At 53.1% G+C, this 69,946-nt stretch overlaps 2 protein-coding genes and 1 pseudogene across 3 annotated transcripts in view; 2 read left to right on the forward strand and 1 right to left on the reverse strand.

The window, feature by feature from the left end:
• Window positions 1-10,522: 10,522 nt before the first annotated feature.
• On the forward strand, window positions 10,523-28,501 carry NUAK2 (NUAK family kinase 2). Its single transcript, XM_060010263.1, has 7 exons — window positions 10,523-10,864; window positions 19,634-19,754; window positions 22,348-22,499; window positions 22,854-22,919; window positions 24,860-24,979; window positions 25,526-25,658; window positions 26,342-28,501. The coding sequence occupies exons 1-7, from the start codon at window positions 10,619-10,621 to the stop codon at window positions 27,403-27,405; spliced, it is 1,902 nt and encodes a 633-aa protein (XP_059866246.1). The 5' UTR covers window positions 10,523-10,618; the 3' UTR covers window positions 27,406-28,501.
• A 1,718-nt stretch (window positions 28,502-30,219) lies between these two features.
• LOC132429847 (large ribosomal subunit protein bL32m pseudogene) lies at window positions 30,220-32,161 on the forward strand (annotated as a pseudogene).
• Window positions 32,162-50,030: 17,869 nt separating this feature from the next.
• The window catches only part of TMCC2 (transmembrane and coiled-coil domain family 2), a 35,937-nt gene continuing 16,021 nt past the window's right edge, over window positions 50,031-69,946 (reverse strand). The window contains exons 1-4 of one of the 2 annotated variants that reach the window (XM_059996060.2): window positions 61,129-61,300; window positions 52,084-53,024; window positions 50,737-50,872; window positions 50,031-50,475 (exon numbers count right to left, since the gene is read on the reverse strand). In XM_059996060.2, the coding sequence (XP_059852043.1) occupies window positions 50,164-50,475; window positions 50,737-50,872; window positions 52,084-53,024; window positions 61,129-61,155 (1,416 nt within the window). In that variant the 5' untranslated portion in view covers window positions 61,156-61,300 and the 3' untranslated portion in view covers window positions 50,031-50,163. Of the gene's footprint in view, window positions 50,476-50,736; window positions 50,873-52,083; window positions 53,025-61,128; window positions 61,301-69,946 lie in introns of those variants that run through there. The other variant, XM_059996051.2, reaches the window with a different exon arrangement.

The raw sequence follows: 69,946 nt of genomic DNA on the forward strand, positions 1-69,946 counted from the left end.
GAAGTCTGAAATCAAGAGGGAGGGGGAACCTTCCTTGCCTCTTCCTGGGTCTGAGGACTGAGCTGATCTGGGAAGGCTTCCTGGAGGAGACTGCTGTTATAACTGGGCCTCAAGGGAAGGGAGATTTGGGTGCCAAAATGCACACAGGAGTGGGGAGTGATGTGAAAAATGATTAGAAGGCAAGTTGGAGCCTGTGCCGACCCTGAATAGTGGGTCGATGCCTCGAGAAGAAGGGTTTGAGGAAGGTCAGCATCAGTGTGATATGATGGTTGTGGCCGCCTCTCCAAGCACACCCCTCTCCATTGGCGGTGCCAGGAGTGATGGGGGAGGGGGTGGAGAGTAGGGGGGAGGAGCCCATCTCTGGGAAAGGGTGGTGAGCCAGCTGGCTGCAAGTGCAATGTCTCTAGAGTACCCTGTGTTACGTTCTTGTAGAGTCTGCATTCTCCCTCAGGATGTGACCCTTTAATAATTTAAACTTTGGGGTGTTTTCCCAAATATCCAGTTCATTTGAGCTCCCCAGGCAGGTGTGTGCCTGGTTCAAAGAACCCCCAGAGCCCACGTGTTCCTGACGGTGTGAAGCAGAGCACCAAGAAACCACCGTCCGCAGCCCAGAGGCCAAAGTGTCCTTCTTTCCAAGAGTGATGGACCCCTTTACAGGTTATGTGCAGTTGGTATTTCATAGCAGACAAACTTCCTGCGACTCCACCCAGCATGCTCTGGGCCAGCCTGACCCCTGCACATGAGCACACTCACAAACATACACACGCTCACACACACACACTCACCTCTCTCCCTTTCCCCTCTCCTCTCTCTTTCATGCTCACACACACACCTCACCTCACGCACCCACATACCCCTCACTCTTACACAGACCTTACATGTACACGCGCAGATTTACACTCACATAATCACTCATGTTCACATACACAACTCACACACCTCACTCTTATGCTTCACACTTGCCTCACACCCTTACAATATAGCTCACACTCACACGTGCCTTAAACTCTTATACCCACACACTTCAAATACACCCCACACTTTTACACATTGGCACGCACTTCACACGCATGTGCACACCCGTTCACGCACATGTTTACACTCTTGCGCACGCCTCGCACTCACACATATACCCCTCACACTTACACTCTGGTACACACACTGGGAGCAGGTGCCCGGGCTCAGAACCCCTTCAGTGTGGACGGTGAGTTGCCAGCTCAGGAGCCTCCACTGCTTTGACACCCACACTGCCGGCCCCTCCAGAACCTCGTGCACAGTTTGCTGTAACAGCCAGGGGGACCTTTGCACCCTCACTTCCCTAGGACCCTAGGAAAGACTGGGATCCATCTATTTTACAGGGGAGGACACTGAGACCCAAAGGAGTCCTGTGGCTTCCCCAAGCTGTCACGAGTTCCGTAAACGGGGCGGGGCGGGCAGGGGGAACCGTTTGCGGCTTCCCTGCTTACCTTCACGCGCTCAGCACCTGGTCCATGCCCTGCCCGCAGCCAGCACTTGGTAAACCTGGACTGAGACAGTGAATGGGTGAAGGGAAAGGACAGGGGAAAAGATCCTGGTGCCCCAGTCCCATTCCTAATTTAGCCAGACTGAATTCTCCTGGCTCTTGAGACTTTTCTTTTCTTTTTTTCATGCAAAACCTCCCAGCCGCCTGCCTCCTCTGAAGAGGAAATATCTGGCAGATGACTCAGAAGGTCAATGGGGGGAGGGGCTGGAGGCCCGGAAGTGTCTGAAGACTTGATGCCTGAGGTGACACTTTAGAAGTGGTGGCTTTTGTAGGTGGTTCAGGGAGAACTCTGTCTCCCCCAGGCTCGTGGGGTCCGCCTCCCCCTCCCCGCACCCTCCACGTTGCTGCAGTGTGGAGACCGGGCGGGCGAGGAACTCCGGGCTTGCGGTTGGTGGCCTTCTGACCCTCTTGGGCACTAACCGGGCTGTCCAGGCTCCAGCCTCGGTCAGCCTCGGAAGGGGGGGTGTGGATGTGCCAGGAGGTGAGGGACCCCTGAGGCCCCATTCACTGTCTCTAGAAGGTGGCCCACCTTGCCTGCCTTATCTGGAGGACCAGAAGGAGGACTTTGGGGCGACTGGCCTCCCATTCAACAGACAATGGGCCTTGGTCCTAATCTCAGTTTAGCAATTCACATTCTTAAAAACAAACATTTATAAGGCAATAATAATTTACAAATCCCTTTCCCAGGCTCCCCACTCCAGATACAGCAACCCCATCTGTAGGAGAAGGGACTGGATTGGAGCTGCCCTTCCAAACTGGTCTTACTCTGCCTCAGACTCAAGTCCCAGCACCTCGGGGAAGGCAGCTCAACCGTGGGTGGAAAACGACCGCCTCGTCCCACACCTCCGGCCCCCTCCACATGGCGGCTGGATTCCTCTGCCCTTTCAGAAACCGTTCTCATCTGCAAACCTGCCTACACCCTCACAGAGCTGAAACACCCTCCCTCAGCTCCCCCGTTCCTCCAGGTGATTCCCAGCCTCCGTCTTGACTTCTAAGACCCTTCACGAAAGTCCTGCCCTTCCAGCCTCCCCTCCTTACCTCTGCCAAGTGTGGCTTGTGGGAGACCACTGGAGCAGGCAGTTCCCTAACCTGTCCCTGCTGCTCCCCCCCCCACGCCCCAGCCCATCCCTCCTTGCAGAACTCAGAATACCCCCTCCTTGTGTACCCCCACCTCACCCCCCTACACACAGGGCTCCTCAGGACACGGTGAGATCGTCAACCTTCATGCCCAGAGCATCACTGCGCTGGGCACCAGAGCCTAAATGTGGAATAAGTGGCTGAATGGAACAAATACGTAGCCAACAACCAAACGGAAGGAAAGTCAGGCAACCAAGGGCCCAGAGGGCACCAGCTTCGAGAGGAACCTTTACAAAGCCCCCCTTCCTCTGAGCGCATCTGGCTGGTATGAGGAACCAGAGCCAGGAAATCGGCAGTATTTCAAATCCCCCTGCTTATGGGGTGGGTTCTCTCTCCCCTTCTCCCCGGGCTCTGACAGGAGTGATATAAGGTCAGAATTGGGCTTTTCATAAACTTTGGGTGACAGCCAGCCTATTAATCCAGGCTGGTGGTAGCAGCCCCAGCACAAGACTGCGCTAGCATCATTCAGGGTCAAGAGAAATGCTGGCTTCCCTTCCCAAAGGCCAGGAGCTGGTGACCTGGCTAAAGAATGTGCTTGGCTAGGGGTTTACATTCCAGGATCAGTTTGGGAGGCAAAGGGCTTAGGTTGCCAGTGGGAGCCAAGCATGGGCAGGGAGGCGGCACTGGGCAGACCTTCCTCCCTCGTCCCTCCTGGGCATACCTCCCATGCCCTGCCCTTTCTGGTCCTGCCTGGACCTCTTTGGACCTCCCTGAGTGCAGGGTGGCGGCTGTGGACCAGGAGGAGGGAGACCTCAGCCCCCTCAAGGGAGCAGCATTTAAATGGAGTATAAAGTACTGAGTTCTAAGCCACAGTACCCACAGCCATAAGTCCCCAGCTGCTGGAGAGCCTTTTCCAGTTTACAAAGAGGCTCCACATTCAGGATCTCCTTTGGCCAATAGGAACTGAGGCCTGAAGGGACTGAGTCACCCACCCCAGGTCATGTGGCCAGCAAGGGGCAGAGCTCGGTATGGAAACCCATTATCTGACTGCCATTCTGAGGTTCATGTACCCCCTTCTTCATCTATAGCAACAGCCTTTGTACCCCAGAATCTAACCCAAGGCCCTGACCTCACAGGGTCAGTGAAGGATCAGTGGGTATGAAGGTATTGACCACTGTAATGATAGGGGTTTATTTTTATTTACGTCTTCTGCATCTCAGTCCATCAAGGATCTCAGATGACCAATGGCAACAACACACCAGGGTTAGCTGGTGGACAGTACTCGGTGACTGGGTACCCAGTGGAGGAATCCCATGAAAGCTTTTGTCCCAGTCATAAGCATAGGGGCCCCCCCTCTACATCCCCACCCCACAGCAATGGGAGTTACACAACCTCAGAGATTGAGAATGAACATACAAGTGAGGGGCAGAAAGGAGCTCTTTTTGTTTTGCCGTTAACGGTGGGGTAAGGAGACCCCTTTCCAAAGTACTGACTAGAAGCCCTAGACTTTAAAGCTACACAAATATCCACCCACCCCACCTCCCAACTCTCAGCAAGAACCCTCGTCTGGCATTAAAAAACAAGCAGTGAGAGTAATTCAAAGGCCCTTCCTTTTCTCCCCCAAGTGAGGCTGCTCCCTCCCTCCCCCAGCACAGAGCTCCAGCCTTGGGCGGTTTCAATGACCACTTCCTAGCACTGAACTTATCTTAACAGTCCTTTGTCCCAGATCAGATCAGCTGTAGCTCAGGGGGACAGCCCCTTGCTGTCATAGCTCCCATCCACACAAACACACACTTCAGTCTCAGCCAGAATGGGGGTTGGGGGGAGCAGGCTTGGGAGGACCAGAGCCCAGCAAAACCCCAAGCAGACTGAGAAGAAACCATCAGTCTGACAGCTTCACATCTTGTTTCGTCCCACAGCAAGCCCAGGAGGGGTCCTGAGGCACGCTTCAGGTTGAGTGAACTATGACTTAGAGAGCTTATTCTACTTGAGACTTGGGTAAATCAAGGATCGTCTCCAAGCCACAGTATGATGGTTGAGAATGCTATTTCTGGAGCCAGATTGCCTAGGCTCCAATCTGGCTCCACCACTTGCCAGCTCTGTAACCCCACATGGGCAGGTATTTAATTTCTCTGTGTCCCAGTTTCCTCATCTGTGTAATGGGGATAATCATATGTTAGAACCTATTTCATAGAATTGTGGTGAGGACTGAATTCATTCATACAGTGACTAGCACACAGTGTGTTAGCTGTGCAAAAGAGAATAATTCTTATCCAGAGAGTTGCCGAGAGATCAGGGATAGTCATAGTCAGTTAGTGGCAGAGCAGAGCCTGGAGCCCAGGGTGTCAAACTCCTGAGCCAAAACATCATGCCAGGGGTGGGAGCAGGAATGGGGCTCCTGAGTGTCCTGTAGTGAGGGAATCGGTTGTCAGGTGGGCAAAAGAACAGGCATGACTGAGATTTCTAATTTGTCCCTACTTAAACATTGCAGAGAAGTCACAGCAGAGTTGAAATGCAACTCAGAGTTGATTTATCCAAATCCCTTTCTATAGACGAGGAAACTGCACCCCAAAGAGAAAGTCCTTGGCCATGACCAACAATGTGGGTAGTGGTGAAAGAGGAGGTGGAACCCAGGACTCCTTTTTTTTTTTTGGCTGTACCATACAACTTGCGGGGTTCCCCGACCAGGGACCGAACCCGGGCCCTCGGCAGTGAAAGCAAGGACTCTTAACCATTGGACCACCAGGGAATTCCCTGGAACCCAGGACTCGTGACTCCTGTCCGTCTGTGTGTAATTTCCCTGCTGCTCCAGGTGGGAGACAGTGCAAACTCTCTGGCTTGGGGAGAAGAGCTAGCTTCTCCTTGGTCACATCCCTCTCAGGCCTGGCCTGTGAATAACATTCAATTTCCCATTGTAACTGAGAGCTTGGGGACTGTTTTCAGCGTCTGCAGCACAAAATTCCCCAAACTCCTGGTAAGGCTTACTAAATTTATATTGTAAGCGGCTCACCAGTTCCATCTTGTGTTTCCGAAGCCCATGTGGGCACCACAAGACAATGTGATTCTTAAGGACTTGAGTTGTGATGTAAGACTGACAGGGTTTGCCTCCCAGCTGTGTTACTTGTAGCTAGGACTGAGTGGTCTTGGACATGACACTATATCTAAGATGCTTAGAACCAGGACTGGCTCAATAAATGTCGGATAACATTATACCCATTATTGTAGTTTCTCAGCATATATTTGTTGAATGAATGAATTAATGAATGAATGAAATGAACAAATTGCTCATTAAATGAACAAATTGCCTAAGCAGACCTCCACTTGTGGTCACAGCATCGGGCATCCCATAAAACTTGCTAGGCTTAGTTCGGTCAGCAGAGGGCAGCATTGAGTCGAGCATTTCAATTTGCCAGAGACTTGCAGAATTCACAATCCTGTTTTCGGATGCCCAGCTCCCAACCTTGGAGGGCCACTTCTAACGTGTAGGTTCCTAACCAAGCAGTTCCACCAGCCCCTGAGAAAGAAAGGTCAGCACCTTCAAGGCCATATTGTCCACCACCCGAGAGTGTCAGTTACTGAGGGCTGTAGCTCAGAGCTCTGAGAAAGGGAAATATAATGGTTGAGGTCTCAGGCAAAGAGGTGGTAAGCTGAGCCCTTTAGCCTGCAGCAGCCCTTTTTCCAGAGAAAAGGAAAGAGGGGCCCAGGCATCTATACTGAGATAAATCCCAAGGCAGGAGATGCTCTAGGGCCTGGGAGCTCCCCTGCAGATCATCAGATCCAGAAAGTGCTTAGCTGGCCCTCTACTTTCCTGCCCCCACTACTCTTTCAGCATCTCCCCTCACTCCTACCCCACCCCCACCCCATCCCAGAAGGTCTTTCGTCACAGTTTACCCTCCCTTCAAGGTCCAACTGGCCTCCTGTGAGGCCCTCCCTCAAACCCCTGAGCCAGAATAAGACCCATCCTTTCAGCCCCACGTGGCATTTTGTACCTGTCTTTTTTTTTTTTAATACATACATAGTTTAAATTTATTATAGTTTGTTTTCACCTCTCCAAGGGAATGACTGGATTAACAGTGTAGATATGGGGATGTGAAATTTATGGTATGAGACCAGACATAGGGTAGTTGCAAGAAGCTGCTTATTTTTTGGTTAACACTCATAAAATTTTTTCCTTCATATTTTCTTCAAGCATTTTAAAAAATAAATTTATTTATTTATTTAATTTTGGCTGTATTGGGTCTTCGTTGCTGTGCACAGACTTTCTCTAGTTGGGGCGAGCTGGGGGTTGGGGGGAGCTACTCTTCGTTGCGGTGTGCGGGCTTCTCATTGTGCGGGATTCAGTAGTTGTGGCTCACGGGCTCTAGAGTGCAGGCTCAGTAGTTGTGGCTCACGGGCTTAGTTGCTCCGCGGCATGTGGGATCTTCCCGGACCAGGGCTCAAACCTGTGTCCTTTACACTGGCAGGAGGATTCTTAACCACTGCGCCACCAGGGAAGTTCCTTCAAGAATTTAAGTGCGTCTCTTGTGCCCTAAATTTGTGCTACTGACCAAACCACCTATGTAACCTTCTTCTTAGCTTTTATTTTACTTTTTTAAAATTTTTATTGGAGTATAGTTGACTTACAGTGTTGTGTACGCGGGCCTCTCCCCGTCGCGGCCTCCCCCGTTGCGGAGCACAGGCTCCAGACGCGCAGGCCCAGCGGCCATGGCTCACGGGCCCAGCCGCTCCGCGGCACGTGGGATTCCCCCAGACCGGGGTACGAACCCGTGTCCCCTGCGTCGGCAGGCGGACCCCCAACCACTGAGCCACCAGGGAAGCCCCAGCCTTCCCACTTCCTGCTTTGGATTACATGGTACTTTATTTATCTTATTTCCCTTACTAAACTGTAAACTTCCTGAGAGCAGGGAGCTAATTCTTAGTTGCCCCTCAAGAGTCATCTTAGATGTATTTCTTTTTCAGTAGAAATACCCCAAAGCGTGGCCTTGGTATCCCTCACCTGCCCTCCCACGAGCACCCTGCACTTCACACATCACAGCAGTCCTTACTCTGAGCCACATTAACATCCTCTTCTGCTGGTCTGGACACACACAGACACACACAGATTGTGAAGTGTGCAAGGACTGGCACAGATATTTGTTCCTAACTGTCTCCCCAGCGAGGCACCTAGTAGGCTCAATAAATGGTTAATCCCAGAGCCCCTCACACAGTGATCACCAACAGTAGGCTTCCCCCCAACACCCCGCAACTGGCTGGTGGGGCAGGCAGGATTGAGATGGCTCAGCTCAGCCCAGATTCCTGGGCACATCCGAGCACATGACCCAGGAATTCCCCAATACCTGCCGGCAGCCAAGTCCCCTGACGTAATCAGATTCCCTGTCAGGCATTCTCACTCTGAGACAGACCAGGTCTCCCTTGAAGGAATCTGAGCATTGAGTTTTAGCAGTTAAGATCATTTCCGAGTTGTATGCTGTTCCGGCTCTGTGTCTGTTTGTCTGCCTCCCTGGCCTGTCTGCTGTAGGCAGACAGCGGCCAGGTCCATTCATCACTAAAGCCCTCTCTTGTAGTTCCTTAGAGGCCAGCAGGCTGCGTCTTGACTGGAACCGAGATCTCTTTTCTCTGCAGACTTTGGCTATCATGACTTGCCCCCTAAATGGGGATTCACATTCTGATCAAAGGAATCTGAAGTGAGGGCGGGGAAGGTCCAAGAGGTACGGGAGATCTACCCCAACTCCCCACCCCCCCACCCCTGCAATAGTCAGTTTAGCTGGGAACAGAGGGAAATCACTTTAGCCTTTGAATTCCACTGCACACGCATTCCTTTAGTTCATAAGCATCTATTGAGTGCCTTTTTTGTGCCTAGCAGTGGGCTAAGTGTTAGGGATACCTGGAATCCAGATTAGGTCTAGACTAATCTAGATTTCATAGAAGTCTTGATTAAGCTTGAAAGGGAATTTTAGGCTCATCTGTATGATTCTTTCATCTTACTTATGATAAAATATTGATTCATCTGGCTAACTGTCTCAGATCCTTCAGGTCTCAGCTTAAAAGGCTCTGTCTTTAGGAAACTGCCCCAGACCAACCTCCTCCTCTCTGCGCTAGGGGCTCCCTCCTGTTATATACCCCAAGGGCATTCTGTTCTTCCCCCATTGTGTACACATCTTCCTCTGTCTAGGATTTGCTTATTTCTCACTAGACTGAGAACTCTCAGAGACCATGTCCACCCTGGCACCATCATATCCATAGGCCAGCACCTAGTGGGCACCAGTATTTGTAGAATGACTAAGTGATGGGGTAAAAGGCCACAGACATGGTTGGTGTCAGTCAGAACTAGAACTCAGGGCTCCTAACACTCAGCCCTGTGCTTGATCTTATATTACCCATGCTTCCTCTTGAGAGCCCTAATCTATCTAGATGGCCCCAGCTACCTGGCCCCAGGAATGGATGCAGATCTCATTGGGGAAAGGAAGTGGGGGGGGGGACTTTCACCTGGGCCTCATTCTATTTTCACAGATAACCCAGGGGAGGCCGGCAGAGAGAAGAATGCCAAACTGGCTACCACCTCCTGTGATCCTCCAGATTTGGGGAAGCAGTGTTGGTTTCCTGCATAAGTGGATCCTCTCCAGCTACAAAGGAAGCCAGCGGCCCCATTCTCCACCCCTAACTCACAATAGAAAGGATCAGTGGAAGTGGGAAAGTGGGCAGACACTAAATATAAATTTCAGTCACTGGGGATCACGTCCTTCTTGATCTTCAGCATGTCCTGAATACACAGCTGGCGGCACCATCCTCCTGAGGCCTCTGAATCCCAGCTCTGCCAGTTTCTCACCAGTTGTGTGGCCTTGGGCACAGGATTGAGCTACCATGAAGACTCAAGGGGAAATGTTCCTTTCTCCCCATTACACTCCACATCTAGATGAAGCAGGAGAGCCTGTGGATATTCTCATTTCACTCTAAATGACACTCAGTATGGGGATTCTGGACCTGGGGATTCTGCTCCAGGCCTTAAAAGTGAAGCCATATGTCATGACCTACCTGGCTCCAAAATCACAGAAAGGAAAACTTGAGTGGGCAGCTATTTACAGGTTTAGGGACACAAGTTATATAGCAGGAGTGTAATACATTTTTTAATGAATGAATGTTTCCCTTTGTTTCTCTCCACCTCCTCCCAATGCTTTGTAAATTCCACCACATCTTGAGGGACCCACTCAAATTTAGAAGCCTTATTTGCTGAAGAAGTAAGAACTTTCCAGAACTGCATTTCTGGGATACAATTAAGGTTGATCCAACTGAAGACAGTTGAATTCAGAACCCTGAAACAGCTCTCCCCTAGCCCTCCAACTTGAGAGTCTGCCTCCATCCCATTCCATCCCTCCTTCCTCCTTACGGTCTTAAAGAAGTGGTCAAGTGCCTTTACAGATTTTGATTTGAGAGAAGCAAATTACTCAGGATGGGGAAATACTTTGGGGACCTCTAGTACTGTCAGGTTGCCCCTTGCTAAATGAGAACAGCACAATGGAAAGACAACAGGTGCCTCTAACCAGGACCAAGAGCCTCTCAGGGGTAAGCGCTGTTCCAGAGCCCCTGAAAATTTCTGGACCCCAGTGGTATCAACCCCCGCCGCCACTCACCCAACACCCCTCAACACCCCCACAACATCTCCGCCCCGCCCCGCGTAGCCGACCCCGGCGTAAGGTATTCCCCTTGCCTGACCCTCGGGGGCCCAGGTGGGCGGGGCTCCATTGACACCTTTCCCAGCCTCTCTGGGAGGAGGCGGAGCCAGGGACCCGGCAAGCCAATGCTGGCGGTCCTGGTCACGCGCAGCCGGCGATCAGGCCAATGGGTGCCGGGGGGTGTGGCCAGAGCCTCTAGTTCAGGGCGTTTATAACAACTTGGAATTCGGCGCCTGGTCGCGCGCCTTGGTACGGCTGTGGATTCTCGCGCCGCGAGTGGGCAGGCGACCTGGGCTCTAGGTCTCTCTGCCCAGCCGATTCCTCCTCTGCCCTCGCTCACCTGCTCGCCATGGAGTCCTTGGCTTTCCCCCGGCGCCTCGGCCCGGCTCCCTCGGCCACCGCTGCCCTGGCCGCGGAGCTCGTTCGGCCTTTGGCCGACGGGCTCCTCAAGTCGCCCAAGCCCCTAATGAAGAAGCAGGCAGTGAAGCGGCACCACCACAAGCACAACCTGCGACACCGCTACGAGTTCCTGGAGACCCTGGGCAAGGGGACCTACGGGAAGGTGAAGAAGGCGCGGGAGAGCTCTGGGCGCCTGGTGAGTGCGGCTCCCTCTCGCGGCGCCAGCCGGCCAGGCTCGGGAGTTAGCCGCAGGCGGCGGGTGATGGAGGGTGGGCCGGGAGCTAGTGCCTTGCTTGGTGGACTTGCCCGCATTCAGTCTTTACCGCGCTGAGGTTGCGTATGTGTATTGGGTGCTGGTAGTGTTCACTGTAGAAATTGGCCATGGCTGTAGGGACAATGGTAGTGGACCTGAGAACCCCACCAACTCCGGTCAGCAAGTGATGATTGCCAAATAAGTGAGGCGGGGTGCATAGAGGACGAAAGGTGTCCAGAGATGAGAAGGCTTCCTAAAGACGATGAGACTTAAGTGGAATTTTGCTTGTAACAGACTATCCAATAGAGTGGGATGGGGAGAGGAAGTAGAAGGCACCTGATCTTAGCAAGGGGTTAGTAAATGTGTGTAGTTGAATGAAAAAGTGAATGAAGTGTCCAGTTCCTCAATTCAGTTCTAATAGTCTGGCAGCCCAGCATACTGTGGAGATATCACCCCCTCCCGGGGGGCGCGGGTGGGTTTGACATTTAGGTCCTTTCCAGGTCTAAGATTGAGTCAGAGTTTCATTGTGATGGGTTTTTAATTCTGGTAAATGTGAAACTAGGCTCTCGTGAAAGATCCACTGTGCCCCAAGATACCTTTGGGTTTGGGGCCTTTTCAGGTATGTGTCCTGTTAATTTGGGATGTGTGTGTGTGTATAGTAGTAGTAATCTGTGGGACCTTGTGTAATTTACTTTATCTCTGTACTCTGTTTCCCCTTCTGCAAAAATGAAGAAAACAGAGCCTCCCTCACAGCTGCTATGAGGATTGAATGAGATACAAATATGAATTTAAATTGTTACTGACAATAGAACCCGCCATGAGAACTGGTATTTATATTTGAAAAGGCTGGCCCCGAAGGGATAGCAGTTTTGCCAAAAGTTAACAATGGTCCCCAAACTTGAGTTTAATGTGCATAGGAATCACCTGGGTGCTTGTTTAAAATACTTCTTCATTCCTTCTCTAGTTCATCACCCAGAGGATTTTATTCTGAAGGTGTAGGATGGGGCCAAATAACCTGTATTTGGGGGGACGGCTGCGCCCTGCAGGCTTGGCATGTGGGATCAGGACGCAGATCAAACCTGTGCCCCCTGCAGTGGAATCGCAGAACCTTAATCACTGGACCGCCAGGGAAGGCCCTAAGTACTCTGTATTTTGACAGGCCTTTTAGGGCAGGTGGTTTAGGGATTGTTTTGCCAAATCCAGTTGGGTGCTGGTTATGAGATGTGCATGTATGTGTGTGTGCCTGCATGGGTGGCCATGGTCTGCCCTATCAGCTGTGGCAGGAGTTACCTCCCCAGACTGTTTGCTTTTGCAGCCAGTAGATGGTTTCAAATTCAAGAAGTCATTTCATTGGTGAAGGAGAATGGATGCTGGGGAAAGGGAATGGATTATGGCCTCATCAATAGGACCGAGTATGTTTTTCCTGCTAACACCTGGCACAGTCCCCAGTTGCCTGCTGCCAGGTTACAGCTATTGGGCAATCATGTACTTCCTGGCTTTCCTTTTCTTTCTCTTTCTATAAAGTGTGAGGGCCGGGTGAGGCTCCAGGCTGGAGACAGCTGGGCCCAGGCTTTGTCAGGGGCTCAGCTGGAAAATAGCTGCTTGTGGCTCGTGCCTCTTTTGGGGGGCAGACTGGATTGGGGGCACTGGGGTGGCCTGGAAACTGAGATTGAAGTTCAGAAATCCCATTAAGCTCTTGACCTGGGTCACCGCATGTGTGTCTCTGTGTGTGTGTGAAAGAGAGAAAAGGAGAGATCATTGATTCTGGAATGAGATAAACCAACTTTCAGTTTTCAAACCTCAGTGGCTGTAGGCAGGGATTCCAGCTCTTATTACATCAGAACAGAGAGAATTCAGAAGGTGCTCCCTGGCTTCATGTCTCTTGTATACAGGGAGCCCACATCAGGAGGAGTGGGACCTGCCCTAAAGCTCCCTGATCCATAGACCACCCTGTACTTCTTGCTCAGGGTCTCCCTCCTCCTTGGAGAGCAGCTCTACGCGCTGCTAATTGTTTCTCAAAATTCTGGAGAGGAATCCTCCCCCCACCGCACCCCCATTCCTGTCTCTTCACTCTTCTCCCTGAAGAGAGACCAACCTGGTGCCTCAGGATCTTCAGTGGGGGAGAGGGGTGTGGGAGCAGCCCACAACCTCCCCTCAAAGTGAACTGAGGGTTCAGAGGAAAGCCCGCTGGGTGACTTCCATCTCAATTTCTCTCCACATTTCGCATTCCCACCCTGCCTGGATAGGATTCTCAGGGGCCAGATGGGATTGTCCAGAGGGAGGGGCAGGTGAGCAGGACTAATGGCTCCTCCAGGAGGGCATTAAAGGAAAAACCAATATTTGCTCTGGATCTCCTAGCTCTGACTACACTCCTGGTAGCCACTTGGCATTTCCTCCTTTGACTCTCACAGCTCTCCTGACCACCCCTCCCCTAAAAACAAAAACACCTGCTAGGGTCCCTGGAACGGTGGCGTCCCCCAAAGCCTTTAGGTTGATCTGCATGGAATTTTTACTCCATGAGGAGCACAGGGGAGTCCAAGGGGACAGTGATCTGGGGCAGGGGTGCTTCTGTCTCATATATTGGATTGTTGCATGGGATTTCAAAATGTTTGAAAATGACTGAGATGGTCTGATTCCTTCACTGACAGATGGGGACACTGAGGCCCAGAGAGGGAAGGGGACATGTCCTGTGGCTGGTTAGTGGCATGCCTGCAACATAGGCTCCTGACTTGACCACCCCAGGTGCTAGATGACCAATACTGAGTCTTGCACTGGGAGTTGGCTTTGGGCTGAGCCCAGGCTTGCCTCAGTGTGCTTTGTCATTCCAACAGCTAGCTCCGACTGCCTTTCCCAGAGCTCCAGGCGCGCTGAGGGTGGGAGGAGTCACTGGGAACAACCCCCACCCCCATACATACTGACAGTGTCGAGAGATCCCGAGTAGGTGAGCTCCACTACATTTTACTTTGTCAGGAAGACTGCTCAGCTCAGCATCAGAGTGCAAGCATTCAGAATCCTGGCTCTACTGCTTACCGGCTGTGTGACCTCTGTGTATCTCAGTTTCCTCATCTGTAAAGTGGGGATTATAATAATTCCTACCTCGTGGGGTCCTCATAGGATTAAATAAGATAATATATGTGAAGTGCTCAGCACAGTAGCTGACACACACAGTGTTACTATCCCAGCAAGGCTGGCTTTGTTGAGGTCCTACCCTCCCTCTCTTGGGGGAGGGAGAGTCCACCCCACCCTGGGTCTGTCCTGCCCTGAGCAAGAGAATGGCTCGTGCTCAGCTTCCCTAAGCCCTTTGGTCTCTACGTCGTTCAAAGTCCCAGTCTCTCCTTTAGCCCCTGATCCAGAGAAGGGCTCCCGCCTGGCCAGCTGCCAGAGGCCTCTTCTGTGCGGTGCTGCCCTCCCAGCTCCTCCTGCATCTGCCTGCTCAGCAGCAGGGAGGGAGACTCCAGCTGCAGGTGACTCTTGTCCTTGGACTCTGGCCAAACCACACAAGAGGGCTGGGCAGGGAAGCACCTTGCCTGGCAGCCTGGCAGAGTGGGCAAAGAAAGGGTGGGCACAGCATGGGGTTTAGGGGAAGCAGCTCAGCCTCCCCTCAGAGCCCATGCCTGCTCCCAGCCTGGTTCTCTGGCAGGCTGGGTGGGATGGTGAGCCATCCCCACTCTGCCAGCCCTGGCCAGCCCAGCCCAACCTCTCCTGCATTATCTAAATGGGTCATCCTCCAGCTCCTTGCCCCACCTCCCAGAGGCAGCTGCTCCGTGAAAGGCCAAAAAGGAGTCAAGGATCTTGGCTCCAACTCTGGGTGATAGCTATGACCAGAGATGCCCAGCTTGTACCCTCTCTCCCGGCACCTGAAACCAGCACCTCTAGATCTTCTTTTTCTAAGACCTTTCTGCCATCCTCTCCTGAATCCAGATTCTTCTTTTTTTTTTTTTTTTTGCCGTATGCGGGCCTCTCACTGTTGTGGCCTCTCCCGTTGCGGAGCACAGGCTCTGGATGCGCAGGCTCAGTGGCCATGGCTCACGGGCCCAGCCGCTCCGCGGCATGTGGGATCTTCCTGGACCGGGGCACGAACCCGTGTCCCCTGCATTGGCAGGTGGACTCTCAACCACTGCACCACCAGGGAAGCTCCAGATTATTCTTGATCTGAGTTCCTGTGGGGACAGGGAGGAGAGAAGGCAGTGTTTAACCAATTGAGCCCCAGCGCCCATCTCTCCAACGTCTTTGTATATCTGTAAGTGGGATGAGGGTGGCTGGTGGTACTGCACAGCCTGGCCCATGGTAGGGTGTGGGGCATTCCCTTCTACAGGGGTAGGAGGCAGGGAGCTGGAGGCAGGGCAGAGCATCTGCAAGGAACTTTTGTCTTCTGAAGTGGTGGTTTCTCCAGGCAACACCCCTCCATCTTGGGTCCTGACAGCCTTGATATGTTGAGGAACCTCGGAAGAGTCACCTTTCTGGACTTTTGTGTTTGCCATTTACAAAATGGGATAAGGAGTTAGCTCTGCTGCCTTTCCAGGATGCAGGGCCACAGCGGCAAGAAAATCACTGGGCTGGTATCGGTAGGAATTTTGCTCAGGCAGGTAAACATAGATATAGCGTGGGGCCTCTGAATAAACCTATTATAACAATCCTTGGTTAGCACCTTCCTGGCGTAGTAGCACGTGACCCATTTTTGAAGAAGCTCAGCGGAGAATGCTAGAGTTTGGAAGGGAGCTTAGAGATCCTAATGTGCAAATTCGTGTATAGTTCCTTTCCTTTCTTTCTGGCCTGTGCTCAAACCTTTCTCTCTGCCTGGAATACCCTTGTTGCACTGCCCCCCTCAAAGGCCTGCCCACCTCGGCTTGGCAAACCCCACTCTTCCTTCAAGATCTAAAACAGAGTTTTCCCCCAGGGGTGATTTGCCCTGCTCCTCCAGGCGAAGGAAGCTCTCCAGTGCTCCTGGAGCCCCTGGGCAGCCAGGGATCTCAACTGTCATGTTCATCACACTAGACTGGACCAAGGGCCTTGGCGCAGGGGCTATCCAATTTTTGTCTGAATCTCCAACACCTACCATAGCTCCAGGCACCTACCATAGCGCCAGGCACGTAGTAGGCATTCAGCAAATGTTTGGAGGATAAATGTCCTTTTATTTTTCAGATGAGGACATTAAAACTAGCCAGGCCAGTTAACAGGATCATTTAAGTGACTTCTCTCTAGTTATGTAGCTCCAAAGGGGCAAATAAAGACTAGATACCTGGGCTCTTGACACCCCTCCACCGATCTGGTGTTCACATTTATATTGTCATTGTTGTGCCTCTGTTTCCTGCCCCCTCTGAGTAGGGTGGCCGTATAATATAACATCTCAACCCGAATACTTTGCGGAGTAAAAGGGGCACTGTTAATAATTATACGGGATGACCCAGGATTGTCCCCAGGGAGGTGGCCTTCCTACCTCTGGGTGATCCATTCAGCGACTGTTTTTCTCTTCCTTTCCTCTAGTCACTATATTTGAATGGTTGCTCAACTATATTGCAGATGAGAACAAAGGTCCCTCAAAATGAGTTCTCACAAACATGGCTGACTCTCCACCCATGCCTTGGAAAAAGGGCAGAAAGTCTTATCTGGGCACTGGTGCCATCAGTCAGGGATCAGCCCAATGACTTAACCAATAAATATTTATTTGTGATTTGTGTTCACCAGGAAACAGTTGAGGTCTGTCCAGTGGGACTAGGATAGATGGGGGAACAGTGGCCCAGCCCCACCAGGGCAGTGATACATGGCTCTTCTTGTCTGTCACCTGCTTGGGGACTGGTGGAGGCATGAGGACCTAAGTTGTTTCTTTCCTGGGAAGTACCAGCCAAGCTGTGGTCTCCTAAGACCTAACATAGACAATGCGGGGGCGGGGGGGGGGGGTGTCTTGACCTCACCCCCCGAGGCCAGAGCATGAGCTTGCAGGAGGACGGAACTGTCCACTAAGGATCAACAATTCTGATTTTAAACAGTAGACTTCCAGATTTGAAAGAAATAGATCTCAGGATTCAACTTGTACACCCTCTACCCACGCAGGGACTCCTTCTAGCACCCCTCAGAGCCCTTTATTTTTTTGAAACCTCATTTCTTTTAGGCCTTGTCTTCTTTAGAGCTCTGCCTCCTAGCCCACGATGATTCATCTCATTGTACATGTTTGTGTGTGTACAATTGTACATCCAAGATATGCCTAGTTTTTGCATATGTGTGTACCTTAAGCTCTCAGATATTTGTTTCATTATCTAGGTATGTGATTTATATGTGATTTTTTTTTTTTTGCTCTCTATTAATTCAGTTTTATGGGCCTTTATCTGAAGAGCTCATGGCATTTTATCTATTGTCTGATTTTTTTCTTTTTAACAGGAGAAAAACAAATTTAATTTCACATGTACAGGAACCCCCCCAATTATGTGGCTCCCCAACAGTCAGGCAATTGAGGCTTACCTGCCATCCCGAGCTAAGGAGAAGGGGGCAGGGGTCTGCCATTGGAAAGGGGAGGAAGGCAATTCACAGAAAGATGGGAAGAGCGAATGCTTGGTAGATAAATGTTTGCTGGGCCATGCAGATAAGTCTTCCTGATGAAAAAAGTTATCTCTGCTAATAGCGCTCTCTCTGGTACAAACCTCCTGTCTAAATTCTTTAATGCAGTTAAGGGAGGGATAGAAAGCTCTTCTTGAGTCAGCTGAGCCTTCATTGTCTTCAGCTCAAAATCATCCACATGCCAAAGTGACAGTCTGGGGTAGCCTGCCCTGAGCCCCACCACCAAGTAATGCAATTACGTTTCAGTGCAGGCATTTGTGTTCATATTTATAATCACCATAACCTTTAAAGTCTCGGCAAACATGTTTAGTTGCCACTGGATTGGTGTGTCCTCATGTACAAGTGACAACTCTTTCATTTGTACCTAGAGTTCATTTTTTGCAGTTATAAGACCATAATTCTTTTCTGCAGTGATAATTCATAACTGAAAAATTATTAGAACATTATCTGATATATCAAGACGGTTGCAGCTCTGGAGTTTCTATGTAGGAGAGACTTTAATGGCTCTAGTGGGTTGGAATTAGGAGCAACAAGAGTTGTCTTGAAGCTTCACTGTATTGTCTGATTTTTAAAACAAAGAATTCAGAGAGAAAAGAACTAGTCCATAAAATCTCCCCTTCAGGGAGAGAAAAAGGGTCTGGAGAGGTGTTCAGGAACCAAGCTCCAGGCCGGTTGGAGGAGGATTTAAGCCCCTTCCCCCCATCCCCACCCCCTGGGCAATTCTAAGCCGGGGATTTTTCTGCTTAGCTCATTGGGGTGGTTTGGAGCAGAAGGGGTGGGGGGCGTGAAGAGAACGCCTGAGGTGCAGCCGGGCCCCTGCAGCTGCAGCCTGGGCCCCTCCAGGGGCTTGGGCAGGAGACTCCATGGTGACCGTCCCTCCTGCTGCCATTGTCCTCCCTGCCCTGCTCTGGGAGGGCGAGAGAGCCGGGCCTCCCCTCTTTCATGGATGCAGCTCCAGGGGAGGAGCGGGGCGGAGGGCACGCCATCCCTGGCCTGTTGCCGGGGTGACCAGGCCCAGGGCATTGTGAGCTGCTCCTCTTACAGGATTACGGCTGTTCCGCATTCTTGTCTGAGGGGGACATAGGCCCGAGCCCGCGGTCCGCAGCGGAGCCGGAAGCCTTTGTCTGCCTCCAGAGCCCTGTGAAAGGGGGATTAGAGGCCCCGCCCCTTGGGCTCTGGGTTCCCTTTTTTCCAACTCCTTTTGAACCTTGAGGGGAGGCGAACCCTCCTGGGAAATGAACGAGGAGCTGTTTTCCTCAGCCTGTGCCTCGGGATTTCTCATAACTTGCCCCGCTCCTGTGAAGGGGAAGTCTTATATTTACCATTTGTGTCCTTGGACAGGACTTGTCAGGAACTGACCAGCCCTGTGACACCCCACCCCATACCCGCCCAGCGCCTGATGCCAGAGTTGTAGCCTCCGAGGGCCCCGGGGCATTTATATGGTCACTTCACAGAGTCAAAGCAGGAAAGCACCCCAGACATCTTAGTCCAGCCTGTTTATTTCACAGAAAACGAGGCTGGGAGAGGGCATGGGCCTTGCCCATGAGCACAGCAACAGAGCCTGGAGGGCCCAGGTCCCCTGACTCACCACGCGGTGTCTTCCCCACACACTGCATGCGCTGTTGGTACTCTGTCACCATCGCTGCTCAGTGCGGTGGAACAGAGAAGGGGGCGAGATGCCTCAGTCTCTAAGAGCTTTGCTTAAGCTGCTTCTTGGCGGTTCATTCTCCACTTCCTCTTGCCTCCTTCCACCCTTCCTGAACCCACCACATGTACCAGCCAGAGAGTTTAATCCTTAAATGGCATTTTCACCTTTACGGACAAGATAGCAAAGCCCAGAGGACTCTGTTTAACTGTCTAGTTGTTTGTTTGTTGCTGGGGGAGAGACATTACTTACCTAGACCGAAGAGACTAGCATTTTTTTCATAACTTTTTTGGGTGATTTTTGTGTGTGTGGTAAAGCATACGTAACATAAAAGGTTCCCTCCAGCCTCTCTGCCGCCCGCCCCAGTGAAGGGTGGAGAGGCTTCTCTGGGTGCACGCTGTGGCCTTTGCAGCGGCTGTAGGCAGATCACCAGGGTCAGGGCTCCCAGAGTGTCCTCAGGGATGCCTTTACCTGCCAGACCTTTCTCCTCACTCTCCTGCATTCTCTGCTCCCAGGTGGCCATCAAGTTGATCCAGAAAGACAAAATCAAAGACGAGCAAGATCTGATGCACATTCGGCGAGAGATTGAGATCATGTCATCACTCAACCACCCCCACGTCATTGCCATCCACGAAGGTACAGAGGTGGAGCATTTGAAGCTGTGTGTGTGTGTGTGTGTGTGTGTGTGTACGTGTGTGTGTGTGTCCAGTTGGAACAGATGACACAGAGGTAAAAAAGACACAGGCTGGATTTGAAACCCAGCTATATGACTTTGGGCAACTAATTTAATTTTGTCTCTGGGCCTCAGTTCCTCATTTGTAAAATGGGATAATCCCACCTACATCACAGGGTTGTTGCAAAGGTCAAATTAAATGTCACCAGGGAATTCCCTGGTGGTCCAGTGGTTAGGACTCTGTGCTTCCATCTCAGAGGGCACGGGTTTGATCCCTGGTCAGGGAACTAAGATCCCGCATGCCCTGTGGCACTGCCGAAAAAAAAAATTCAAATTAAATGTCACCAAGTGCTCCTCTCATGGGAGGAACTCCACAGATTGTAGGCATTTTTGTTCTTAGGTTTTCCGTACTGGAACACTGTCTCCCCAGACCAATGAGATCCTTAGCAATCTGGGGGAGGCTGAAACATACGGGGACCTGCACGCGTCTCAGGTGTGTGGGTGCTGTTTTTCTTCATATACAGGAGCCAGACCTCCTGTCCTCTGAATCATTCCTGCCATGGGGCTGGCTTCTACTTCTCCTCGTCTCTTGAAGCCTCCTCTTGCTCTGACATCGGTGCTGGCTTTCCACTCCAGCTGCCCTGTTCCCTGTGACCCAGACAACAAAGTGAGCAAGAGAGGGTGATGAGGGAAAGAGGGGGAGCAGCATCCCACACACACCTGTCTGCTTCCAGCCTTTACCTAATATCAGTTAGACAGGAAGCGAGGAATGGCAGGAACAGCAGGAAGGAGGAAAGGGAGCCTGTGGCTTTGCCCTCAGTCTGAATATTCCTGATAGGAAGAAAGAGAGGTCTCCTCTCTTAAGTTCTGTTTAGAGGAAGACTTAGGGCAGAGCCACTGACATGGCCCTGTGGCCTGAGCCTTTCCCATGAGCCCTAGCAGGTGGCTGGAAGGCTAATTGTTTCTCTGTTTATTTCCCCCAGGGAGGAGTGGGTTAAGCCAGGCTAAGCTTGGTGATTGGGCTGTGTGTGTGTGTGTGTGAGAATTCTTCCCCACACCCATTATCTATAGCTAGGTCTGGGAACTGATCTCTGAAGCTTAGGATGTAGCTGCTACATACTGCACCTTCAGATTCAGCAAATGTTGGGGTGTCATAGTTACTGTGTATCTGGTAGACCTCCCCCAGATCCATCCCCATCCACAGACTTCAAGAGATATGGACTGGGGGGAAGGCTGCAGTCCTGGGAACTGACTTCTAACATAGCTGCTCTCCAGAATGTGCCCTGGCTGGCTCCTGACCCCCAATTTTACGGCACAAAGTTTGCACACATCCTGCAGAGATGTGGAGAACCACAGGGGTGGAGCCTCAGCTAGGCACCCCCCAGCATTCTGGACCACTGTGCTCCCCTAGGAAAAAGCACAGTCCTCCTGACCATATATCCAACTGCCTGGGAGCTGGGACTCTTCTTGGGAGAAGCCTCCTCTCTTAGCTCCTTCTCACAGGCTAGACAGTAATCTCTCTGGGGCTGGCTGAGCAAGCCAAACTCATAGGACTCGTTTGACACAAAGATGCAATATCACAGACACATGTTTTGACACACACCCTGCTGAAGGGCCAGTTTGGTGAACCAGCCATTCCCTACTTTTCCAGGAGGCAAGACAAGGCCTGAGGTGGCAATAGGGCCCCTTCCTCACATGGAGATGAGCCAGCTGGAGTAGGCTGGCTGCCAGGAGCCCAGCCAGTCAATTAATTACCAAATATTTATTGATCATTTCTATGTACAAAGCCCCAGCCTGGATATTCTGGACGGGAAGTCAAAGATGTTAAGGGTGATCAATATCTCAGCTCTCCATGGTACTTTACAGTCTACAAAGCACTTTCATACTTTATTCCTCTTCTGATCCTCAAGTCAGGCATTATTATGGGCATTATTTTTCAAGTTTATGCGTGAGGATGCTGATAATAAATATAACAGTAGGTACAGTCTGTTGAGTGCTTGCTTGTATGTCAGAGCCCACACCAGCTTGCTCCGCCAGCCTGAGAGCTGTGACTAACTTTTATCTATTCCTCGCCCCAGCTCTGTGACGTTGCTATCATTATCCCTCTTCAAATGAGGAAACTGAGGCACACTGATTGAATAACTTGCCGTGGTCACCCAGCTAGTAAATGATGGGGGCAGGATTCAAATCCCAAACCTACATTCTTACTGATGTATCTAGAAGAGATTTGCCCAGGGTCACGAGGCAAAAAAGTACTGAACCAGAGAGCCTGGTTTTTCATTCTCATCCAGTGATGTCTCAGAATTTGCAGGGTAGTGTTAAGAATCCTCCGAAGCCTGAACTTCCAAGGAAAGGGAGGGTGAGCCAGTTCCCTTGGCCTTAATTCGTTGCTACTGGAAGGTGTTGGGAGCATCAAAGGGCACTGTCCTGCCTCATTAGCAGATGTCTCTGGTGGGAGGTCCTGTCTGGTTTGGGGGCCTGGGAGTGATCCGTGTTCCCTAGTGGGGAGCAGTGCACTCTGGAGGGGCCTGACATTCCTGCCTTGCTCTGCCCCAGTGTTTGAGAACAGCAGCAAGATCGTGATCGTCATGGAGTACGCCAGCCGGGGCGACCTATATGACTACGTCAGTGAACGGCAGCGGCTCAGCGAGCGCGAAGCCCGGCATTTCTTCCGGCAGATTGTCTCCGCCGTGCACTACTGCCACCAGGTGAGCGGCACCTGCCTCAGCCCTGTGCTGAGGGGGTGGTCCCTGGTGCTCGGGGGCTGGTTTCACCAGAGAGATTCCATGACTGGTCCAGGATCACACAGGGAGATCGAAAGAGGCAAGACTCAATTCTGGACTCAGCCTGGGGAATGTTGGTGTCTCTGGCTTCAAGTCTCTTGGCTGGGGTTGGAAGGACCATGATTTGTTGTAGTACGTACCAGTAAAGATGGGCCTCCCAGCCTACCTGTGCTCACCCCCACGCGGCCCCCTTTGTGTTTCCCTCACTGTCCAGACCAGGTCCTCATGTCCTTCCCTCCCTGGTGGCCTTCCCCTGACCCTCCTCCCTCCCTCTTTCAGAACAGGGTTGTCCACCGGGATCTCAAGCTGGAGAACATCCTCTTAGATGCCAATGAAAATATCAAGGTGAGCCTCACTTCTTGTCTAAAGCTGCTTCCCTACCCCTCCCCAGCCTGTCTGCACTGTCCCTTGCCAAGCACCTCTAAGCCCTTAGGGGGTTCCAGAAGGAGCTGAGCAAAGCTCAGACTCTTATGTGGGTGCTGATAAGGACCTTAGCCATCATCCGTTTCAGTACCTCATTCTATGGATTGAAAGCTGAGGCCTTATGATAAGCAGTGATTTGCATGAGGTCCCATGGCTAGCAAGTGGCTGAGCCTCAGCTAGAACCAGAGTCTTCTGACTCCCTGACCAGTGCTCTTGACGTCACAAGGCTGAAGGAGTCTAGATCTAAGGTTGGCTTCTGCTCACAGCCTTGGAACTGGCACGGAGAGGCCATGGCCTGAGTTCTCCCCACCTGCACGCATGCACATGCACGCACGCATGCGCACTTTAATCTGCCGCAATTAGGTAGCCCTTTAGCACCTTTCACCACAGCAAGCACTCCAGAGCCAGCTTCCTGCTTTCTGCAGCTGCTGAATTCCCGTGTCTAAGTAGTTAAATTTAGGCCTGAGAAGTTCAGGTCGATGTGATAAACTCGGGTCTTGGGGCTGGAAGGGGAGACGGCAAGGGCTGGCCCCTGCAGATACCTGGAAGGGCTCTGACTCTGCAGTCGGACCCTCCTCAGAATCTTCCCGAACCCAGATCATAGTCCTTTCCCCAGTGGCCCCTGACCTGTGCCCTGAGGCGCCCTGGTACTGAGTTCATTTTCCTTACCAGTTGCACTGAGTTCATTTTCCTTACCAGTTCCCGGAGTAGGTGGGGCTCTCTTTGATGCTGACCAGGAAGGGGGAAGCCAGAGCCAATAAATCCACACAACCCAGGCAGGCACGAACTTTCCCATCTGCACCAATCATCTGCCTCATTATAGGCTTCAACTGGTAACTGCCTGATAGGAGGTCGATAAAACCCATAAATGAAGGAGCCGGAGTTCATAAACAACTTCTCCCCACCCTGGGCACACGTGACCATCTGCTGGGGATGAAGAGGTTGGGAGCAAAATGGCATTGGCCTCAGCCTTTGTCTGAGGATAGCTGGCGGAAGGGTCTTTCTGAGGAATGAGAAGATGGGCTTGGGGCCCCTCAAACCCTCAATATCAGAGGGCTCAGGAAGTCCTGTAAGAAGATCCCTTCTACTGGGCTATAGCCATGACCGTAATCATTGTTCTTCCTTCAGTACTGATTCTCAGCTATACTGGGCTGACCCCAGTCCCGCCACCACGTTCCTGCCCGGGTGTGGGCAGAGAGATGCATTCTTTGCTGGGAAGGGCAGCCCAAGCCCAGGTCATGGGGTAGCTTGCTTCTGAGGTTCATGGCATTGGCATAAGACATTGTCTGTCCCCCTCCAACTGGTAGACCCTTCCTTTAGTCAGTAAGTGGCCATTAGTCCCACCCATGGGTCACAGCTGTGCTAGGAGTTGCAGGAGGGGTGGGGGCAGGAGGTCAGCATGGGAAGCATATTGATGTGGCAGTATGAGGAGACGGAACTGACAAGCAGGGGCTACCGTGAGCCACTGCAAATTGTAGGGCTTCATGGGAGGAGGAGATCTCAGGGCAATGGAAGGCTTCCAGGAGGAGGTGTGCTTGCTGGGTCAGGAGGATGTGTGTAGGCAGAGAGAGCATCCCTGGAGTAGAGTACAGCGTGAGCAAAGGGGCCTGGGGAACAGTGAGGACCCTGGAGCTCCCCGACACCTCTGCCTACGCTTTCCTCATTGACACAACCTCCAAAGGGCTCTTTCTTCCAGGGCCTGAGCTGTGTTGGTGGTGCCCGGTATGGGGTAGGGGTCATGGGCACCCTTTCCTGCCGCTAGGGCCTGGGTTTCCCCGGGGTCTGGCGGGGGGCAGACCAGGAGCTATAGAACAACACAGGCCTTGGTGTGACCCCTGCCTGTGTTTGACCCAATTCTGCAGATCGCTGACTTTGGCCTCTCCAACCTCTACCACCAAGGCAAGTTCCTGCAGACATTCTGTGGGAGCCCCCTCTATGCCTCGCCCGAAATCGTCAACGGGAAGCCCTACACGGGCCCAGAGGTAAGTGTCTGGACTCCTCCGCCAGCCTGCCTCAGCTTAGATCCTGAGAGAGGGATGTGCTACTTTTCTAGTTATTCCCTTTCTCAGCTCACAAAACTCACTTCCCCACCAAAGTAGTGTATGGCCGGGTCTCTAGCGGGAGTGGCAAAACTGGAACAAGAGTCTTCTGCCCCCCAGTCTGGTTCTGTGCCCCTCACCTTCCACATTCCCATTTCCTTTCCCAGCCCCCAGCCAGCCTCCCTGGAGGGATGGTGTCTGTCACAGCCAGCACTCCTGGCCCAGAAGGGATGACCTCATCACTGATCTTATGTTTGTGGCTGCTCCTCCCAAGGGGAGGCAGATGACAGCAGCTCTCCATGAACCTCAGTCCCTTCTGCAGCGTCACCCTCTCTGCCCCTGGGTACTAGAAGGAGGTGGTCCTCAGATACACTGGGCTCTGGGTTCTCCAACATGGGCTCCCTTTTCCCCATGGTACTGAATGAAGGTGAGGCTGGAAGCCCTCTAGCCTGTGGCATGAGGAGGTCCTTGATCCTCTCTCTCCCTCAGGTGGACAGCTGGTCCCTTGGTGTTCTTCTGTACATCCTGGTGCATGGCTCCATGCCCTTTGATGGGCAGGACCATAAGACGCTGGTGAAACAGATCAGCAATGGGGCCTACCGGCAGCCGCCTAAACCCTCTGGTGAGTGAGAGGTGTAGGTGTTCTCATCTAGGTGTTGGGTGTCCTTTGCTCATTCCTGAGGCAGCAATTAAACAGTGACAGTAAAGTGAAGAGGGCAGCCCACTGTAGATGGAGTGTACCTTCCACCTCAACTCCTGCTGTCATCTCTTTGCCTCCTATGTCTGTGACCTCTGAGGAAGGAAGGGATAGCTCCTTCCTTCCTTTATGGGCAAGCTTTATCATATTTGGAAAGTGCTTCCTAAGGTCTAGCTTAGATCCTCTTTGCTACAATTGTCTCATTTCCTACTGCTTTTGTCCTTGTCCTTAGAAGTCTTTTTGTCCTTTCACGTACGATGTGTAAGGCAAGAAGAAAGGTGTGAGGACCTTGGTTTACTCTTGAACAGTCCCTACCCTCAGAGGGTTGCATGTCAGTGGAGCAAAGGAGGATACACACTAACACATAAACATGGCTGTGGTCCTGAGGGGTGGTGGGATGCAGGAGGAAACCCGACAGTCAATCCAGGGAAGCTGGAGACTGGGGGGCCGGCCCGGGCTGCAGCGTGTATGGAGCCCTAGATGGGAGTGGCATATCTGACACAGGAGTGAGCAGTGTCTTAGCACAAATGGGGGTAAGCCAGTGAGGGGGACTGTGGGTGCCCATGCTCATGCCTATGGATCTGAAACCCTTCTCCTTCTTCTTTTAGATGCCTGTGGTCTGATCCGGTGGCTATTAATGGTGAACCCTACCCGCCGGGCCACCCTGGAGGATGTGGCCAGTCATTGGTGGGTAAACTGGGGTTATGCCACCCGTGTCGGGGAGCAGGAAGCTGTGCACGAGGGAAGGCGCACCGGCGGCGACTCTGGCCGGGCCTCCGTGGCTGACTGGCTCCGGCGGTCCTCCCGCCCCCTCCTGGAGAACGGGGCCAAGGTCTGCAGCTTCTTCAAGCAGCACGCGCCTGGAGGCGGGAGTCTCGCCCCTGGCCTGGAGCGCCAGCATTCGCTCAAGAAGTCCCGCAGAGAGAATGACATGGCCCAGACTCTCCAGGGGGACCCAGCTGCTGACGCCTCCCCTCGCCCTGGCAAGGGCAACCTCAAGCTGCCGAAAAGCATTCTCAAGAAGAAGGCATCGACCTCCTCGGAAGGGGCAAGGGAGGGCCCTGAGCTTGGCCCCGTCCCTGTGAGCCCAGGACAGGCTGCCCCCCCGCTCCCCAAGAAGGGCATCCTCAAGAAGTCTCGCCAGCGGGAATCCGGCTACTACTCCTCTCCTGAACCCAGTGAGTCTGGGGAGCTCTTGGATGCAGGGGACGTGTTTGTAAGTGGGGATGCCATGGGGCACACGCCCCCCCAAACCTCAGGGCTGCTGCTCCATCGCAAGGGCATCCTCAAACACAACAGCAAGTTCTCCCACGCAGCCCTGGAGCTCACAGCCCACACCGCTTTTGGTTCTTTGGATGAACTGGCCCCACCTCACCCTCCAGCCCGGGCCAGCCGCCCCACGGGGGCAGTGAGTGAGGACAGCATCCTGTCCTCTGAGTCCTTTGACCAGCTGGACTTGCCCGAACGGCTCCCTGAGCCCCCACTGCGGGGCTGTGTGTCTGTGGACAACCTCGTGGGGCTTGAGGAGCCCCCCTCAGAGGGCCCTGGAAGCAGGTCCCTGAGGTGCTGGCGGCAGGACCCCCTGGGGGACAGCTGCTTTTCCCTGATGGACTGCCAGGAGGTGACAGAGGCCTACCAACAGTCACTGGGGGTCTGCTCAAAGCTCAGCTGAAGGTGGGGGGCGTTGCCCCATCCCGGCTGGCTCTAAGACGCAGCTGGCTGCACCCTGAGGGGAAACTGCCTTCTTCCCTGCCTCCCAGGACCAGCATCCCAGCCCAGAAGGCTGGGATGGTTTGCAGTTGAGCCCTGGGGAGGGCTGGATGTGGGAAGTGGGCAAGTGAAGTGTACTGAGGGTTCAATGTCTTCAGCCGCATGGAACCAAGAAGGTAGTAGAAGGGAAATGAGTAGAGAAGTAGAGAGGAAGGCCCAAGGCTGAGTCCAGGTTGCCTGTTTCTTGTACACATAGTAGGGCCGCAGAGAGCTGGAAAGAGTGCTCCCAGCGCCCAGCTCCTATAAAGAGTAAGTTTTGTGCATGGTGCCCTCCTGCCAAGGTGGGGATGGAAACTCTTGAAGTTCACATACACATTCCCATCTCCACCAACCACTCAAACTGGAGTGTGGCACCCCCCTAATGTGCCTGGGGTGTCCTGGGAGTGGTCTTCTAGAGTGTGCCCTTCCTTATTTATCTGAGCAGTAAGAGAACACAGCCTCTGTTTCCTCAAAGGTTCTCTCCCCTTTCGCATCCTCCAAACCTGGCCCAAGCCTCCTGGAGTCGCTGCTATGAATCTAAAAGACTTGAAAAGGCTCGGGCTGCTACTGGACATCATCTCAAGGGGCCCGGATTCCCCTGGACCCCACCTTGGACCTCAAAGACTCTGAACTTCTCTAGCCTCCAAGCTGCTCCTGCTACTGAGAATGGATGTGTCTGTTTCTCTGGGCTTTCAGGGCCTAGAATGTTCTTATTTATTTTTATGTTTTCAGCTCTGCATTTTTAAAATAGTGAATCTTACTGTTTTCAATAATGTGAATACTATGTTCTGGGGAAATGCACTATGATATCTAAGTTTTGTGTACAGGGAGATATTTTTGCAATGATTCCCTACTGATCAAGGGGAAGCCGGGGGCCTTTTATAAATCTACATGTCCCATCGCTCTGTCTGGAAGGGGTCTCTGGCTCCCTCACTCCACGCCCTGATTCTATCTACCTGATGGTCCCTCTTCCCTTCTGTGGTGGCTAGAAAGAGCCACCCCATTAAAAACCAGAACGATGATTGGAAAATAGCTTCTGTGGTTCTCTTTGGGGAAGTGGGGGCACAGGTCTTCGAGTTTTCTCTTAACACACACTCCCTTGGACTCTCACAGATGGAAAAAAGAGAACCTGCTTCATAAAAACAAAACACCAAAAACCGAGCTCTTAGCTCCAAAGGACTCCCTGTCACACCTCCATCAGCGGTTCTGCCCTTGTAAACACCCAGCGGGGAGGGTGCCCTGGGCTAAGGGTCCCAATTCGCTCCTCCCGCATTTAGCACTAAAGAACTGGGTTTGGCAGATTATACAGCCCTGCCCCCACCCTTCCCCCTCCTCTCCCATCCCTCTCCCATCTAGCTCCGTCCCCTGCTGCTTGTAGGCACCTCCACCGCCTTTATTCTCTCCCTCCAAAGAAATCCCTTTCCCTCCAGTGCAGGCAGCTGCTCCCCACTCCACCCCCCAACCGCCTGACTCTTAGAGGAAGTAAAGAATGCTTGGAATGCCCCCCTCGTTGGCCGTCCCTCTCCACCCCCTGCAGAGCATTCCCCGGACTCCCGCTCCATTGAGAAACTCCCAGGCTCTGAGGGCTAGGATGAAAGGGAGGATAAGGACAAAGTGCAGGCAGGCAGCCGGCTGGCTCCAGCTTCAAGCAGGCTCCCTCCCCCATACCTCCCCCGGCTCTGGTGTTCGCAGGCCCCCAAACAGTCTGCTCCCCGTACACCTGCCCTCCTGCCGGCCTTCGGTGCCTGCCGCTTTGGAGCATCTGCACTGCCCTCCCCCTCCCTGCATCTGGGGAGCTGGCAAAGTTGCTGAGTCTGGGGAAGAAGTGGGGAGGCCAGGCAACTATGGGATCAGGATGGGAGAGTAAACAAGAAACCGTTTAGGCTACAGATGGGGTATTTCAGTCTGATAATTTTGAAAAGGCTCCACGTCTCCTGGTGATGGGGTTCCCACCTCCAGCCTTTTCATGGAGACTTTTCAAAGCTCTTCCAGCCCCGAGGCTCCACCACTTGAAAACAAGGCAGGTCCAACTGAGTGCTGGAGCTCTGGGCTAGACTGTGGGTAGACACAGGAGAAATATAAGGGAGGGTCTTTACCCAAGAAGCATAGAGTTCAGATGTGGAGTTAACTGTGTTCATTTATTCATTGACTCAGGAATCAAGCCCTATTGTGTGCTAAGCTAGCTCCGTGGAAGATACAGGTAATTGCTCTGTTTCTGGTGCAACGCATAAGATCCTAACCTCAGAGAGGTTGCACACTGAACAGCAAGCCAGCATGCATAAAAATAAGTAAAATTCAACAGAAAAATTTTTAGTTCAGAGAATGTAGAAGGGGAGTTGGGATGATGAAAGAGAAGAATTGCAACTTAGGAGGTAACAGGGCTACCATTTTTTAAGTGCTTATGTATCAAACACTTGATATGTTATGTAATGCCCAGGAAAGCCTTGTTAGTTCGGCACAATTTTTATCATTCTCGGGTCACAGAGGAAGAAATTGAGACTCAAAAACATAAAGTAACTTGCCTAGTTAGCAGGTGGGAAAACTCAACTCAAATCCAGGTCTGAGGGATGCCAAATCTTAGCGGAGTGGGCGACGTGGGGGGGGCTCATTTAAACTAGATTGGGTTTGGAGAGTTGGGAGAATATCAGTGAATGGAACTACAAATACTTATTGAGACACTATTACATGCCACACTCTTGTCCAGGCACAAGGAGTATGGCAATTCCTTCTGCCCCAGATGCCTTCCCCTTACCTCCAAAGCCCCAAAAGGGAGCTGGGAAATAGAGGGTGAGTGAGAACACGGAGAAGCTAGAGTGGGGAGACAGGACAGGAGGAGAGAAGGGACGCCAAGCCCCTGCAGCCCATCCTACTAACACTGCTGGCGGGGCGGATTTCTAGGAAGAGGAGGGAACACAAAGGTACTTGGTCCTGAGATCTTTGTCCTCTTTGAGGTCTGTTTGCTTAACCTCTTCCAAGCCAGGGGCTGGGAGGGGTGGGCAGGAGAGGGGATGGATGTGGCAGAAGCCCGCTGGGGAAAGTGACTCTGGGTGGGAAGAGAATGTCTATTACTCCAGCCCCTAGAGACCCAGGCTCGGGGATTCCATTTGCACGGAGTTTCCTTCCCCTCGCTTGCCAGGATGCTTCCCCTCACTTGCCAGGATGTTTCATACCAAAAGCATTCCAGAAAGCAGGCTCAAAGAGATGACTCTGGGCCCCAGGGGGGAAGGCTGCAGCCCTAGGAATATTTAGTGCCACATCAGTGCTTCTGGAATGTGAATAACCCAGACAACCACCGGGGGCAACTTGGGGAGACAGGAAAGGGCCTTCAGAGACCAAGGCAAGAAAGTCTTGGTCAGAATTCTCACCTTAGCCTCAGCCCTTTCCTGGGGCAAGTCCATCCAGGCTGTCCCTGAGTGGAAGCCCCCTCACTGGGTAGTACCGAGGCTCCTCTGCACGGAGCGGGGAGACCCCCACAGCAGGCATGTCAGGAGGAGCCCTTCCCTTCTCCCCAGACCCCATCCCAGTCAGGCTGCCTTGGACCTTCTGATGGGCTGGTGGGAAGGGGAAATGGCGATGCAACAGTCCCCTGCATGGCACAGCGCCCATATCCCACTAGAGCTTCTGCTCAGCTCTGCAAGCCAGAATCCAGAGACTCACTGACAGCCAGAGCATGTCTGGACTGTGATGAAGCCAGGACAAAGGGCGAGCTGAGGAGCCTGGGCGTTTTTAAGAGGAGACTGGGGTTGGGGGGATACATTTGTATACAAAACGGACAAAAATCTCTACCCTTACGGGGTTTCCATTCTAGTGGAGGAAGATAGACAACGCAATAGATATAATAAATAGGTGAATTATATAGTATATTAACAGGTCATAAGCATATGAGGAGAATGGGAAGGGGACAGGGAATAACGTTTTAAATTGGGGTGATCAGAGAAGGGCTCATCGAGAAGGTGGCATTTGTGCAAAGACCTGAAGGAGGGAGGTGCTAACCACATAGATATTTGAGGGAACAGTGTTCCAGGTGGAGGGAACAGACAATAGAAATGCCTTAAGTGGGAGCAGGTCAGGCTAGTTCTAAAACAGCCATTGAGGCTTTAGGGCGAGCAACACGGCACCTGCCATGCCTATGCTAATGGTTCCGCCGTGGCCCCGCAGCCCAGGGACTCCTCCGGAACTGTTGGGAGCAACTGCAGCGGAAACTGCGGCAGAGCCGGCCAGGCTTTCCCAGTCCTCAATGGGGACCAGCATTAGCGGTCCAAGGTCCAGCTATATTTACAGAACCAGCAAATGATACCAATGGAAGGAAGGAGATTTCCAGTTTTTTGGAGAGCATCTTTTGGATGGCAGCTCCCAAAGACAGACGCAGCATTGAAGTTAACAGGTGTAGGAGAAGAAACCCTCATAAGCTTATTAAAGTTAAGAACAATATAGACGTTTGTCCTGAATGCGGTCACCTGAAACAGAAACACGTCCTCTGTGCCTATTGCTATGAGAAGGTGTGTAAAGAGACAGAGGAAATCAGAGGACAGATAGGGAAGCAAGAGGGAGCCCCTTTCAAGGCTCCTACCATGGAGATCATGGTGCTGTACTTGGGGGAGACACCCTCCGAGCAAGATCAGGGTAAGAGGATCATTGAGAGAGAACGGAAGTGGCCATCCTGGTTCACCCAGAATTGACACCAAACATGTTTCGAGAGGATAACTTCACATAAGACGTTTCTCCTGAAAAAGAGGAAGATGCTTTGTTTTTATGTTGGTTGTGTGCTTGTTTTTAAATCATCAGCATAGCCTAAAGCATTCTCTATAAGCAGTTAGTTTTTTTGCGGGTAATTTGAAGAATGCATCAGGAGTAAAGTCTGAAAATGTTCGTTTATGCAGAGGCTCAATGGATTTATGTGTCTGTTTCTATTATACTATGAAGTTTTAGTACACAGAATTTTCAGGACAGAAAAATAAAACCTAATTTAAAATTCATAGCCAGAATTATGCGTCTGGGCTCTGGTTTTGTTTGCCACTGGTTTTGCTTACAAGAATACTTACACAAATGCTTTTGTTTAAGTAACACCTGAAAATAGGTTATTTAAATTCTGGGTATCGCTCTTTTAAGATGGTAGATGTAGCAGTAAGAAAAAGTTCGTTCTGTTTGGTTTTTTGTTTGTTTGTTTCAGCAAATTAAAATTGCCTTTGTATAGCACTTTAAAACAAAAAAGCCATTGAGGCTGGAACAGAGTGAGTGAAGGAGAAAGTAACAGAGAGAGGGTCAAGATAGGAAGCAGGGGTCGAGCAGTAGAGCACCTAGGGCCTTGTGAACCATTACACAGGTTATGGTTTTTTTCTGAGTGAAATGGGGAGCCAGTGGGAGGTTTTGAGCAAAAGGAATGGTGTAATCGGACGAAGGATGTTTTTTGTTAATTCCTCTGGCTGCTTGTTGAGAATAGCCAGGGGGTGGGGGTGGCCTGCAGGACTGGAGGGATGTTGCGTCCACTATTCGAGTGGGAAAGGTGGCAGGTGGAGGGGGGTGGGGGAAGCTAGGGAGCACTTCGACCTCCAGCGGCGATAAGAGGTATAAGGAGTCTGGAATTTGGGAAAGAGATGTGAGTTGGAGATAGAGATTTAGGAGTTGTTGCTAGGAAAGAATTTCTGCTTTGGGTGGAAAATCACCTTAGTTGATCTCTGAAGTCCCTGAGTTCTAAAGGTTCTAGGATTTTATTGAATAGGAAAGCAGTTATTTGTATAGCTGATCAGTTGTTGGTGAAAGCTTGACAGCCTTGACAGCGGGGGAGGTGGGTGTTGCTGAGCTGGGGAGGGAGTTCTGCCTGTTTGCAACTGGCTTTCTCCTCCTGAGGAAGACAACGGGGCTTCTCCCATCCTTGGGAGAAGGCTGGGGGGCGGGTTGGGGAGGAACGGTCCGTTGTAGAACTGAGTCTTCCTGTACGAGAGGGCTGTACTAAAAGACTTCTCAAGACCCTCCCGCTCTGAAACTTTACGGCTGTGCATCTTCTAAGGCTTTTACAGGTTTTATAAGAACATGGGAAATGTCACTCTTGGGCCAGGGCTCTGCCTCTGACACTGGCAGAGGGGATGGGAGTTGCCTTGTACATCCCAGGCCCCAGAGAAGAAGCCGGCTCCCGGATTCCCAGTTCTCTTCCTGTGTTTCAGAGCTTCCTGCTTCAGATCACTGGGGAGCTTGAGCGCAGCCCACAGGGGGCCTGGGGATCTGCATTTTTAACAGGCCTGGTGATTGGTTCTGATGACACCGAAGTTTGAGAACTGACTCCAGGTGAGAGCCTTAACTTGCCTCTACAGAGCTGCTGCCTTTAGAGGAATTTTATGCCACTGGGCACACAGCTTCTCTCTGGGATACAAACCTCTTTCTCTTTCTCCCTCTCTTACTCTTATTCTGCCTCCTTTTGGCTCTAAAATGCTCCCATCACTGATTGTTTCTCGGAAGAATTCCCCATGCTTTTCAGGCTCTTCCCTCCTCACTCCAGGCACCAGTCCTCTCCCCCAGCTAATCCCACCTTCTCAATTTCACCTTTTCCCCTCTGGGGGCATTTAGGTCATGTTGGGAGAATGAGTCATCCTAGGGTTGGGGAGGGGGGCTTTAAGTCCATAAATGGGCAAAAACTCTGATTTCAGGTCTCAGTCTCTAGGAAAGAGCCAATTTCTCCCCACTGTCCCCCGCCCCCAAAGGAATTCCCCAGAGAAAAGGAAGGCGTTGGGAGAGGTACTGACCAATGAAATTCTAGAAACAGCAGTTTTTTAGGAGATAGGAGACTGACTCAGCTTCCCTGATAAACAGACAGTGCCGGCCAGGATTTTCCCAGCCCAAGAGGCCAAAATCCCATTTCCGGGCGGAAACGAGGGCCCAGCCAACACCACCCCCTCCCTACTCCTCACTGCTTTCCCCTCCTAGGAGAATGCAGCTCCAGGCGGTGCTGACCCGGGCTCTGGACAGCACAGGCTCTCAGCTATCCCAGCAGGGCTGACCACATGCCTCACCCAGACCCCGGGGAAAGGGTGCTGTGACCTTTTAAAGTTCCCTGGCTGCATTCTGAATCACCCTCCAGCCTGGCCTGCAGTGTCTTCCTGATCCTTGGCTGTGCCCATCAAGCAGGTGGGCCCCTGGTTGGTAGCAGACCAGCCGCTGGCATGGAGCCCCCCCTCTATTAAGGAACCCCTGGCTTGCTCTGCCTCCCAGCCCAGTGCTCAGTTCTCTGTGAATGGAAAAGCCATCGACCAGGTGGCACCTGGGGAGAGCTGGCTGTCTCCTCCTCAGAACCTCACACAGTGGCCAGGTCTCCCTTGAGATCCTTTCACAATTCAGGGTCTGGGCCTCCCGTGGCTCCTCAGAAACCTTGCTTGCAACAGGCCCAGGAGACTAGGGGGCAGACTCACAAACCTCCAGGAGATGAACAGACACAGCCAGAATGCCAATTTGCTGATTTATAATGAAAAATAGAACTGCTGTGAAACCCACCAGACACTCGGGTTTGCTGATGAGCACGTTCGCCGTCTGTTGGCCATTTCACACGAGGGGAAGCCGAGACTCAGTGGGACGGTTACTCGGGCAGCACAGGAGCTGGGCAGGGAACGCTGTGGCCATGAAGGGTCTTCGTGGAGTACCAGCCTCTCAGCCAGGATGCACCAGGTGGCCGTGCTCAGGACGCGCTTCCCCTGTACAGCTCTGGAGGACATCCCACACATGTATTTGTTGCCCCAGAGACAAGCTCCTGGCTTAGCACATTCCTCCTTTAGGCAGAACACAGGGCAGTCACTTAGAGAGCCCCTTTCACAGTACACTCACACCAGTCCTGTTTCCCCAAGGATTAAACTGGATGACTCATCAATGTGCTTTGTAAGCAACACCTCCCCGAAGAAACTAAGGAGTGGGAGAAGGTACTCAATAAGTGTTTAATAAAGGGCCTCCACCTGCTCTCCTGGCCCCAGCGCCTTAGAAATGGGAATCTGATAGTTGAATCAGTGAAAAGCCATCCCCTAGTAAACCCATCAATGTGTATGGAGACCTTACTTTGTTCTAGGTGCTGTGGAAAATACGGAAGCAATAAAGGCATGGTTCCCTCCCTCAAGGAATTTGTATATAATAAAGTTGAAGCTATAAAATAACATCTACAGGATGATCGTGAACAGCCCAGAGGTGAGTGTGCTCAGGGCGTATGTCTGGTACAAAACATGTGTAGTCTGCTCATGTTCTATTGGACTTGGTAGTAATGGGACCACTTGTGTGGATGAGAGATGGACCACTGGCTGTTTTGGGTCCCCACTCTTTTGTCACTAGATTGGTCAGTAAATGAATAAGCCCCCCACTAACTAAAGTCTCCAGGTGTCTAGGCTCCAAGGCAGGGTCTCACTTGCGTCCACTCAGTTGAAATGCGAGGGCCCAGCTGTCCTTCCTCACAACCACTAGCCGTGGCAGGAAATGAGAGAGAGGGTCAGAACGAGCAGATGAACACCAGGGAGGGACGGGGGAGTAAGGTGGTTAGCTCCCTCCTTGCCAGCTATGGCTGGGGCCGGTTGGGGCAGCGAGCACACTGGTTCTTTGACCCTGTCCCCAGCAGCCCATCCATTCTTTTCTCGCTGCCTGGAGGAGTTTGCCTTCTTTAGAGCCTCTCAGAGCCTCAAGATGAGGCAGAAGTGTAACTCTCTCTCTGAGTCAGCTTGGTCCACTTCATAACTTGTGTGCCACCCCTAGGGCCCTTGGGTCCGAGTCTTTCTAGACCCATTTTTTCCATCCCTGCTAAGGCACTAGACGAGATCCGGCCTCAGCCTCCTCCCACCCCCACTACCTATCTCGGAAATAAGAACCAGCTTGGAGTCACATTAGATTATGTGTGCAGTGTGTCATACACCCACCCCAAATCAATGTCAGGGGCAAGGCTGCTGCTACTGGTCAGCACTGAAGTCTCTGGTGTTGCTCTAGAGCACCAGCTCTCAAAGCGTGGTCAGGGACCCCTGGGGGTTCCCCAAGTCCTTTCAGACGAAAACAAGGTCAACACTGTTTTCATCATAATATGAAAACATCATTTGCCTTTTTACTTTCATTCTCTCATGAGTGCACAGTGGAATTTTCCAGAAGCTTCATGGTGTGTGATATTATAACAGACCGGATGCTGAAGGAGACATAAGAATCCAACTCTGCACGGCAATGTGAACATACTTAATACAATCAAACTGCACACTTAAAACAGTTCGGATGGTAAATTTTATGTTATGTATTTTGTTACCACAATTAAATTTTTTAATTTTAAAGAAAAGAATCTGTCTCTTTTTCATTAAGCCAAATATTAAAAACATTTGCAAAACATGTAGAACAATGCCACTCTTCTCACTATTTTTTGTTTGTTTGTTTTGGAAAATATAGCAAGTTTTTGTAAAAATGTTTTATATATGTAAATGTGTAATGAGTTATTACTGTCACTTTTTAAAACTTATTTTAAAATAAATTAATAAATATTTTTTAATTTATGTTTTAATTTCTAATATGATAAACGCCAGTTCACCCACATAAATGCTCTTTGAGTGTCCTCAATAAGTTTTTAGAGTATAAAGGGCTCCTGAGACCAAAACATTTAATAACTGCTGCTCTACTGAGAAGGAATACAGCAGGTAGGGTTGCCAGATAAAATGCAGGATTCCCAGTTAAATTTGAATTTCACATATACAACGAATAATTTTTTAGTGTAATATTACCTAAAACATGCTGAACTAAAAAATTATTTGTTGTTTATGTGAAATTCAAATTTAACTGGGTATTCTGTATTTTTATTTGCTAAATCTGGCAACCCTGACAGCGGGAAAGATTTAGGTTAGACTGAGAACTTGAGTCAGATGTTGGGATTCTGACCCAGGAAAGGATGGAGAATTTCTGACAGCTTTGAGAAAAACGAATGGTTCTGAGGGCCCTAAATGCTTAGGGCTAGGGGTTACAGCCAGGAGGTGGGGCGGGGACAAAGGGTCTTCCCTGAGCTGGGCCCAAGACTCACTCCAAGAAACCCAGGCAGCTGGAGGATTAGCAAAAGCAGTGGAAAGTGAAACCCAACGTTGGGAGGACTGAGGTCTCTGAAGGATGTCAAAAACATGAGGCAGTGAGGTCATTCGGCTGCCCCTGAGCTCTGCTAAAAATAGTTGTGGTTGCCATAGGGGTGAGAGCTATCAGGAAGCCGGGGTGAATCTCCATGTCTGATTGGGGCTGTGCAGAGATATAGCTGGGGCGGTTGGGCCGTCAGGCCAGGTGGCAGGAAACCTAAGACACACGTTTGGGGCTAGAAATAACAGAGACAAAGAATTAGTCTTAGGAGCAGCCCAGGGGAGAAGGGCCCACACCTCCAGCTAGAATGGAGGCCAGTGACAGGCCCCTCCTCCCATCAGCATAGGGAAGCTCTAAGAAGCTCTTTCCTTTAAGAGAGGCAGGGGTGCCCCAGAAATAAGACTAGCAGGGAGATTTTGGTGCTTTTTTAAAAAATTATTTTATTTTTTTGCCTTCAACATGTATTTAGCATTACTCTATACTTGGCATTGTACCCATCCCTGAGGATTCTGAATTGAATAAATGTGGTTCCCACCCTCCAGAGTCCGGTGGAGGAGACAGAGGCATAAAACCAACACAAATTCATGAATTCTTTTTGATAAGGGTTAATGATCAAAGGCCCGAGCAGCAACCCACCCACTGCAAGCCAGGCCCCTCCCTTTAGCAACCCCCAGCCCCAGCCCAGGCTGCAAACCAGCTGAGGGTGGAGAACCACCCAGATGCCTGCAGAGCGACACTCCAAGTTCCAGACCCTTTCTCTGCCCACACATCTCCGCCAGCTGTTTGGAGCAAAGGAAAATAACCCAGTTTGGGGAAAGACGTAAAAATGACAGTTTTCTGTCTTGAACCTTCTCCCTCAGCCCATCCCAGCCTGGGAAAACCTGTTAGATGCTTCTTGAGAGGGTTCCTAAAGGCCATTATTGGCTTCCAGTTAAAGTGGGCGAGTGTGTGTACGAGGCAGGCTGGCCTTCGTTGACCATGGAGGTTTGGGACCCGGTTCGAAGTAACAGAACAGGTAGAGACAAAAGACAGTCTCATTTCTGGTGTCTAGCGCTTACTGAACAAACATGGATTGAGCCCCTATTGCCAGGGACCAGGGTGGGATGTCGAGTCCAGAGCTCCAGCCTGCTAGGGGCACCGTCATTACACAAGACACTGGGGAAAGCTTCATGGAGGGAGTGAGCTGCGTGTTGCAGGCTGAGTTTTCTGGGTCAAGTAGAGGGGTTTTTAAGGAGCAAGAATTCCTTGAAAACTTAAACACTGACTTCAGACAGTCAAGTCTGGTGCCTGTATGTAAACCTCCTTCGCTCAGCTGTGCTCCATTTCCCAACCGCCACCCCTCTCCAGCCCCATCTTATCCTCGGATATGCTCCTGCCAAGTAAGGTGTCTGCTCTGTAGGGACAGGCAGGTCCAGGGGCTCTTTCTCTGCCCCCCGGGTTCCTGGGGTTCAGGATCCAGGCCTGGTTTCTGCCCTTGTCTCTCCTCTCTCACAAGCTGCAGCCTGGTAGCTTGGCCCCTCACTGCTGTGCCAGGAGGGAGGCTGTTAGAAGCACAGCTCAGCACGGGGGCAGGCTGGGTGTGTCTCTCTGGAGCTGCAGCAGGAGCCCGCTGGGCACGGTCAGGAGCGGTCAGGACCAATTTCCCCTGCAGCCAAGTGCAGCCGTTTCTCTGTTGTGCCTTCCCCACCGTCAGACAGACTGTGTTGGCTCCTCTGAGGCCCCATGTGAGAAGGAGAGTGTTGGCTCTGCCCAGATTGGCTGTGTGACCTTGGGCAAGTCAGTGGACATTGACCTCCTATTTGTTCAAGTATAATCTGTACTCTAGGGTCTGTCCGAGGCAATATGTGTGAACACACATTGTGAGCTGTAAAGCACAGCACTGGTGTGAAAGGCTGTTACTTTGTGGGAGTCCAGAGCCCCCCATGGTTAGAACAGGGAGGCTGTCTCAGAGTTTACTTTTCAGGCATCATCTTCCACATGGGGATTCCTAACCTGGGGTCCCAATGTTCTGCAGGGAGTCCTGGTGGCATTTGTAGGTTTTTTGAGAAGGTACATTTTCTGGGAAGATGATGCAGAGCTTTTCATCAGACCCTCAAGAGAGTGGACAAGTGAAGACCTGTTGAGAGCCACTGCCTGAGCCTTGGGCTTCGTCCCTGGGGGTCATCTGTCAGGGAACCCCGACCCAGGAAGGCCGAGGGGGCTCCGAATCGTTGGAGGCAACAGTCATGCAGGCTGAGTGACCTATGTGTACCCACCCAACAAGGACATGTCTAAACAGCCACATGAGTCCAAAATCGCCAAGGAGGTGTTTGCTGAGCCCAAGTTCTATGCAGGCCAGCAAGACAATAGAGCTCGTGGGATCTATATCATGCCAAAGTCTAGGAGGCGATTGCTCTGTACTATTCTCTATGTTGGCCTGATTTGGACTGGAAGGCCAAGTCCCATTCTAGATACCATGTTACTATAAGAATGCAGATAAATGGAAATATTTCCAGGGGACACAGGCCAAGCTGTCAAAATGTCTTGAAACCAGTCTTAGGAGGAATGACTAAAAGAACTGAGGGTATTTGGCTCAGAGCAAAGAATTACAGAGTAGATGGAGACTGGGAGTGGACATTAAATTCTTGACATGCTCTCTAGTGGATTCTATAGGGAGGCAGATAGTAACTTAGTAAAAGGAAATACTTTCTAACAGTGAACTTCATGGAGTGGATGGACTGGAACTCCCCACTACCCCACATATTTGGTCTTTTGGAAGGGAATAAATTGCAGCTCCTAAGCTCTATCCCAGAAGAAGAGGAAGAAGAGACAATGACCATTCCTCCCCTGGGACTCAGGGAGAATGGGTATCGTCTTGTAGAGGGGAAAAGGGGCAGGGCAGGGAACAGCAAGCCAGATCTGGGCCCCTGTGGCCTCTGCCTGCTTTCACAAAGGAGTCTTCTCTGACTGCCTGGATCAACTGTGGTCAAACCCCTTCCTCCATGGCCCCTGCTGTCTTGCACACAGCTTGCACACAGGTTTCCCACTCCTGTCCTCACAGCTCTCAGGGCCCTCCTGGCCCACCACCCAGCAGGGCAGGTCCCGTGAGCTGGCCTTGGATGGATGTTGAGGGGAGTTTGTCCACCTCCACTCACACTTCACGATGGATGGGGGTCCCACAGAGGAGCCCAGAGACGTGGTCTGAGGCGGAAGCTGCCCGGCCCTGTCTGGCACAGCTGAGGAGGCTGGCAGGCGTGCCCCCTCTCTAGTGACCTCACCTGAGCCTGCCAGGCGCACCCTCCCTGCCACACCCTTCCTAAACCTCCTTCCAAACCTGCCCTCACCCAGCAGGCCTGTCGAGCACCGCGCCCCATCTCAGGGCCCCAGGGGAGCCTGGGGAGAGTGAGGTAACTGTGGGTCAGCCCCTCACCAGGGCCTGGTCTGGTCTGAGGGGCGGGGCTGGCCTCCTGCCTCCAGTCAATTCTGGGTCCCTGATGACTTCCGGGGTTGGAGGTCACAGAAGTGCAAAATGACAGACTGTCAGGGTTGTTATATACATGGGGAAACTGAGGCCTGCAGAGAGCAGACACAAGCAGCAGGACGCCCAGTCTGCAGTGGGAAGCTGGGGGACTGCGTGGCAGGCGACTGCTGCCCTCCTGGCCCCGGCAGGCCTCTGACTTGGGAAAAGTCTGAGGTTTAGAGCCACCTGACAGTTCTCCTGCTGCCTCCCTTGCTTCTTTGCTTTTTTCGAAAGCAAAGGTGAAGGTGTTCTGGAGCGTAGGAGCGAGGTTAGGAAAGGGATGGCCCTGTGGGGTCAGCAACGTGGGCTTTGGAGCCAGACAGGCATAGGTTAGAACCCTGGTTCCTGCCACCCCCTGCCAGCAGGACCTTGAGAAGTACCTAGGTCTCACTGAGCCTCAGTTTTCTCATCTGCAAAATGACAATAATTATTATCTAGAAATGCAGAATGTGTTACATCTATTATCTCATTTAACTCTCACAGCAAACAGTTTGAGGCAGATATTATCTCCAACGTTCAGATGAGAAAACTGAGGCTCAGATACATCGTGCAGGATCTCGGGAATCCTGATGAGTGGTAGAGCTGGGACATAACCTGTGACTGTCTGATCCCAGGGCCCGTGCTCTGGACCACTCTGCCATTCTGCCGTGGCCTTGGAGGATGGCTGGGAGAAATGACGGGGGTGAAGTAACAGGATATAGCGCCCCTTCCCCAGGCCCTGATGAGGTGTCGCAGGGAGCAGGGCTGGGTGAGGGAAGAGGAGAGAGGGGCTTCTGGGTCCAAAGTAGAGGCCACTGCGAGGGTCCCGGGCCTGTGGCACTTCGGGTTAGTGGAAGGGGAGGGACCGGAAGTCTTCTCGAAGGTGGATGAGGGCAGAGCCAGCGAAATAGAGATTCTGTGGTTAAAGCAGCCCCTCAGTGTTCCTGAGACCGTGGGGCTGAGGGAAACTCAGACTCAGGAGGAACACGTGCCAAGCTGCTGACAGCGCTTTCCCCTGTGGAGGGACAACATTTTTACTCTCCAGCCCCCATATTGTTTGCATTTTTTACACCGACTGTGCATTATTTGAATTTTCTTGTAAAGGAAAAATAAAGGCTAGAAAGATGTATGTCAAATGCTACTAGTGGGTGGAGGGTATCATCTGTGACTGAAGTTCCCTCAAATTTTCTACGACAAACATGTATTAATCACTCTCAGAAAATATTATTTAAATGAAATTATACATGTAAAGTGTCTAGAACAGCACTTCTGCCATGATGGAAACGCGTTCCGTCTGTGCCGTCCAGTACAGCAGACACCAGCCACACGTAGCTCCTGAAATGTAGCTAGTGCAGCCGAGGAAATGAATTTTTAATTTTATTGAATTTTAATTAACTTACATTTAATTTTAAGTAGGCCTGGCCTTTGAGGGTTCAATAAGACAGACCGTGCATGATGGTGCGGACTTTATTTATTTATTTTGGCCGCGCCACGCGGCTTTCAGGATCTCAGTTCCCCGACTAGGGATTGACTGAACCCGGGCTGCGGCAGTGAAAGCCTGGAATCCTAACCACTAGGCCACCAGGGAACTCCTGATGCTGGCCTCTAGAAGAAAGTGTGCTGCCCTGTCACCATCTGAACCCTTCCTGATGAGTGCCCTCTTCCCTGCCCTCTCTTTCCTCCCCGGCTTCAGAGCTTCCTCTACCTTCCTCTACTGCCTCCCCCTCAGCCACCTTACCTTCCTTCTCCAACCCTGTACAGAGCGCAGGGGTTCCTCGGTCAAACCCCTCCAGGTGTGCTTGTCGTGATGTGCACATCTGCAGGTGAGAGCCCAGGCTCAGCACCGCCTCCCTGTAGCAATCTCGAGAAAGTCACCGCCTCTATCTGGGCCTCAGTTTCCTCATATGTATAATGGGAGTCTTGGCCAGAGATTCCATAAAGACCTCACGGCCCTTTACCTAGCTGCTGAGGTCACAGGCTGGGATCACTGGGCATGGCCAGGGGTACTGGGCACTGCTGAGCAAGAGGTACTTAAGTGAGGTGACAGAAAGGACTGTCTGGCTGTCAGGCTTATGAGGTGCTGGGACGGGCGAAAAATGTGTGAGGAAAGATGTGTCATGGAGGGAAGAGAACTTTGCTAATCCAGCTCCCCTCCAGCAGCTAGCTTCTCTTTCTTAGATCATAACTTCGTTTTAGCAGTTACCAAGCTCCATTGTCATTTTTTTATGTCTGTCTTCCTGGATAGATTTTGAGATGTTCGAAGAGAGAGAGTTTGTCTAGTTCACCTCAGTATCCTCCATCTCTTACATAAAACAGATGTTCATGTAGGTTTGATGAACAGATGAATAAATTGCTCCTTTGGATCCTCCCTAGGCTTTTCCCTCTGGGGTTGGTATTAAGCTCTGTGGCTCAAAGGACTCAGCCTTGGGAAAAAATAGAAAGTCAATGGAATTTGTAGAAAATTGTTTTTCCCTTTCTGCCTCCTTGAAAATGTTTCTTCTTCAACCTCTCAAACCCTAACCTTCTCTTTCTCTGGCAGAGTAAAGAAAGTGTTCAATGGGAAAAACGAATTCATACTAAGGTGTGAATGGCTCAAGGTTTACCCCTCGTAGGGTCACCTGCATTTGTACATGTAACAAGCAACACTTAGCCTACCTGTGGGTGTCAGGCTTCAGCTACAGCTGCGCCGGCATTGTCAGCAAGCCTGGGTTTGTCCTGGGGCAGCCATTCACCGGCTGTGTCCATGAGTAAGTTCCCCTCATCTTTCTGAGACTCGGTTTGCTATCTGTAAGCGGAGTCTTATGTCACCTCTCTAGCCACCCACTAGGGTTATGGTGGAGATAAAATGAATCCATGTACACAAAAAGCATTGTTAGCTGTGAGGTCTTGGATAGGAAAAGGGATTGATATTGCCATGACTTTGGGCCAGGGAGGAGGGGTCTCCCCACACCCTCAAAATCATACCTGAGCAGATGACAGCTGTGCCTGGAAGCCACCACCCTTTTAATCTCACCGCTGCCAAGTGGAGAAGAGAACCCTGGCATTCCCTCATCTTTTGCCCTGCTTCTGGGGGAAGGTGAGAGGGAGGCCAGGAGAGCCTTTGGAGCCAACCTTGCTCTCCGACTCACCTCCAGATGCCCTCCTTGCAACCTGGGCATCCAGCAGGGAGGACTCCCCACGGTTAGAACACCGGTCCCGACTCCTCTGTCTGCGTGCGTTCCTGCTCACAGACCTCACCAAACCAAGCCGCCTCTCCACCACACTGGGAGCCTGCACTTGAGTCCGCTTCACAGAGATACTTTCTGGATTTCCCAGAAACTCACTAGCCTCGTCAATCTCTCCATCTTAAATTCTCCATTTGTGTGAAGGTGGGGACCCTAAGGCCCAGAGAGGTTGCATGACCTTCTCAGTATCACACAGCGTAGTTGAGTGTTAGCCCCCAAGTCCCTAGACTTCCGGATGGTCCCAGGTCTTCCTGAGGAGAATGCTCACCCTTTCCCTTCTCTCCCCAAACTCCCCTCACCTTCCCTTTCTCTTTCAAGCACAAACAACCCCTCTGAAACCCCCAAGTCCCATAAGTTCTGGAGTGGGGGTTCCCTTCCCCTCTTCCCTCTCCTTCTCACTGGAGTGGCCTTAGAAGCCCCTTCCCCAGGTATCCTGCCCTCTGGGGTGTAGGCTGGGCAGTACTGATGCCTGAAACACCGCATATCCCTTCAAACCATGTAACGATGCCTCTGTCTCACCTGCACGCCCAGAACCTGACCAAAACCATCTGCTTGGGACACTCTCCGTTCTTGCCTGTTGCCCGTCCTTCAGTGCTCTGAGAAGCCTCCCCAAAGGTCCCTATCAGAGTGGAGCTCTCCTCCCTGGACTTCCCACCCCGTCCCCTGCTGCAGCACTTATCTCTTCCTGCCTCTGTTAGAGGGCTGTGTGTGTGTGTGTGTGTGTGTCCCCGCTAGGCTGTGAGCTCCATGAGGGCACGGACCATGTCTTACTTTTCTTTGTGTCTACGTGCCTGGCACAGAGCAGGTGTTCAAAACTGCATTTCTTGAATTTCATTGAACCTAAGCCTAGTGGTTTGGGCTACAGGCTACCTGGACCACAGGCTGCCCACCTTTGATGAGAGCTCCAAGACCAGCAGAGAAGGAAATGGAGAGGAAGGAACGGGACCCCTGGTCAGCCCCTTCTTCCTCGGCATCCACGCTGCTGTCGCTCAGGTCTTCCCATCCTTGGCCTGGCGTGGCCCTGCCTGACTGAGAAGATGGAGAAGGGACCAGCCAGAGACATATAACAGGTCCGTGCTGGTGACTTGTCTCTTGCATGAGTTTATTTAATGCCCAGTTTCGTGGGAAATCTTCTCCTCCTCACCTCCACCTCAACTCTGGGTGCTTGGGGCTGGGCTCAAGTAGAAAAAGAACAAAGGGACCCAAGAGAGTGGTACGGAGAGAACTCAGCCTTCCTGCAGGAGCCCAGAGATCAGAGCGCCCAAACCAGCTGGAGACCCAGATCCTTCTAAAGGGTTTACTTTAGTCTTCTCTTCAGTGAGCTGAAATCCCTACAAGAACAACCAGAGTAAGGCAACCAAAGGACCTTTAGGCTGGGAGGTGGGCGGGCAGCAGGGTCCAGGCACCCAGAGCTTGTGGAATCTCCTCCGGGTGCTTTTGGAAGCAGAGCCAACTTGGTGGGTGGCTGCCTGGGGGCAGGGGCATGGCCAAGGTGGTCTATCAAGCACCCCTGGGCCCCTCATCTTGAGCTAGACTTTGGATCGGCTACCAGGGAGGGAGGGCTCTTCTGGGAGGACCCGAGTGTGGGAAGCAGTACCGCCGTCACCAACCTAGACTGTCCTTCTAGCTGGGTGACTCAGGTCCTGCTGACAGGTCTGGATGTGCTGGGGCAAGTCCCAGCCTTCCCTCCCTCTCCACCTCTGTCCCAGCACGTCTGGTGGAGGCCGAGCCTCCTCCTTCCAGCTCCACTGGGGGGTTGGCTACAACCGTTCAGCCTGAGGGGCCACTGCCAGCCACTCTCTCAAGCCCTGCCCCAGGCTTGGCCCCGAGCAGCTCAGAGCCCTCTGTGGGGACCCCAGATGGCCCAGCAGCAGCCTGACAGTTGTCTCCCTTAGGGAGAGAGATCTGGGAACCTGGGGTGCAGGCACCCATATCTGACATCTCCTCTGAGCCTCACGAATGCCCTGCCACTTGGGCAGCCCAGGCATCCTTATCTCGACGAGGAGACGTGAGCCTGCAACCCCACAGCCAGCGCTGAGTGGCTGAGCCTCCACCCAAACCTGGGCCTCCTGATGCCGATTCCTGAGCACACACCTGGGCCCGTGGTCTGGAGGAGGCTGGGCCCCAAGCACTGATATACTCACAGGACCCGGGTGGAGGCAGCCAGCCTGGGCCAGGCAGGCCTCATCCAGTCCTGTCTCAAGCTGGGGCCTGACTCCCTGGGACTGGGCCGGCTTTGTCTGCAAGTCCTAGAGGAAAGGTGTCTGGAATAAGCAGGCTCTCAGCTCACAGGGAAGGGGAGCTGTGAGGGCCTCTACTGAGCCGTCAGGAGTTGGAGGCCAAGACCTCCTCAGTCGCCCTCAGCCTTGCTTGTTTCTGTAGGGTCTGCCTTAGACGTCTCTGAGCAGTTCTGCACTTGAACATCCCCTTGGCTTCAGGAAGGGGGAGGAGTCATAACTTGCCTTGGTTAGTCCCTTATTAGGTTCTAGGCGCCAGGCTAAGGTGTGACACGCAGAATGTGCTCTCTCCTGCACCCCAAACCTGTGAGCCAGATGCCATTTGCTTTCCTATGGGCAGAGGAGGAGGCTAATCTGAGACTGGAACCTTGTCTGAAGTGGGTGACAGAGCTGGGACTGGAGCCCAGAGCTGCAGGCTCCAAAGCCCAGGCTCTTACATTGGAAACTTGACCTCACTTAAGGGCGCCGTCACTGACGGGGGGCCTGCCACGTGGATCCATCCAGGCGTCCCGGCTAAAGCTCCCCTCCTCTCCCACCCTGTGGCCCCAGGTCTTTCCTCCTTTCCCTCCCCTTCCCCCCAGAATCACCTTGAGTCACCTGGAGTGGCGGGGGTCAGGTCACTGCCCTCTGCCCCGTGCCGTCAGAAGGCTTTGGTGTGGGCCCAGGCTGCACCTGCTGCAGCGCCACCGTTTCCACGAGGCTGGCAGGGAGCACCAGCTCTGCACGGGCACAGCAAACATGGCACAGCAAATATGCCGTCTCCAGGCCAGCCAGCTGCCCGTCAAGTGCTGCTGGAGCACTACCGCACCAAGTCCAAGCAGAGATGAGTTCTCAGCTGCCCCCAGCCTGGGCCACTGAGGCTGCGGGAGGGTGCTGGCCTGGCCGGGCCCTGTGAACCCCAGGTGTGGGGCTGGGACCTGCAGGACGGACCCCCGGGGAGAAAGCCTGCCCGTTGGTCCTGCAGTCTAAAGGAGGGTGGTCCCCTGCAGAGGCCACCCTGACTCAATGTCTCACCCTGTGACCCCTGGCGGGAGAGGCAGGCAGGTCCAGATTGGAGCAATTTGTCCCATTTTTACAGAGTGGAGAGAGGCTCAGACATGAACAAGGAAGGGCAGTGACTGTCAGAGGAATGAAACCCAACTCCTAGTCGGGGCCTGGGCTTAGCGAGAAGCCCCTTGTCACAAAGAGGCAAATATAGGGTCTGCCTGTTCCGTCCTTTTTTGCAGAAGATGGCTCTGTAGCCGGGGGTGGGGGTGGAGGTGGGGCTGATGTTCCCCTCTCCTAGGGCTGTTTACTTTGCAGCCTCAGGATCAGCTGAGAATGTCACGCCCCAGCCTCCCTCTTCCCTCCTCCCTTTCAGTGTGGACTGTGGCTGGCAGTGACATTTAAGAACCAATGCAGGGAAGGCACCTGACCTTGGGGAGGAATGTGGGAAATGTCTGCAGCCTGGAGCAGCCACCCCCACCTGGGGCCCAGGAATGTGGGCTCCTGGCCCAGAGCCCATGGCCCCCAAGGGAGGTGTGCATGTGGTTGGAAGAAATGGGGGGTGCAGAGCCCAGGAGTGACATTGTTGGAAGGCCCTGTAAGGTCACCTGGTGAAACTCCTACCCGGTTATAGAGGGTGAAGATGAACCATCAGTGCTGCCCTCCTGCCAGCGCCAGCGCAGCACCCTCTCTGATCCAGTTAAGGGCACAGTCCCCGACGCCTAAGTCCCCTAAAGCCCAAGGTCACGGATACATCTGTGTATCTGTGTATTGACTTCTCAGACCTACAGAACCACAGAATGTCAGAGCCCTTTGAAATTAGCAGCTACTGCATCCATCCATATTACAGATGTAGAAACTGAGGCCCAGAAAGATGGGAATTGGCCACAGGTGCGCTAATTATGGGCCAGGGCTCTGGGGTAGGTGCTTTCCCTACAGCCCTCCTGCTTTCACGAACTGGGGGCATCTCCTCACAGTAGGGAGACTCAGGTGGGCCAACTGAGCTCCCACAGGGTTCCTGCTGGGAATCCAGTGCCTTCTGTGGGTGCCCTTAAATGTCAGAGGTGGGAAATACAGTCACAGAGCAGACATTGAGGGCCTCTATGCTCAAGGCAGGTGATCTCTGCTCTGGCTGGACAGAATTGAAAGGCCAAGCTAACGCCAACAGATGCTAGTCTTTGGAGCTGAACCCTAAGAAAGTGCTGAATAAGGACTCTGCTGCCCTCCTGTGGCCATACTTGGGCATGACTGCTGTCATCGAGGCCTCCAGCTGCTTATGTTCTCCAAACTAAGGAAATCTCTCCCAATTTCCCTCCTCCTAGAAAGCACTCCAGGGAGGCTGGATGGGGTGGACATCATCTCACCTCCCTATCACCCAGGCCAGAGCTTTGGCTGTGGAAAGCAAATGGGAAGGGTGGATGACACTTTGTTCAATGTCAGATCCTGGAGGATGAAGGCCACAGGCCAATAGGTGAGGCCCAGTCTGTGTTACCCAGAATGCTTGAGTGTTGGGAGAGACTCGGTGGTTTCCATGGAAACAGCCTAATCAACCAACGCTAGACGGGATGGTTTGAAAATTTAGAGGATATTTATTTCTCGGGAAGGTCCACAACAGCTGGCAGGCACTGCCCTCCCCTGTTCCAGGGGATTTCTCTCTCCTTTTCTGAGAAATCCCCTCTCTTCTTGGAAGTGCCCTTGGGGAGGCTGGGATGTGAAGAGAAACCATACACAACACTCCAGAGCCTTAAAAAAAAGAAAGCAACAGACAACCTCCCCCACACAGATACACACATACGGAATAAACAGACATATAAAAGAGGCTGAGGCGCCGCTTGGGAGAGTGGGGCTGGGCGGCTCTGCCCCACTTCCCCCAGCCAGGAGGCTCCAGATCTAAATGGCATGGAAGTGCCCGACAGCCAAGCAGCAGCCCTGGCTTCAGAGAGAGGACCGGAGAGGGGGGCGGGGGTGGGACCTCTCCCTGGAGCTCAGGGGAATAAGGGACAAAGGAACCAATAAATAAATAAATAAACAGAACCCTAAGAGCTTGGGACCCCTGGGGCCTCTTTCCCTGAAAAGAGCAGATCCAGGGACAGGCAGAAAGGATAACAGGGAACACACAAATCCAAAGCCACACCTAACTGGCCTCCAGAGCCTGCATCCTTCAGATCCCAGAAGGGCCCAACCCAGAACCCAGCCTCAACCCAGCTCTGGAGGAGGGAGGGGTGAGCTGGGGAGCTTCCTTCCTGAAACTCTTGCCTTCATTCTGACCATCTCCACAAAGAGGGAGCCGGAGCTGCCTGAAGCATGGGCTCTTCCCCAGGAAAGCCGAGGCATGGCCCTCTCCCGCCCCTCTTCTCATTGGCCTTCCTGACCCATGGCATCTGCGTCAGCTGGGAGGAGCACTTGTGTGACTGTAAATAATCAGAACAGTCCATCCGGGTGTCCTCTGCTCCATTTGGCCACCGACGCCCCCACCGCCTCCAGCCAGGGCTACACTGACGGCTCCCTTCAGGCCAACAGGGAGGAGGCACTGGACAGAAGAAGCAAGGACAGAGAAGGGGGCAGAAGTTGCCGGAATGGACAGTTTGGGCAGGAGGCCAAACTGGACACATGATGAAGTCCAAGGACTCGGGAGTCCCAGGGTTCCCCCGGAGAAGCATGGCCAGCTGGGGGCTGGGGAGAGCACGGGGTCGGGACAGGCCGGCCACTCAGCTGGGCAGTAGCACGTGCTGCAGGAGGTAGGTGAGGGAGTCCCAGTGCTTCCAGAGGAGGAAGAGGACGAGGACCAGGAGGGCAGTGCTGGTGATGCGCAGGCGGGTCTTCATGAGTGGTGTGATGAAGTTGGCGAGAGTGGACACGAACACCAGCAGCACGGCCATGAGCGCCAGGATCACGTTGATGAACTTGCCCAGCAGCGCCCGTGCGTTGGCGTTCTCCACGCCCTCCAGCTGCACCACCTGCTGCTGTTGCTGCTGCAGCTCCAGCTTGGTGACCCGGGTCAGGCAAGACTCCACAGCCTCCTGCAGGGACACAGGGGTGGGTGCATTGGAGCTCGGGGCGGGCAGACCCCCAGCCTAAACCCTACCTGCCCCTCCGAGGAGGTGACAATGCACAGGGTGCCCCCTCCGAAGGCCAGGCAGGGTAGAGAGTGATCAGCTGCAGCTAGGGGCCCGAGTCCTTTAATGATGACTATCTGGGGAGGACAGTGGGAAGTGGAAGTCTTGATTAAGGGGAAGCGGCGGAACCAGCCCACTCCCGGATTCCTCTTGAGGCTGCTGTACCTGGATGTCCCGGGCCCTTTCGTAGGACTGGTAGGCCACCTTCTCCTCCATGCTGGCCAGCTCCTGCTTCAGGTTGGTCATCTCATTCTGGTGAAGCTCGGTCAGGTCATTGAGCTGCTCCTCCAGCCGCTCATACCTGGCGGAGGGAGAAGGTATGACACCAGTCCCAGCTCCCCAAGCCCCTTGTCTCTCCCCAGGATCAATTTCACTCATTCTCAACAATGACTCAACCCACCCCAGGTGTCCAGCCCTGTCCAATTTTAACAGCAACCACAATGAAAGCTACTACGTACACAGCACTTCTTATATGCAGGCCCTGGGCTAGGCACTTTCGCCACATTATCCCATAGGATCCTCCTCCACAAACCTTCAAGATAAGTCCTAGTGTCATCCCCATTTTACAGACGAGAAGACTGAGGCATAGAGAGGTTGAGGAACTTGCCTGAGATCACAGAGCTCATGAATGGAGGAGTCAGGGATTGACTAACTTCAACAACCTCAACCCTTAAGCCCTGGGCTAACAGGCTCTCCTGGGTACCAGGGACCCAGGGATATACAGACACAATCCCTGCTCTGAAGGCACAAAATATAGAAGATGGCTACTATGGCGGGCGGCGGCGGGGGGAGTTAGCTTTCAGGCAGGTTTCCCCCTCAATTTTCCAAACCTTCTTCCCATATATAAAGAAGAAAAGGTGCTAACTAAAGAAAAGATCCCGAAGACTCCCAAGGAGCAGGTGCCAAATGGCACACGAGAGGCGCAGGGCAAAAGCAGAGCCGACAGAAGGGAAGGAGGGGACAGGCTGACTCGGGAGCCCCAGCTGAACGATCACATGGACCACGCCAGACACCTACATACGGTGACTTTACAGGTTTGGACTCAACCCTCACAAACCCTGTGAACAGGGCTTCACGTTATTCCCGCTTCACAGATGAGGACACCGGGTACGAAGAGTATTAAGAACTTTGTTCAAGGTAAAGGGTAAAGAGTAGAGCTGGGATCTGAACCCAGGTAACCTGGCTCCAGAGTCAGCGCTCTTAGCCAGACTCTCTCCAGATAAAAGGCCATGTAGCTGGCTCCTGCCTCGGTTTCTCCTTTTGTACAACAACCATGTAATCATCAAGGAGGGACGCTCAAAGCTCCTGAGACGGGCAGAGCCTTCCTTCCACAGGCCCCGTAATCCTAACTTCCAGCTGCCCTGGAAGCTGGTGGAAGGGGCCTCGGAGCCTCTTCCTGGCCCCTTCCAGCAGCCCAGGAGCCTTCTAGATGCTCCCCCGTCTGCTGCTACCACCAAGTCTGCAAGCCGGTGCTCGGCCCCTCTCCCCAGGGCCGGGCCGGGCGGCACACACCTGTAGCGCTCCTCCTGCAGGCACTGGGTCATGTAGGTGTAGTCCCTCTGCAGCTGAGCCTTCAGGTCCTCCATCGAGTCCTCCAGGTGGGACTGGCCCTCCTTGATCTCCCGCAGCTCTTCCAGCACGGCATCCATGTTTCCGGGGGCGCCGTACAGCATGTTCGACTTGGGGCTCCCCAGCGGCGCAGCGGGCCCGGCCCCCGAGTTGCTGCCCGCCCCAGCCGAGCTGGCGCTAGCGCTGGAGCACTCATCGTCGCTGCCGTACTTGGGGCTGGACACGAGCGTGGCACTGCCGCTCAGCGCCCGGGCCGCCTCCTCGGGGGGCCCGTCGTCCAGAGGGTCCTTCAGGTGGGCGATGTTGTCAGCGCTGCCAAACTTGTTCCGGATGAGGCTGGCGAACTCCCGGGGCTTGGACACCACGGCGGTGTGGGTGGCCTGTGAGAGGCCGGAGAGGCTGCCCTTCACGCCCTCCACCACGCCACCCCCAAAGCCGCTGATGCCGGCGCGCATGTTGGCGCCCACGTCCTTCAGGCCCTGCTGCATGTCCCGCAGCACATCCTTGGGCTGCCGCGACGGCCCGTTCTGCTCGATCTCCTTCAGGCGCCGGCGGTAGTGCTCCAGCTTCTTGTGCAGCTGGGCGATGGTCTGGGCCGACTTCTGGTTCTTCTTCTCGAACACCTGCTTGATGCGGGACACCTGCTGCTTGTCAGCGTTGTTGGCCAGCTTCAGGTACTCTGCCACGTTGTCGTCCCGCGCCTCCTGCTCGATCTTGATCTGCTCTGTGATCTTCAGGATCTTCTGGTGCAGGTGGTCGATGGCGGCCTTGGTCCGCTGGGGGTCCGGGGCCCCGTCCGGCACGTCCAGGCTGATGGGGCCATCGGCGTCACCGTGGCCAGGGCCGCCAGGGAGGCTCAGGGCCGCGAGGTCCCCCTTGTCGACCTGGGGAAGAAGGCAAGCAGAAGAAGCGTAAGTCAATCAGGAAACCAAGGGAGGGGGCCCACAGGGGTCTCTCGTGTGTCCCTGGACAACTCTGGACTTGGTTTTCACTGCCTGGAAAACAGATGCGGGATGAACAGGAAACTTTAAGGAAAGAGTCCGAAAGGATAATGGCAATGACAACAGTATTCCCTCACAGCTGCCATTTAGGAAGGGCTTGCACATCTGCTATTTACCCAATCCCCACAACAACCCTAAAATGCAGTCTAGGCAGACCTGCTCCTCCTTTGGCCCAGAGAGTTCAAGCAAGTTGCTCAGGGACAAACAGCTTCAGGAAGACAGAACTGGCAGCCCAGAACTCTTTTTGCCCCATCACATGGATCAAGCAGGTCTGAGGCTTCACTGCAGTCACGGGGTTATTTCTCGGGGATGAGACACGCTGTCCCTCTGGACTCAGCCCTCCATAAGGCTCCTGCCTGGAGCAGGCCTCTCCCTCAGAGCTGACCAGAGCCTACACTTGGGCCCCATGCAGGCACAGGAAGCACTTCCCTGCACCCTCCCCACCTGGGCTTCCCCAGTGCAGCTCAGCGGGCCACCTGCCTCAGCGGACACCTCTCACAGCCCTGCCCTTACCTTCCAGCTCCCTGGGGTCGTCAGCAACCTCTTCCGCTTCATGATGGCGGGAGCGCCCAGCCCTGCCCGGTCTCCCAGGCCAGGGAGAGGAGCACACCCCCACCTGCCTGCTGGCTGGGTCCCCAAGGGCTCGAGTCCCAGAAGTAACCCACAGGGAAGCAGGGCCCAGGCTGGGGGCCTGGGGGTACCAGCCATCCAGCATGGAAGGAGGTGAATGTGCAGGAGGGAGAGGACAGCGCCTTTTCCTCGCAGGCAGGCAGGCTTCCTGAGTGCATCAGGGTGGCACAAAGAATGGAGCAGAGAGACAGAGAGGATGGGGGCAGGGAGAGAGGGGAAGGAAAGGTCACAGAAGATGGGAAAGATGGGAAGCAAGGTCGGATGAAAGCAGGCGGGCCTGGAGCCCCACTCTCCCAGGGCCAGACCTGCCTCAGCCTGTTGGAGGACCGCTGTCCACAGCCGAGTCCCAGTGTCTTATCTCCACGCAACAACGGAAGCAGCAGGAAATGGCTCAACCCCCTGTATTTTTACACACAGCACACCCTGGGCCGGTCAGATATTCGCTATTTTTGTGTATGTGGGGGTGGGGGCAGGGTGAGGTGCACATGGGGGAAGGGGTTAAACACAAAGAAAGTGACCCCAGCTCGCAGCTCACGCACCGGAAGCAGCCCGTGCCAACTGCAGGCAGAAGCCACTGGGCTCCATCTCTGCAGAGGTGCAAAATGATTGGCAAACGCTGTTAAAAACAACAGCCCTGCCAAACTCAGGAGCCAGAGGAGGGTGTCTCCTCTGTGGGCTTCCTCTTCAGCCTTTTCAGGTCCCCGTTCCACTGGGGACGCTGGGTACAAAACCCGTCCCTTCCCATACCTCCTGAAGTCAGGACTTTCCTCTGACATGTGCTTTGGGTCTCCCCGCATGTCCCTTTGCCCTCTGCCGGGTGCCGATACCTTCAGGACCTTGTATATCAGAGGAGCCAATTCCACAGTCTCCCTTAATGACCCGTCCCAAGGTCTACTCGTTGCAGCAATCTGACTTCAAACTGCATCGTGCAGTGAAACCCCTTCTTCCTGTGCTGTTCCTGCAGTGACGGCAAACACCCCATCTCTCGATTTTCCTGACCCTCAGTATTCCCCTCTGTAAAATGGGTATCATCATACCTCCTCTCAGGCCTTTGGTGAGGGTAACACAAGATGATGTGCAGCAAGCAGTCGGCACAGCACAGGCAGAGGCACTCATCGGTGCCGTCTGCATCTGCCAGCACAACATTTTGTGTGTGTGGCGGAGGAAATGAAGTTTATTTAAAAGGTTATACCAAAAAATTTGCTCAACATTGATACTATGAGGCAAAATTTAATTCTATATGCAACACACAGCTTTTAAGATGAAAGAACTTGACCCCTTTATAAGGCCGCTGTGCTTTCCAAAGAGACTCAACACTTTCCCTCTCTTCCACTCGCTGCGTGGGAGAAAGAATATTCAGAAAATGAGTTGGGATCTGGCGGCCTCACTGCCTGATGCTCAGCTAGGTCGCCGGCTCATCTTTATAAAGAGGAGAGCATCGGTCCCACCTACTTGGAGGAGTGTCGGAGGACCTAATGAGACATGGACTCGCTGTGAAAAGCAAAAGTGCTTTGGACTACAAGGGAGTGTGAAAGAGCAAATTCCCTGCCCGTCCGGGCTCCAGTCTGGCAGCTCAGAGCCTTTTACCCCTCAATTTGGTGGCTGTCTGGCTTACAAATAGAAAAGCAGAGCTGAAGCTGGCTGTGAAATCCCCATGAATGAGAGAACAGGCACTCCAGGAAAATCAGCAGGGCCTGGTGGTGAGCTGAAGTGGGCTGCAGTCCCACCCGTTTCCCCACCGCCCGCCCCTCTTCTCTGCCCTGGGGCCCAGACTCAAGCCTGGGGTTCCTGCGGCAGGACCTCAGCTCCTTCCTGCCCCTCCACTGGGTCTACAATGCCTGGAGCCTCTGGCTGGCTCCAGTCACAGAACATGCCTCTTTGTCCCTGCCCCCAGGGAGTTCTCCGCTCCCTCCTCTCCCCAAGCTCACCCCCCCCTCCCCCGCAAGGCTGCAGCGCCCTTTCAGGACGAAAGGGAGACAGGGTGACCAGGAAAAAAGAGCCAAGGAGGCTGCAGACAGACAGGCAGAGGTACAAAGAGGGATTATGCTTTAACAAAGGAAGGAAAATTAGAGCATTAGAAGAAAAAAGATGAGAAAGCTGTTAAGAGGGATGAATCTAGCAGAGCACGAGGAGAATGAGATTTGCTCACAAAAAATAAGAGAAGAAGAAGAATCGCAATGAGACAGGATACACGGCCCATGCAGGACAATGGAAAGGGCACTAAGTGTGGAAGCAAACACCGGTTTAGAATCCTGGCTCTGTCACTTACCAGCTGTGTGCCCTTAGATATGTCATTAACGTTTCTGGGACTCAGCTTTCTCATCTAGAAAAAGGGGGTATTTCTACCCACCTCAACGGATTGTCAGGAGGATAAAATGAGACCATGAAGGCAACGGTCACAGTACAATCTCAGGGCACACGGCAGGTGCTCAAAAACAAATCACAATCAACCGACACTTCACGTCCACTAGGACGGCTAAAATTTAAAAAGGAAAATAACAAGTGTTGACGAGGATGTGGGGAAATCAGAAGCTTCACACCTTTGCTGGCAGGAATGCAAGATGGCACAGCTGCTGTGGAAAACAGTTTGGAGGGTCCTTAAAAAATTAAACATGGATTTACTTTATGACCCAGCAATTTCACCCCTAGGTGCAGCCCCAAGGAATTGAAAGCGGGTATTAAACAAGTACTTGTACACATATGTTCACAGCAACACTATTTACAATAGCCAAAGGGTGGACACAACTCAAATGTCCACTGATCGTTGGGTAATGGGTAAGCAAAATTGGTAGAGTCACACAATGGAATCTTACTTGATTATAAAATGAATAAAGTACTGATAGAGGCTACAATGTGGATGAATCTCAAGAGCACTACACTAAGTAAAAGAAAACAGATACTAAAGGCCACATATTGTACAATTCCATTTATATGAAATGTCCAGGATACTTAAATTCATAGAGACAGAAGACAGACTAGCGGTTGCCAGGGGCTGGGGAAGGGAGAAATGGGGAGTGACTGCTTAATGGGTACAGGTTTCCTTTAGGGATAATGAAGATGTTCTGGAACTAGAAAGAGGTGATGGTTGCACAACCTGGGTGTGGAAGGCCAGGGCCCTCAATCTGCTGGCCTAGGTTGCAGGGCCAGCCCATGTCCTATTACAGAGTGGGTCTGCGGGAGGGTATCTGAGTCCTTCATCTTATGGGCACATTTTTAATACAGCAGAAGCTCTAGCTGAGACTTCCCTGGCGGTCCAGTGGTTAAGACTCTGTGCTTCCACTGCAGGCATGGGGCACAGGTTCAATCCCTGATCGGGGAACTAAGATCCCACACGCTGCTCAGCACAGCCCCCCCCCCCCCAAAAAAAAGGAAGAAGCAGCTCTAACTCACTCACTAAAAAGAGGAGCAATACAGATCACTGAACTCCCGGTCACTAGCAGGTGAGAACTCCCAGGGTGCCCCAGCCTGGAGCACGGCAGTGGGTGGCCTACACAGGCACTGCTGTTCCTCTCTCGAAACTGTCACAGAGCCTCACATGGCCCAGGCCACCCAGCCCTCTGTCCATGCCTAGCCACCAACACCATGGCCTCCTCACCCCACTCTCCTGCCTAAGAGGGGCCAGACACTCCGCAGGCACCTGACCCCAGGAAGAATCCCTGTGCACAGGGGGGCAAGTTCTAAGAAGAGGAGAACCGTGGAGAGTGGCCCATGCTTCTTCCATGACCCCTATCCACACAAGGCAACCCAGAGGCCAGGTCACGCTCCCTGCTCAGGGTGCCCACCAGCCAGGGCTGAGGTCACTGACACTGTTCTACACAGACAGTGATGTTCGAGAAGTGCTGATGAATGTTCTGGAAGAGCCAGAGCTGGGACGCTGTCAGAAGTGTCCGGGGCACAACCTTCCCTATTCGTCTCCCTGCTCTGGAGAGACACACCCCTGGGAGCACCCCCTCCACGAGGCTTCACAGCCCCTCAGACTCTTCTCCCTGCCCGCTTCCAGCAGAGCTGAGCGAAGCCGGATTAGGCGCTCTGCCAGGTTACAGGGCTCCCACCTCCTCCGGGGCCTGAGCTCACATCTCCATGTTAACCCGGCCAGACACGGGCCATGGGTCTTCCTCTCACACACTGGCCCGGCAGCCTGGGTCCCTGAGGCAGACACTGTTGGGACAGAAGCATCCAAGCTTACATGAAGCTCCTCAGTGCAAAGGGGAAGGACGCTAGCCATGTAAACTGTGAGATGTGAATCATGGGTCTATTTCTCTAGCAACAGTACAAACACATTATAAACATGCTTCAAGATGGACCATATCAACAATTACACTTGCAAGGAATGCATGCTCCACACCTGCGCTCCCAGGTTCCCAGGAGACCGGAGATGGCCCCCAGCCTGTGACTCCCCTCCCCCAGGGACAGGCAGCCTCCTCCTACATTTACAAAGTGCTCTCCTGTTAGGGTCCCCAGAGCAAGCCGCATAGAAGATGATTCCTGTCCTAGCTACCTGCTCAGGGGTTGGAAAGCCAACACTAAGGTCACTCTTGCAAAAAAAAAAGAGCAAAGAAAAGAGCTTTGGGGCTCCTATGCCCCCCTTTAGGAGAGCAGGGTGGCCCTGTCATCCCGGGTCAGGTGGCCTGTGTGCCCCCTCCCAGGGTGGAGAGCAATGGAGTCGGGTGTCAACCCTGCTTTGTCTGTGGGTCTGACCAGATGGGCTGAGGTCCACGCAGGGTGCTGCTCCTGGGCTGCAGTGACTAAGAGCCCCGCAGGTGAGTGTGACAGGCCTGTCAGCCCGGGTGACTCAGCAGAGATGCTTCCATCTGCTGACTTCTCGCCCTGTGACTCTGATTTGAGCACCCTTCTCAGGATGGAGAACACACAGATTCCCCTCCTTCCTCGAGGGAAAGGGAGGTAACCCAGGCCAGGATGGAGAGGGACAGCCATGGCCAGCAAACACCCCACCCCCTGCTCAAAGAGGCAGTGTGACCCTACAATGAAGCTGGGAGGGAGGCAACCTGACATCTCCCACACCAACCTGATGCTCCAGCCAGGGCAGACTGGGAAGGTTACGCCAACCCTTGGTCCTCAGCCAGGGGCTGCTCCCATTCTCCCAGATAATGCAGGTGCTATGAAGCCGCTCAACCCTGGCTCTGAGGCATCATCACAGCTAACCCAAGCCAGGTGCGGGAGGGGCGGGGAGGGGCGGGGAGGGGCAGGGGGTGGGGGAGGGGAAGGCACCAGCCCATCCAGTGGTTCCATTGGTGCCTGGGAGCCCACGTGGCTTTTCTCCAGAGGGCAGGGAGGCAAATGCTTAGATAAAGGGGTACACGTGGAGGAGGATATATTACATATATACACCTGGGGCTGTTCACTGGGTAAGAGTAAGGTGAAAAACTCCTGCAGTGAGACCCCAGCTGCCACACGAGGGATTCAAGGGCAGGTGCGTGAGGGACCTGGCTCTTCCTGCAGTGCCCCTTCCTCGTTGCATGAGTGCCCTCAGCGGCTTTACAAGGAATTTTACGCTGCTACGAGGGACTGCAGGGTGCAGAGTCCATACAGATGAGGAAACTCACTCTTGCATCCTTTCATGCAGCACCTACGATCTCCAGGCAGCCGGGCACTGGGTGGAGGCTTCAATCAGCCTCCTCCTGCAGCCAGCAAGTGCTTCCTCCCGCCCTGAGCCTAAGGGTGACTCTTCCTGGCAGAGCGACACTCCTCTCATCTAGCCCTCGGATTCCAGTCCTTTCTGATAGGTCCACCCCTTGGTTCTGGTCAAAACTACATCCTCAGCTCAGCCGCCTCATTCCCTGCCCTGCTGAGAACAATGCCCTTTTGTCCACACAAATGCCCTGCTGTGCTGTTCCCTCTGCCTCCTCATACCCACACCCTGGCTGGAACCCCGGAGCTGCCCTCCCACCTTGGCGCCTCCTGTATTCTCAATCCTCCAAATTCTCCCAAAGCTCCAAGCACCCAGCACTTTGCTCCTTCTGGACCCTCCTACTGGGATGGTGCTCACTGGCCCTTCACATTCCTCCCTCCCGGTCACTGTTTCTCTGTAGACAGAGGCAGCCACAAGCAGGAACACCCCTTCCGCTTAATTTCATGTCAGCTCCTCTGGCCCCACGCGTTGTGACGTCTGTAGGTTTCTGTGCCAGGGCTCCCTCACCCAACCCCAAGGGCCCTGCCAGCACCCGTCAGCCTAAGCCTGGAGGCCTGGTGTTCACCCCTCCTCCCTTCTCCCATCTCTATAATGGAGAGAGAAGAGGAGAGGGGGCCACAACCCAAGAGACTGGAGGGGAGCACAGCCCACCTGACAAACTCCAGAAATGGCTTTCTTCCATCCCCCAACCCCACCCCCATCCCTACCAGGGCCTCACCTGTGTAGGTACCGTTTCCCAAAGCCGTGCTGGTGTTGGGGTACCAGGGGCCCTGAGGCCCCAGCTTTCTGCAGGCTGTGCCAGGCCCCCGGGATCACAGTCCCTGGGCAGCGCTGGGCTTGCCAAGGAAAGCCGGGGTCTGCGAGCAGGTGTGCCGGAGCTCCCAGGCTCTGCAGCCGCCATCTCCAGTCTGAGGCCCAGCCTGGGGATTAGGGGCGGATTGCGCTGGGAGATTTCTCCCTCCCTGGGGCTCACGGCTGCTCCTTCCCATCTGGGAGGAGACAGGGAGGATCACCAAGCGGGTGCCCTCCTCCACCCTGCCCATCCCCAAGTCCAGCTGTTGCCACTATGAGTCCAGTGTTCATGAGGACATCCAGGTGTGACAGATAGCAACTCCTGCCTGGGGGCAGGTTGGGGAAGCACATGGTAACACGTGCACCTGCATCTTTCACCCAACCGGATGGATGCTCCGCCCCTCCCCTCCTCTCCCCTCTCCTCCTCTCCCCTCCCCTCATGCACGCACAAATGCCTCTCACCGTCAGAAGCCCCTCTCACAAACAGGCACAGTCCCATCAACTCCCTTCTTCAGCCTCAGAACAGAAGTGGACCTCCTAGCCAGGCTTCCAGGATGGAGGCAAGCTCTTCAAAGCCAAAAAGGCTGGAGCCTGGAGGGAACTCTCTGGCAGATGCTAACACAGCCAGCTCAGCCTGCAGTCTTCTGCCTCTTTCCCCGCTGCCCTGCCCACAGGCTGAAGGCACCATCACTCCCAAGGCTTCCTCCCTACTCCAATAACTGCCTGGAGGAAGCAGGCAGTAGCCAGCCTCACCAGGGGATTTCCTCTTCTCTGAGATCCTAGAAATCGACTTTCTGCTCTGGACACCGCTGCCAGCTACTTCCCCGCTAGCTTCTACTTCCCATTCGTCACACCCCCCCCCTCCACCCCACCCCAGCAAAAACACCCAAGATAAAACATGGATGGCAAACTCACAGCCGTCTCTTCCTCCTTGGACTTCATCTTGACAGTCCCAGCAAGAAATCCCGTGAGCGGCCAGCAGAGGGGGCGAGAGACCCACAGTTGCGGAGAGCAAGCTGTAAGGAGGGTGCCGGGGTGGCCAGCAGAGTTCAGGGATCTGCTGGGCCTCTCTAAGGGCAGCTTCCCACAGCAGAATCACCAAAGACGACGCAGATTCTGCACCCACTTGAGCCTGGTGAGAGACTCGGGGCTTAAATATTAAGGATCGGCATGGATCACGCTGACGGGGCGGCCCAAATTCAAGAAGGTGCACGGAGATAAGGGCCCAGTGCTATCTCTAGGGCCCAATGCCAGGGCCCTCAGCCAGAACACCAAGAGCAGAAGTCCCCACACCCTAGGCTCGTGGAAACCTTACAAACATTTGTGGTGGCAATGACTTGGGGTCTGTGAGGACAGGGGCCTAGCAAGGGCACAACACTGAGGTCCCAAGTTGTGGGGCCGGCTCGAGCGTAAGCAGTCAGGGCCATGCGGGGTCAGGGACGCTTCCAGCAGCTTCCCACACCTGTAGATGACCTCCCGCCTACGGCACTTGAGTTTTTTCTTCATGCTTTGGGCATGTGCACTGTTCCTCTTGCATAAACAAGTCTTAAGTCTTAATGATCCCAGGAAGGCAGGGATCAGATCTTAACTATATCCTGGCCCTTCGCTGTGTCTAGCGTAAGACTGACCCTTCCTGGTATTGACGTCTGTAGATGACTGCCTGATCTATCCCACGGAGCTGAGATGGAAGGCAGTCCAGCTACTGCAGTCTGTCCTGGGTAGCCACGGAGGCAGCCTGGTCTTCTCACACTCAAGACATCCTTCCTCTGCCCCCCACCCCCTTCTAGGCTCCGCCAAGCTAACATATGTAACCTTTTCTTACAAGCAAAACGGGGGGCGGGGAGGAGAAAAAGGAGAAGGCAGTAGCAGCAGAAGCCCAGAGGCAAGGAGGCGGCTGAGTAAGCCGAGCCCTGGGGCTCTCATGACACCTCACAAGGTCTCACTCCCCAGCTGCCCAGGATCATGAAGGCTCAGAAGCACCACGAAGAGGTTCCTTCGAGGCCTCACTGCACCACCAAGATGACCCTGAGGTGGCATCTGGCGTCTCCCTAATGGGAGGGTTCAGCTCACCTCCAGGGACAACTCACCCATCAGCACAATAACCGAAGAGCAGGAAAAAGTGGGGTGGCGCTCAGGGTGAACCATTAGTCTGCTGAGAGAAAAGGGACGAACAGGAACCGGGGTGATGTCTGCCAGGCAAACCAGCAGCAGAGAGGTCCCTTTGCCTCCAGAGTATGTTCTCGTCTTAACATGTCTGAAACGTTCCCAAATCTGCCAGGGATGCAGAGTTTCCTGCCCTGGGGGTGGGAAGCAGGAGCCCGAGGTGCCATGACGTGGTGGAAAAGGTGATGACCAGGGTGTGGGTCTCAGCTCCATACCTGCTATGGGAGCTTGGTCGAGCGAGCACAGGCTCTGTGACTCAGTGTCTACCACTGCACTGGGAGGAGTGCGTGAAGGGGGGGGGGGCTTGGAAAGCCCCGGCAGGAGAGGAGTGTGTTGCAGGAAGACACCTCGCTCCCTGGGGGCAGGTTACACCTTTCGGCACACGGCAGAGGGCTCGGGTCAGAAGGCCTGCTGTGACTCCTCATCCCGCCACTCGCTAGCAATGCAGCCTCCACAGGCCCTGTACACGCCTCTTCACAACTGCAAGAGGAGGCGGCAGCACCCACAAAGCAGCAGTCTGGAGAAAAAGGCCTCAGGGATGAGACCGGTGGCATCCGGAGCTGGAGGAGAGGGTGGGTGAGCTGAGCCCTGGAGATTCTCTGCAGCTCAGCTGCAAAATCATACATATGATCCTTATCTCCCAGGGCTGCAGGGAGGGGAGGATCAAACGGGAACATGAGTAAAAATGCCTGACACATCACAGGTTTTATTGAAATAAATGACTAAAGACCTAGCAATCCCACTCCTGGGCATATACCCTGAGAAAACCATAATTCAAAAAGACACACGCATCCCTATGTTCATTGCAGTTCTATTTACAATAGCCAGGACATGGAAGCAACCTAAGTGTCCATCGACAGATGAATGGATAAAGAAGATGTGGTACATATATACAGTGGAATATTACTCAGCCACAAAAAGAAACGAAATTGAGTTATTTGTAGTGAGGTGGATGGACCTAGAGTCTGTCATAAAGAGTGAAGTAAGACAGAAAGAGAAAAACAAATACCGTATGCTAAAACATATATATGGAATCTAAAAAAAAAAAAAAGGTTCTGAAGAACCTAGAGGCAGGACAGGAATAAAGACGCAGATGTAGAGAATGGACTTGAGGACACGGGGAGGGGGAAGGGTAAGCTGGGACGAGGTGAGAGAGTGGCATGTCCATATATACACTACCAAATGTAAAATAGATAGCTAGTGGGAAGCAGCCGCATAGCACAGGGAGATCAGCTCGGTGCTTTCTGACAACCTAGAGGGATGGGATAGGGAGGGTGGGAGGGAGATGCAAGAGGGAGGAGATATGGGGACATATGTATATGTATGGCTGATTCACTTGGTTATAAAGCAGAAACTAACACACCATTGTAGAGCATTTATACTCCAATAAAGATGTTAAAAAGAGAAAGAAATGACTAGTCCTGAAGCTCCTTCACATGCGTATGTACACACACACACACACACACACACACACACACACACACACACACCCCAGTTATTCTAGGAGGTGCCTGGAAGACTCCGCCTGGGACAGAAAAAGCCAAAAAGTAGCTACATACGGAGCAAAGTTGAGAGTGGCAGTGGACACAGGAAGAGCTGCAGCTGCACTAAAGCGACAGGCTATGGAAAGACATTAGCCACCGAGCAACTGGCCTTGTGCAAAGAGAAGTGCTGCTGGGTAACCGCCACCAAGTGTGCTTCCTGGCAAGTCCTGGCTGCCCTGCCACCTCCTCTTTGGCCTGGCAGAGACAGGCTCCATCTGAGCAGGGGGACAGGGCAGTTGCTGGCCCTTCGCAGGCTCAGGCAGCTGAGCCAAGGCAGGCGTCTCCAGCCACACTCTTTCCGCTCTCACAAGTTACCCTGAGTCCAGGGCGACAGACGGGCTCCCGTCATCCTGGAAGGGGACCCTGGAAGGAAGCCTGGACCCTGAAGGAAGCCCAGGTCCTGTATGCCAGGCTCTCCTCTGCATGCCCAGCAGGTTTCAGCCCTCTCTTTCCCCGGGTTCCCCTTAATTTAGTTTTTTCTTCCTCTTCCCCTCGTTTTCATGCAGTGCCCCTTCTTTCTTTAATACTCTTAAATATTAAGTTTTTTCTTGTCTCTTCCTTTGCCATTGTTATTACTCTTCAGGTCCCCACACCCACCCCCCACAACACACATTCTTTAAAAAAATCTTCTTATTTTTCTTTCTCCTGCGGGGCGGGGGAAAACACACACACACACACACACACACACACACACACACACACACACACACACACACACACACACACACACACACACACACACACTGAAGGGTGGGAAACCTGAGAAGTCATAGGCTTCAGGAGCAAAGACTAATGCTGAAGAGCAGCTAAATTTAGTAGCTTCAAATACAAGGTGATGTCTTCAAAACATTTCAGGCTCCAAATGTGCTGTGAAAATCTCCCGGTTAGGATTCCTCCATGAACGGCTGGCAGCTGCCCCAACGCTCACCTCTTGGAAATGGGGGTTTGGGAACTGGTCAGTACTCAGAGGTCCCTCCCCTAACACTCACTCTTAGAGCCAGCCAGTTGGTGCATTTTCTTAGAAACTCATGTCACCAAAGAGCCCGGCTTCCCTCTGGGGACACACAGGAGGAAGGGCCACCTTCTTCAGGGTGAACTAGAGCAACTAAGGTGGGCGCATTTCCTAGGAGCATGTGGAGAGGCTCGGCCACATGAGCTGGAAAAGCAGACAGGAAAGGCCAGAGTAGAGAGCGCTGCGGGGCGTGCACACACCACACCACCTTGCAGCTGCTTCCAGGGAGGGAGGAGGCCATCTCTTTCGCCCATGGGTCCTCGCCCTGTCTAATGCCATGGACACTCCTGTTACAGAGTTCATGGTCATGAGCCAGATGCCGGGCAGTGGAGAGGACCACACCTAGGTCCCTTTTAGGAAAATCAAATCTGGTGCCAGCTGGGTAGGAAAGAGGGACAATTTCCATGCCTTCTATAGCCACTCTATTTCCCTGGGGGAGGCGACACTGGGAACAGGCCTGGGAGAAAGTGACCCAGAGAGGAAGGAGTGTCTCCTTTTTGGGCAGTTTTTAGGAAGCAAAGCGCCCTCCGCCCCACCCTATTTGCCAAGAATAATTTAGAATGACTCCCTTCTAAAAGCAGAGGACTGAAACATAGAACTCTTGGGGCGTCCTGCTGACTCAGGGCTCAGAGGTCATCATGAGCTGACGTGATTCAATGAGAAATATATGTGAAAGCAAAGCGGTCTGCAAACTGCAGCATGCTGGCCAGTGGGCTCAAAGGGACACGTCAAAGGCCATGGTTGGCATGGCCTGGGGGTGTCCACAATGCCCTGAACCCTTGAGGAGCCAGTAGACAGGCATGGCATCCAGATAATATTTGGGTCTGAAGCTGCCTTCTCAGGCAGCAAAGAAACCTTATATAATGAAGTTAATATTACAGAGCACTTTTCTTTCCAGGGCAGGGTTCGCCTTTCCGGCCACCCAAAGGAGGCCTCCCGGTCACAGTATCACTTAGGATCTGATTTAGCTTCTGCGGATCATGCTGAATTATTCACTAGCTATGGATACTGGCCCAGCTCTGGGGTCCCGGTGGTGGGGTACCTGAAGTGAGCACACTCCCCAAATCCAGACTTGGAGGAAGGTCAAAGGGACAAAAGAATCAGGGGCACCAGACTCAGGATGCGGAGGATGTGGGCGCAGGAGCTGGGGCGGCGGGATGGCTGGAGGCAAAGAACAGTCAGACAAGCTGCCTGCAACACCCCAGCGCCTGCCACTGGAGAGAGAAGGGAGGTCAGAGAAGGCTTCTGTTCCCAGGAACTTTGCTCACTGCCTCCAGCCCTCACTGCAGTTCAGGGGAGCCCTCGGTTCCCTAGGAGCCTAGAAGGAATGCAATGGGGTGTGTGCACTCATCACTGCTCCTGTTTCAGAGTCCTCTGCCCTGTGGTGCATAGAGAAAGCCCAAACTGTGCCTGTGAAAAGAAAGAAGAAGCAGAGCAGGGATCAGGTAAGTGATACTGTATTTCCATTGCCTCATCTGGCACCAGAAGAGACCAGGGTCACGTTTCACATCTCAGGGATGTGGTGAATCCAGGGAGGAATGTGCCCGGTGGCTGGGGAGACCTGTGCTAGCTGCCAGGACCCATGCCCACATCACCAGCGCTGGCTCCTTGTCATCTGGAACGGATGACAGACAGCTCGTCTTGCTGCTTTTATCAGCTCTGTTATCACCCAAACCTTGAGCACACCTTCCACCGGGGCGTGTCTGAGGGGGCTGAGGCTCCTGGCGGGAAGGCTGGGGGCCTGACTGGTGTCTCCCACCCGTGTCTGGGCTGGTAGCATCTCACACACACCCCCCACCCCCGGGGTTGTGCTTAGAGTCAGGTGGGTAGAGAAGGCATGACATCAGGTCTTGATAGGTAACTTGGACGGTATCTAACTTCACCCCCTGTACCTAGGGGAATTTTGTACTCCCAGAAGCCAGAGCTAATCCGGAGAGCACTGGGTACTTTCTATCTAGAAAGAAAGTCATGGATGTCAGTAGGGAAAAGACGAATAAAGGCTAGTTCCAGAGGCCAGCTGCCTGCTGGGGCAACTGAGTCCAAAACCCTGCTCTAAAGTCAAGAGGCTTCTGCTGTTCATGATCTCTGGTGTCAGAGCTTTAGGTAAGGGGCAGAGTCATTTCTTCGGCCCCTCTCCTGATTGGACAGGACCCCTAAAAAGCAACGGGGCTTCACCTGAACATGAGGAACTCAAATCGGACTAAAGGAAGAACTTAACTCACCAGGTACCTCAGATATACTGGGCAACAGGGGCTTTTAATCACTGAGACAGGGAGCAGCAGCTCATGGCGAAGCACAGAGCTGCCCTGCCTTGGCCTGGTGGGCGGCTGGCAGCGTGGGCACTGCCTTAGGAGGCCCTCCTGAGGCCGCTGGGCTGGCTGCCCCTCTGCCTAAGGAGGCTTTCCACACAGAGGAAGAGAGAAGGGAAGAGGGGATGAGAGAGGGTGGAAGAGGGGTACAGAGAAGGCAGCTGTCCTCCCCAGCCACTGGGTGTGAGTCCAGGCTGGCACGGACTGGCGCATGTACACGAGCGACTGAACGGAAAGAGTGTAACGCAGCTCTAAAGGTGGATGCGTTTGTGTGGACAGGCCAATGGGCCAGCCGGACAGGGCCCCGTCGGCCTCCCACGGAACCTGGGCAACAAGCTCAGACACATCAGGAGGCCTCACAGATGGACGGTCCAGCCTCCCCCAGCTGCCGAGGGAACCTGTTTGGAAACCTCTCTCAGCAGAGCTGGCCCCACCCACCTCTGAACCGGCAGGCTTCCAGACATTAAAAAAACCAGGCTCCTCGACACCTTCCAAGACCTGTCTTCTTGGCAAGAGCCTAGGGCTAAGGGCAGCCCCTCACCTGCCATTCCTCAGAGTAAACAGGGGTGCTTATTTATGCCCCTTATTTATTAGGGCAGAGGAGAAATCTTGTTGTTGGAGAAATCCGGTGGGGGAGTGTACAGGACAGGCTGTCCAGAGTCTGCTCTGGTTTACGTGATGAGCGGAACATCCCTGGTCTCCCCGTCTGGGGCCTGGAGATAACACCTCCATGAGGCCACGGGGAAGCGACCATCGTGGCATCATCTCCACACTCTCCCCCTCACCCCTCAGCACCTGGTCCTCTCTCCGGCCCTGCCTACCCTCGAAGCCAGGGGGCAGCAGGCTGGCCTGTCGGTAAAGTCCTCCTGCCACTGAGCATTCCGTGCTGGTCTCCTAAGGCTCTGGACATCCTCTGTGAGCTTCAGGGTCCCAACACCCCAACCCACGCTGCTCCTCATCCTCTGGGGACCAGCCACACTGCACAGACGGGGAAGGATGACCAGGGCGAGGTCAGGGGCCGGGCAGGTAGAGCTGGCTGTGAACTCAGCACTCCTGCACTCTTCCTCTCCCAAGACCCTCCAGCTGGAACACCTTGCACAAGCCTTCTGAACGCGGCGACAGCTGGAGAGAGCTTTTGAACAAGGCCGAGAGCGCATCAATGACCAAGCCAAATGTGGGAGAAAGGGAAAACAAGCCTCTGACCCCTGCAAGGGCTAATCCACTCTCTGAAAGTCTGGGAGCAGGTTATCAAGGCAGGACAGAAGAGTTGCTAGATTTTCCTGAGTGTACACCACGTCTTCTAGGAACTGCTGCTCAGTAAAAGACAGACCAGGAAGGGGGGTGAGACTCATCTGCTGAGGAACCAGGAGGTCCAATTCCTCTGCCACTGTACATATAACCAGTGGTCCCTGCTGAAAACTCCAGGGCCCAGATTTCCAGAGCTTAAGGCCACACACAGATGGGGAACCCAGATGTCACCTGCATTCTCTACTTACCTGCCGATGCCCCAGGGCACCAATAATGATGACTTAATTTTTCCACTTTATAGACATAAGACAGAGAGTGGTTACCTTGCTCAGTGTCACACAAATAATAGAAAGCAGAATGGCGAGGTTGAGATGACAATGTTTTTGTTCTGAAAGGGGAATCATTTAAGACACAACCTTGAAGACAACCAAGTAGATCTGGAGGGAACGAATGACAGGCGAACAACATCACTAAGACTGAGCTGCTTCCTGGGACTGTGAACGCTTCTCTGTGCCTCTGCCGCACCCCTGCTCTCCGTGGGGCTCCAGGCCCCCTACTTTCTTAGGGAGGGGCCGGGGTGAGCCTCACAGGACAGCTAAGGAACTTTAGCTGCCTCCCGGGTGTTTCAGTAATTCAACCCCTGATAGGGCCGGCTCTGGTCTGAAAGTCAGCTGCTAAGCTCTAAACAATGGCAAGGGGTGTGGGTAGTGGGGGAGGCTTATGAATTAAAAATAGATGTTAGTAATCACCAGGGAGCTTGCAGAGAGCATGTGGGGCTATGTTTACTAGAGAGAGAAGAATCCCTTCTATTCATGCCCAGAGACCAGGGTGGAACCACCACCAGCTTATCACACCAGCCAACGGCCTCTGGGTTTGGGGGAGTCAGCTGACCATGCAGGTTTACTGATGGCTGGAAGACCCCCTTCCTCAGGACATGGAGGCACCCCCTCTTCTCAGCATCCCCCAGGGCCACGGCCATCCCTGGGGGGACAGCGCCAGATCAGAAAGGATGTATAACTGAAGGGGAAATTGCAACCAAGAGATAAAGCCACCGTCCTTGGGCTGAGGCAACCCGCTCATGATGGCAATTGCACAAAATGGTCCCTGGCGGTTTTAGTGACTTCAGATCTCAGTCTGGTCTTGTGGACATGCTAGAAACATGGGGTCTCGTCTCCTCTCTGCCATGAACTGGCTGGGTGCCCTTAGGCAAGCAGCTTCCTGATTCCTATAGGCCTCAGTCTGCTCGTGTGTAACATGGAGATAACAGTACCTGCTCTGACAACTTCACAGGGATGTTATGAGGAGTAACCAGGGAGTATATGTATGACAAAGCTTCGGAAAGATGAAATTTCTCAATAAGGATATAAAACAGTCATAGGAATAACCATTTTCCCCATTCCCAGCCTGAACCCAGGGACCCTTCCCCCAGTGTGCTCACCCAAGTCTCCTGGCCTGTC

The sequence above is a fragment of the Delphinus delphis genome, chromosome 1 (genome assembly GCF_949987515.2).
Source record: "Delphinus delphis chromosome 1, mDelDel1.2, whole genome shotgun sequence".
Classification (NCBI taxonomy): domain Eukaryota; kingdom Metazoa; phylum Chordata; class Mammalia; order Artiodactyla; family Delphinidae; genus Delphinus; species Delphinus delphis.

Bases quoted from the DNA above. Each gene is read 5' to 3' on its own strand.
- NUAK2 (XM_060010263.1), top strand. From the start codon at position 10,619: ATGGAGTCCTTGGCTTTCCCCCGGCGCCTCGGCCCGGCTCCCTCGGCC. The intron at 22,920-24,859 runs GTGAGCCTCACT...CCAATTCTGCAG, and splicing joins ATGCCAATGAAAATATCAAG to ATCGCTGACTTTGGCCTCTC. The intron at 24,980-25,525 runs GTAAGTGTCTGG...TCTCTCCCTCAG, and splicing joins AGCCCTACACGGGCCCAGAG to GTGGACAGCTGGTCCCTTGG.